The following is a 58079-nucleotide window of genomic DNA, read 5'->3' as shown; positions in this document are numbered from 1 at the left end:
GCGCCAGGTAGTGTTCTTGGTGCTGAAGCTAGAGCAATCACCAAGCCAGAAAAATCCCTTACCCTCCTAGAGCTTCCATTCTTGAGCGAGGAGAAGGATAATAACAAAGAGTAGATACAACTCTTTTATGTGGGGAGAAAGAAAGGCCTAGGTAGGGGGAATTCCTTTCAATAGGATGGTCAGTGAGGTGATGAGTGAACTGAGACCTGACTACTACAAAGGAACCAGGCCTGTGGGATCAACATTGCAGACAGACGGAACAGCACGTTCCAAGGCCCTGCGGCAGGGAAGTCCCTGGTGGTCCAGTGATTAGGACTGTGTGCTTCCACTGTAGGGGGCACGGGTTCAATCCCTGGTCAGGGAAATAAGATCCTGCATGCTGTGTGGCAAAAAAAAAAAAAAAAAAAAAAAATCAAGGCCCCGCGGCAGGTGTGGGTCTGGCATATGTGAGTGATGGCAAGGAGGCCTTTTGGTGGCTGTGACTTAGTGAGCAATGGAGAGAAAAATATAGGAGCTGAGAGGTCAGTGGTACAGGCAGGGGCGGGTCATACAAGGCCTTGGAAACCAGGGCGGGAGTTTAGATATTGTTTTTTAAATGTTTATTGAAGTATAGTTGGTTTACAATGTTGTGTTAGTTTCTGCTGTACAGCAAAGTGAATCAGTTATACATATATAATGCCATTTGCAGCAACATGGATGGACCTAGATATTGTTTTGAGTGCAAAGGGAAACCACAGGTTTTAGCAAAGAAGTGAAATGATCTGATTTACATTTCAAAAAGAGTAATTTGGGAGGATGGTAGAGGAGATTGGGTGGAGAGAGAGGCTGTGCAGTTGGGCAGAAAAGAGATGAGGGGGCGCTCACAGGGGTGGAGGCAGAGGGACAAGGCTGGTGGATTCACTCAGGACCCTCCTGGATGATTGAGGAGGGAGTTTCCCAGGTCAGCCAGGATCTGGCACTGATGCTGCCTTTGATGCTAATTACTTGGAAACCCTTCGACCTGCACTGTTCAATACCGCAGCCACACATAGCTATTTAAATTTGAACTAATTAAAATTAACTAAAATTGGCAAGTCAGTTTCTCAGTCTCAACAGCCACATTTCAAGTACTCAGTAGCCACATGTGGCTGGCGGCCGGCGTTGACCATGCTGGACAACGCAGAGAGCATTTCCATCGTTACAGAAGGTTACACAGGACAGACTTCCTCAGACGGTACTGAACTTCACTGAGCCTCAGTTTCCTCATCTGTAAAATGCACATAATAGTTTCTCCTTTGTAGGGTACCTGAGAGGACAACGTGAGATAACCCCTGTAGAGCTCTCACTGTGGGCCTGGCACATAACAAATATTCGAGAAATGCAGGTTATTATTATTATTGCTGAGAGGGGGGTGGATAAAGGAGAGGAAACGGGGGATGTCTCTGAGGTTTGGTTCTGAAAATCTAAGATTCAGAAGCCAGCTATCTTCCCCTGCCCAAGGGGCAGCCGAGGACTGCGGGGGCCCTGCCCTCCCGGCATAGAGGCTGGGCCGCCCCTCGACCCCCAAGCTGGTTAGGACCCCGCGCCGAGCGCCCCCTGGAGGAGCCCCGCGCGTCCTGCCCGCCGCGGGGCTGCGGCGCGGGGATGGGGCGGGCCGGCAGGGGGCGCTGCGCGCGGCGGGCGGGCGGGGAGCGTGGGGCGGGCAGGGGCCGGGCCAGTGCCGCGCGGGGGGCGAGCGCGGCGGCGGGCCGGGCGGGACCGCAGCCGGAGCCTAGCCGGGACTGTCGCGCGGGCCGCGCCGGCGATGCCGCGCCCCCGGGCCGGGCTGTAGCGGGGCCGGGGTGGAGTGTACGCGGGGCAGGCCGGACATGGAGGTGGTGGACGAGACGGAGGCGCTGCAGCGCTTCTTCGAAGGTGAGGGACCGCGGGCCGGCGGGGGCGGCGACCCTCTTGCTCTGGGAACCCGCAGCCGATCTCCCCGGGGACTGGGACCCCCGACTGTGCTTTCATCAAGCTGGGACCCCCCCCACCCCCCGCCCAGAACGCCTCCTCTGGGCTGGGGCCCTCCTCTGTCTCCTGGAGGTTACTACCCACCTCCGCTGAAGTTGGGCTCCCCACTCCCCGTACCCCAACACACAACTTCCTTGGAGCTGTATCCCCTTCTCTGCTCGGTCCTCCTTCATGCCTTCCAGGACCTGCAGTCCCCCCTAAATTCTGACACCTCCCACCCCCAGCACACTTCCCGACGCCGGGACCCTCTACTGTGCTTCCCTGGGACCCCATCCAGGCTGGGGCCCCCAGCATGCCTTCTAGGATCTTCCATGCCTCATAGGCTGGCACCCCAGCATGCCTCCCAGAGACTGGGACCCCCGCCTAGACACCCAGGCACCTTGTGTGCCTTTCAGGTTGGCACCCTACCCCCAGCCTGACTCCTTCCCCCAGCGCCTCCCCACCAGTGCTTCCCTGAGACAGGGACCCCCTTCAAGACTGTCACCCACCTTCCACAAGGCTGCTCCCTCCCCCACGGCTGAACTTCCCCTTGAAGCAGCTATCTCTCCCCTACTTAGGGCTGGGAACCCCTCCCCAGCATTCCTCTGTGGGCTGGATTTCCCCACCTCCCACCCTGGAATACTCTCCTTGGTTCTGGAACCTTCTTGAAGTTGGCATCCCCCTGTTAGCCACCTCCGCACTCCGAGACCCTCCCAAAGCTGGGAACTGCATCCTGCCAGCTCTGTGTGGCTCCTCGGGGCTGTTTCGCTCACACCTGTCCCTGGAGCTATGCCTCTTCTGGCTGTGCCCCCATCCCAGGAGTGACCTCATCCCCTCACCTTGACCCTGATAGGACCCTCCCCAGGGCTGGGATCTACACACACCCTACAATATTTTCTTTTACCCTCTCCCTGCTCCTGGCCAGTGGTTTTGGGGGTCTGCTCCTACATCTCACCCACTCCCCTTTCCTGAGTAGTCTCTGCCCCTTGAGGCTGTCCCCCTCTTAGGTTCTGGGTTCAGGAGGGGTGAGACAGAGTGTGGGAGGGGGGTGCAGAGGTGCAGGCTGACATCTCCCAGCTTCTCAGACCCTCACTGGAACATCCAGCCAGACCCTCTGGGTGCTTTTGTGTCTCTCTCTGCCAACCTCGGTAGCCCAGCCTCTGCCCCCACCCTCCCCCTAGTCCCTAAGTCCATATCCTGCACCTCAGTGCCTTCAGAACCCAAAACTCAATGATCCAGAACCTTCCATCAGTGTGAACCTGCCCGTGGCGAGGCGCGGGTGGCCCACGGGGCACACCTTGCTGCAGCTGTTGGGCCACAGGGCAGGGAATTAGGGTCCAAGTTTCAAGCCCAGCGCCCAGAGCCCTTTGGAGTCCCATGAGGGAGCAAGGAAGGCCTTTCTTTGACTTAGTTTCTCCCTGTCTGTGACTGCCGGGGGGGTGGGAGCCTTTGTCCACTCTGCTTGCTGAACAGTCCAGGTAAGGGCATCCCCAAGCCTCAGGCCTCCCCACTCCAGGATTCTGGACACCCCCAGAATCCAAGAAATCAGGTTTGGACTAGATGAAGTGGTTGATCCTCAGGTAGTTGGGCCATTTGAGGTTCCTAGACATTTCCCCGTCAGTCCCAGGGGCTCTTGTTCTCCCCAGATCCTGTTCATCCTTTAAGAGCCTTGAAGGGCCTTATGGGGGCTGGGGGCTCTGGGGAGGTAGGAAGGGGACACTAGTCCTTGCTTGGGGGCCACTATTTTGGGGGTGCCCGGAGCCCGCCGGACATCCCAGATGACTCACGGGCCAGGCCCCCTTGCTTCCTGCAGAAATCCCTGTGCCTCCTCCCCCAGGACCCTGGGCCTGGGCAGAGGGGTGGACCTGGCTGGCCCAGGCTCCCTGTCTCCTGAGCCAAACTTTCCCTCCTGGCCGTGGGCGGGGGGGTGGGGGTGGGGCCTGACGCCACGGCTCAGCCATGCGGCCGGCCTGGCTGGCCTGGCGGGAGGCTGCGCTGCTCCCTCCAGAGAGATAAGAGCAGACTCAAGAATGTCTGTGGAGGGAGCCAGGGGCTGGAGAAGTGCTCCCAGAGCCTGAGATGGGGGGAAGGTGGGGCGGGCGCGGAGGGCTGGGGTCTCCGGGGCCACCTGGGGGGGAAGGCCTGGCCAGGAATCCGGTGGCCAGCGGCATGTGGGGGACGCAGTGGGGGTGTTAGGGCGCCCCTGGGCGGGGGCGCTGCTGAGTGTGCTCACGAGTGGAAGTGTGGAAGTGCAGCGGTGCTTTTGCGCACGTGGATGTATTTCCCGGGAGGAGGGAGGGGAAGCAATGCCTGCGTCGCACTTGGGGCTGGGGACACCTGAGCGCTCATCCTGGGTCCCGCTTGGCCTTGGTCACTCCCCAGGACAGTGGGTACGGCGGGCAGGGTCTGTGCTTTCAGCTCTGGACTTGGAGGTGGGAAAGGGCTTGGCTGAAGGGGGCAGCGCGTGCCCAGGCCCCTCGTGTGACATGGCCCACTCTCCAGGCACACCAAGCATATGCCCTGGGTCCTGCCTGGTCCTGTGTGGTGGGCCCGGCTGTACCCTGCCTCAGGGTGGTGGGCTGGAGGCTAAGGCGCTTTGGGCCTCAGGTGGGAGGCTGGGACAGGGCGGCCCCCTCGAGGCTGGTACAGCCGGGCCCCCGTGACTGCCCTGCTAATCCCCTAGAGGGAGGCTACGGCCGCCCAGATCGGCGGGCACAGGGCCTGCAGAGAGGGGACCCTCCGGGCAGGATGCACTGGCTCCCAGCAGGTAACCGGGGCACAGTGGCAGGTGTTCTCCTCATCACCTTGACCGGCTGGGACCTTGGACTCCCAGAGCCTGTCAGGGACAGGGCAAGGCAGCATCAGAGGATCCCCATAGGACTTTAGAGGTTCTGGTGCAGGCTCGGCCACTGAGAGCTGCGTGACCTTGTGCAGAGCTCTCGCCCTCGCTGGGCCCCTTTTCCTCACCTGCAAGACAGGAGTGGGTGGCAGAGCAGGTCCTGATGATGCCCTCGGCTGAGCCTCGTCCTCCAGCCCTGGGGAAGAGGGACGTTTTAGAAGGGGGAGGGTGCTGGCCCCTGGCTCCGGGGGCACACGGGGCATAAGTGAGCAGCGATCAGCGCTCAGGAAGCTGGTGGATGTGGAGGAAGCGACTGAGGGGAGCTGGGCTGGAAGGGCCACCGAGAGGTTGGGGGACCTCCCTTGGCCTCTAGAGCCCCGCCAGGGCTGGAGCTGGGAGCCGGGTTTTCACTCCTTCCATACCTGATGGGTGCCTTGGCCTGGTGACTTTATTTCTCTGGCCTCATGTCCCCTCCTGGGGTAGGCAGGTGGGCTGGACCAGAGCAGGGACTTCCAATGTGATTCTTTTTAGCCGCCAAGCAAAGACAAACTCCTGGCCTCCGAATAGGACATATACACTGGACACGGGGCGGATGGGCTCCTCACAGACCCCAGATGCCAGATCCTGGTTTGAAAGCCACCCTTCCCCAGCTCTGGGATGTGGGAGGGGAGGAGTGGCATTGGCCCCCTTTCCCAGGGCCCAAGACTGGGGCTCTGAGAGAAGGGAGTTAGCCAGCGTGAGCCAGGGCTGACACCCAGGGCTCAGCACACCCCTCTGCCACCAGGGCCTTGGGGGAGGGAGGGTGGCCTTCCTATGGGGACCAGCATCTCTGCCTCCAGAGGGCAAGAGGAGGCCCCAGGAGGAGACCACCTGCCCACCTGTGGGAGAGGACGCCCACGCTGGGCAGGAATCTGGGACTGAGGCGCAGTGTGTGATGGGGTGGCACTGTGCCTTGTGTCCGCCTGTCTGTCTGCCATGCGACCAGGGAGTAGGTGGATGGGGGAGACCGCCGGACCCCTGACTCTCAAGGAGATGAGATGGGGTGCCTCTCAGGTCCACCCAGAGCCCCCCCGGAGGACTCCTGTCCCAGCCCCACCTCCCAGGGTCCTGACTCCAGCTGGAGGAGAAGTGGTAGCCAGGGGTCTGACTCATCGCCCTGTCCCCAACACACAGCACAGGGCCACACGGGGTGGGAGGGGGGCAGGAAATGTTCCCAAGGAATGGAAGCAACAATGACTGTGTGAACAGAGGCGGGGTGGAGGGCGCACCCCAGGAAGCTGACTCTCTGTGAGGGCCTGGCTCGGTGCAGGGGAGCGGAGCCGGCTGCTTCCAACCTGCTGGCCTCAGGGCCTCTCCTGAGTCTGGGGGTCTGGGCAGAGTACCCCTGGGGGTCCTAGGCAAAGCCAAGCAGGGTGTCTGGGGGAAAGAGTGGCATCTCTGGGCAGAACGGCCTCCTCCTGGGGGCCTGGCCCCCACTCCCTGACTCCCAAGGGCCTACAGGACTGGGGGGCCCTGGCAGCAGAGGCCGCTGGGTAACAGCCTGGCAGGGCTGCTGATTGGCTGCTGCCCTTGGACTTTGCCCACTCGATAAGGACGGGGAGAAGAAATCATTAACTGAATTATTAACCAGGGATGGCCCCGCCCCACCCAGGCTGCCTGCCCTTTTTTCCCACCTTCTTTCTCCTCACGGCCCCCTCCTCTGGGCCTCAGTTTTCCTCACAGCCTGGGTGTGTGTATGGGGGGGCCTCCCCTCTCACCTCCATCTCCAGCCCCTGCTGCCACCGTGTTGGGCAGCCCCTCGGGTCTGTGTTGGTCATGTGCACTCCCTGGGGTGGGCTGAAGGTCTGTCCCTAGCTCTGCCGCTTACCCACGGTCCTTCTCCTGGGCCTATCACTGCACCTCTTTGTGCCTCCATTTTCCCATCTGTAGAATGGGAATACAGTTGCAGTAGGAGTACCTGCCTCTCAGGGTTTCCGTGGGGGTTAGGTAAAAGGGGCTTGAACAGGGCCTTGTGCAGTGCCTGGCACTGTTCCACTCTATGAATGTCAACCTGGATTGTGATTATTCTCCCCTGGGAGGCTTACAACAGGTATTATGCTCCCCACTTGGAGGATTTATTGGTTCATGGGTAGGTCGGTGCCCCCAAGCTTGGGCTGGGGCCTGTGGCTGGCGCTGTGTGCCTTGGGAAAGCCCCTCACCCTCTCTGGGCTACTTATCCCAGGGATGAGCACACTCTATACTCAGGAGCTCTGCTCCATGACAGGTCTGGCCCTGCCTGGTCCTGCTGCCTGCTCCAGCTGGGCCTGCCCCGCCCTCTACCCCAGAGACACGGAACTTGGGCCTTGGGCAGGTGGCGGAGTGGGGGTGGGGGGAAGGGGCTTGACTGTCCTTTGTCTTTGCCTGCCACACCCAGGCGGGAGGTTTTCGCATGTGGTGTCTCCCGGGAGTCCTGGGCCTCCGTGGAAGTGCAGGTGTCCCCTCACTTCCGAGAGGGGGCTGCTGAGGCAGGAGGGGAAGGCAATGGGTCAGGCTCACTCAGGGCGGCCACGGCAGAGCTGGGCTGGGATGCCGGGTCTCCTGACCCGTCACGGTTGGGTGCTAGCTTGGAGTGGGGCTGGAGGGAGCCTCTCCTCCTTGCGTGCTGAGGGTCCTCACCCACCGCTGATGGCTGCGCTGGGTGACTGCCGTCCAGCCCCTTGACCTCTCTGGGCCTCAGAGCCCTCACTCAGATGATCTAGGTTGTGTGACATAAGCAGTGAGACCCCAAGAGTGCCAAGGCCTGGAGTGGGAGGGAAGGAAGTTGGGTCCTGAGCCCCCACTGGCCTGGACTATGCACGGGGGGCTTCAGGGCTTCCTGGCCTCCCCCTGTCTCCAGACTGCATCAGTGCGAAAGTTTTCCCTCCATCTGACCTAGATCCCTCCAGCCCCACCAATGCACAACCGCAGCCTCTGTCTCTGTGAGGAGCTTGGGAATCCTCCCTCACTCCCCTCTTCATCATCTCAGTCCCCTGTGCTCTCTTCTCCCCCCATGGTTCTCCCTCCTAGGGTCTGTGGCCTTGGCGGGGGCTGGGGGGTGGGGGGGAGTCCCCATCCCCTGCTTTGCTAACTTGGAGGGGGCTGCCTTTGGTGGTGGAGTTTGGGGTCTGTGACACCGAGTTCGCTCAGCTGGACTGGCTCCACCTAGAGCTGATGGGGAGGTGTGTTGGCCTGGGCCTGCCATTGGGTCAGCAAGCATTGGTAGGCACAGGTGTAGAAGTCTGTGAGGTGTGCTGAGATGTGAACATGCCTCAGGGCCTTTGCAGTGCCTTCCCACTGCCTGGAATGCGCTTCCCAGATGTCCATGTGGCTCACCTCCTTCGTATCTTTGCTCAGTAAAGCCCTCCCTGCTACCCTGTTTAGAATTGCAACTCTTCCCCACCCTCCTAGCACCCCAACCCCTCTCCCTGCTTTATTGTCTCTGTAGAATTTGTCACCTTCTAAAATGCTGTGGATTTTACCCATCTAGCTTGTCATCTGACTCTGCATCCAGAATGTCAGCTCCATGTAGGCAGTAGGTTTTGTCTGTTTACTGCTTTATCTCCAGAGCCTAGAATTGTGCCTGATACATAGTAGATGCTCAGTAAATAATTGTGTGAATGAATGAATGAGCACACTTGGAGCATGCTGGTATGTGCACATGTGTGTGTCAGTGTGCGGGGGGTGTGCCTCTGTATATGTGTATGTTCGGATGTACACGATCATGTGCGTGCCAGTGGATACATGCCTGGGAGTGTGCCCTTGTGTATACACATGCCTGTGGGGCATGCTGGTGTATGAACACAGGTGGGCATGGGTAACCCTGGTAGAGACCTGCTCCCACCCCAAGCTGCAGGGTCTCTACTCTGCCTCTGTGGGGAGGGGCCTTCCCCAGCCTGCCTGGCCTGGTCCCTGTGGGAGAGGGCTGGGGCCCCCCAGAGCAAAGTGGAGATCCCTAGGGACCAATGTGGGTTCCCTAAGAAGAGGCCACAACTGCTGGGCCCGGCTCTGTTGGACCTGGCTTGGGAGCATCTTCGGGCTGTGAGTTCAGCCTTGTGTGGACCTGAGGACAGGGTGGCAGCTGTGTGGGGACTAGGGGAGGACATAGCTATAGCCCAGGGGTGGCTAAAGATTTCAGGTCCCCTGGAGGATCTGGGTCTCTGCAGACAGGAGGCAGAGCTCTACCGCATTTTTGGCAAGAAGTTGAGAGGGAACAAAGACAACCGTGGATCAGATTTAAGGACCTGATGGCAATGACTCCAGAGCTACATCCTTGTCATTCAGCCCCAAGCTAATTGGGGATTTGATGCAGAGATGCAAAGCGTAGCTTGCAGAATCAAGCATTTGGCCTGAAGGCATTTTGAGTGAGAAGGCTCTGGTCACAATTTGAAGCCTGAAGTAGTTGTCATGTTAATCATAGATCATATTAATAAAGATAGAAAGTCCAAACCAAGGGAGGTGAGAGCCCTCTGTGCCCTGTCCCAGTGTGAACTAGTTTGGTGCATGTTGATCAGCTCAGTCAATATTGGGAAATGAGCCACAGCACTGGGGGCCCTCTGTGACTGGGGTGATTGAGGAGGGACTGCCAGGGTAGGCAGGCAGTCACAGAAGGCTTACCCACTGGAGAGGGGATGGCTAGAGCCAAATCCTGGAGGCTGGACCGTGCCATGCGTGTGCCAGAATAACATCACGGCACAGGTTGTGCCTGGGCAGGAAAGGAGATGGGAGTCCCAAGAGAGACGGCAACAGAGCAATTTGAGGAATGGCCTTCTAGGGGCGAGGAGCTTTCCCACCACCTCACTGAAGACTCACGACCACCCCGTGATGCAGGGATCTCCTTCACTTGAGAGAGAAGGGAACTGAGGCACAGGGAGGTCAGGTCACTTGCCGAGGGTCACGCAGCAATGAAGGGGGACCCGCGTTAGCAACCAGGCCTCTGACCCCAGGGGTCCCTTAGGGCATTATGGGGATGCCAAGGTGGGCAGTCCCCTGACCACTGCTACCCTGGCCCAGCCATTGCCTGGAGGCAGGATGCCCCTCAGATTCAGATGCCTGGAGTGGACACTCAACAGCAGGGGGACAGACCTGTGTCCTGTTAGCCCCAGGTTCAGATCAGCTAGGCCTGGCCGGCATCCTTAGGCCATGGCCTGCCCTGCCCACGGCCACGTGGCCGACGGGATTTCCGCCATGTTTGGGGCATGAATTGACAAGTGCCCCATTGACGGTTGAGGGGGAGGGTGTGGGCAGGGCACAAGCCTCCCACTGTGCCGGGTCCCCACCCTCCCCCGTTCCCCGGGACAATGGCCGAGACTCAGCCAGTGGCCACAGCTGGTGAGGGGGGGGCATGAGCACGAGGGGGCGGGAAGGGAAGGGTCCAGGGTGGAGGACCACCTGGGCCCCCATCCGCCCTCATCCCGCACCTGGCTTGTGTCCCCTCGGTTCCTCTTCTGCCTAGCTGGGTGGCCCTAAAGGGAGGAGGAGAGAGGAGGGGAAGGGCTTCCTTCCCACAGCCCCGAGATTCCCGCCTGCCTGGGAAGAAGCAGTGTCTGGCTCCTGTTAAAAGCAGGTAATAAAGGGCCTAATTAATGAGGAGCAGCTGGGGTACATAGCTCAGCAGGGCAGGGGCGGTGCCTGGAGGGGCCCTGTCTAGCCCTGGACCCTGACCACGGCATGGCCTGGCGGAGGTGCCCAGACTCAGGCAGGCCTGGTCCCAGTGCCCCACTTGCCACTTTGCTCATTCATCCCATGAACATTTATCGTGTGCCTGCGGCATGCTTAGATGCTTACACCGCTGAGAGACAAAACGGGGCAGGACTCACAGCCCCGCTGCCACACCTCTAAGCTATGGGAAAGGCGTTTATCCTTTCTGAGCCGCAGTTTCCTCATCTGTGAAACAGGGAACAAGAAAACCACCTACCCCGTAGGGTTGTTATGGGAATTAAATATGAGCCATATAACGTGTGTGGCATGGGGCTGGGCAGAGTGACCGCTCGATGAGTGTGTGCTATGGGCAGCGGGTGGGCAGAGGACTGATTCTTCCCCCGAGGTGTGTGCTGGGCAGGAGAGCGAAGAGCCTGATGAGAAAGTAGAAAGGAGGCCGCTCAGGAGAATGGGAGAGTCAGACATGGTCTCTCGGAGGAACTTACATTTAAGCCAAAACCTAAAGAGTCACGAGGAATGGGAACAGCATGTGCAAAGGCCCTGATGTGCAAGGGGGTGTTTGTCCCAGGATGGAATGAGGCGGGGGCTGGACTGTGGAGAGTTGCAGGGAGGGGCACTGGGGCAGGAGCGGCCATGGGGGCAGGCAGGGGGTCGACCACGCCAGGCCTTGGACGGACGAGGGTTCTGGTTATCCCGAGCAATGGGAAGTTGAAGGGTCTGGGGAGAGGGAGGGCACGGATGCTGGTTTGTGACCTGGTGGTGCCACCTTCAGGCTGTGGGACCTTGGGCAGCCTCCCCACCTCGCAGGGAGGTCTTGAGGATCAGCATGAGACACTCTTAGCTTCCTGCCTGACGGGTATCTGCTGCTGCTCAACGGTGTTCCAGGATGTTCCGGGGTTCTTTGGGGAGCAGTGGGGGAGGGGGCCCTGCCTTTCTCCTGGGTTCCTGGGGGCTCTGCCCCAGCCTCAGGAGTCCCTGGGCCCCTGCAAGTCCCCACTCCCTCCTGTCCTGCTGGAACATTGGGTTAGAGATCTCCAGTGTGGTTCATGGGATAGGCGGGGGGCATCTCCTGGGTGGCTGGACCCTTTGGGACAGGCGGTGAGGACTCCCCGAGAAAGAGGAGGTGTGGGGTCAGTGTTCCTCAGGAGGCCCACCAACCCCCCAAACCTCATACTTCTCTCCCACCCATTGGCCCACCCCCACCCTGCCCCAGTGGCTCCCCCCTCCCTCCTCCATCCTCCCGTCCGCCCGGCCCCTGGCACCGAGGGTCTCTCCTCCCCCCAACCACATCTGGTTCTCGTTAGGGTCTCCCAAGATGCCTCTGTCTGAGGCACCCCCCATCCCGGGGGAGGTGGGCAGGAGGATTAGGGGTGATTAGGAGTGCTCCTGGCCAGGGGAGGAGGAGGAGGGGAGGAGGGGGCCTGGCCTGTTATAAATAGCAGCACCATGACTCTATCACCCCATCATTCACTGTGGATTCCAAGTTCAGTCTCAAAAACCTGCAGCTTCAGCAGCCAAGGTGGGAGTGACGCTCCAGTACCCCCTCCCTCCCCATCTCCTATGCCTGATCCTCCCTCAGGACCACCCCCTCCCCCCTCATCCAGTGGGGCAGCCCAGGATGACTGGGAAGCCTCAGCGACCACCAACTACACTTTCCCTCTTGGAGTCAGGCCCCTGCACTTGAGTTTGGCTTCTCCTTGCTGTGTTGCCTTGGGAAAGAGACTTGACTTCTCTGAACAAAGGGGATGATGCTAATAACAAACACCAAGTCCGCAGGGGCGACTGGGAGGTAAACCTGCAAAGCACTTCGGATAGCGCTGGGGCCCGGCACGCACTCAGTCAGTGTGAGCCACTGTCATCGTCACCATTATAGGTTGGGAGAATTATGTCACAGGAAGAGCCTGCAGGATGCCTTACATATAATAAACTCCTATGATTATTAATGTACTTGGCTCTGAAAGTGCCTGGCACACAGCAGGCGCTCAATAAATGGGACCTTCGGTTAACAGGGAAGGACGGGGTGGGGGTCCTAGAACCTTGGCATGCAGCCTGGTCATTCCCAGCTTGAGAAGCTCCCCTTGCCCTGGGCGGCCATTGGCGGTGCTTGGTGGGTGTCCCTTGTTCCTGGCTGGGTGAGTCCGGTGTGGGGGCCAGCAGGAGGGCCTGTCCCAGGCAGCGCGTGACTCCTAGGAGGGCTTAGCCACTCATTAATCACCTAAGCGGGGCTCAGCATTCTTGAAATGCCGGCCAGGGCCAGGGAGGGGCCTGGGCTGGGGGTTCCTGGGGACCCCAGGGCTCTGGGGAGTGGGGACAGCCACTCTGTTTGCTGAGCACCCACTGTGTTCCGGGCACTTTATATACCTTAACTTGTTTCATCCTCAGAACAACCCTGTAAAGTGTTAGCTGTTCATGTCCCCATTTTACTGAGGCGACTGAGGCTCAGAGAGGGTATGTGACCTGCCCAAGGTCACACAGCAGGGAGTAGGTGATCTAGGATTTATTACTGGACCTGAGCTCTGTTCCCAGGGTTCACCAGGGGAGGGGGCATGAGGCGCAGACCCCAGACTCAAGGCCTAGGGGCCTGTGGGAGGGGCGCCTCCTGCCTCAGTGGGGCCGGCCAGCCCAGGTCAGCAGTGTGGGTGGGGCCGTCCTCCATTATCGGAGTTGACGCATCTCCCACGTCAGCCCCCTTATCACCCAGCACTCCAGCTCCCCCTGCAAGGTGACCCCGGGAGGGGAAAGGCCAGCGCCTCCCCCTCTCCTTCGCTGCTGATGCCCAAGAGCACTTGGCTGCCTTCTCTGTGATTCCCTCCCGTTGGTGGGGCTGGGGCTCTCGGGGAGGGCCCAGGAGAGGTCAGGCAGAGGAGCAGCGCTCAGGCCACCATCGTTCCCCGCCGAACCTCTCTGGGGCTGTTTCCTCCTCTGGGCTCAGCCCTCGATACGGGGGTGATGGGCATACGCAGTGAGGGTGGGCTGGGCACCCCTGACTCCGACCCCTGCTCCCTCTCCACCTGCAGCTGGGGCCCGGGGTTCAGGAGTCTCCCCCAGCCCCATGGGCCCCCCAGGATGCGTGGTCCAGCCCAGCCAGGCCTCCTGCTCCCGGCTGCCCACAGCTGGGCCATCTGGAACCGCCTCCTGGAGGACAGGGCAGGACAGAGTCAGTGAGTCTGGGTCTGAGTCAGTGAGGGGGGTGGTATCCGCTGGGCACCCAGCTAAATAAAGCGCCTCGTTTGCTACTCACAGCACCCGTAAGACGGGGACACGGTTACCCCATTTTATAGACAAGACGAAGGGACTTGCTCATGTCATGAAGCTGGAAAGGAGAATGGAGGGGCAGGAAGCGGCCGGTCTGTCCAGACCTGCACTCTGGGCCCCGCCTCTCCCTGCAGAGCCCAGGTGGCCTTGTGGACTGAGGGCAGCATCACCAATACCTCCTGGAGGGGTGTCAGGTGGGGGACGATGAGGGATACACAGATGGGGAGGGCCCAGCCTGGGGAGAGTTGGCGGGCTGGGCCCAGAGGCCTAGGAGTCTCGGGGAGCCGATCTCTCCCCTCTCTCACGTCCACCCCTCCCCGACAGGCCACGACATCAACGGCGCCCTGGAGCCCTCCAACATAGACACCAGCATCCTGGAGGAGTACATCAGCAAGGAGGACGCCTCTGACCTGTGAGTGGCCCCGGCGGCACCCCAGCCCCTTTGGCCTCCACCTGGGAGCGGTGACGTGGCCCCGCCTCTGAAAGCTGCTCCTTTCCCAACCACTGAGCCTCCCTGCGGGTGGGAGCCCCGGGAGGGGCGGGGGGGTGGGGCCCGGCTGGCGCTGAGCTTCCACCCTTCTCCGCAGCTGCTTCCCTGACATCTCTGCTCCAGCCAGTGTGGCCTCCTACCCCCACGGGCAGCCAGCGATCCCCGGCTCCAGCGGGGTCCACCACCTGAGCCCCCCCGGGGGCGGACCCTCCCCGGGTCGCCATGGCCCCCTCCCACCCCCGAGCTACAGCGCCCCGCTCAACTGCAACAACAACAACGGCATGGGTGCTGCTCCCAAGCCCTTCCTGGGGGGCTCTGGGCCCCCCATCAAGGCAGAGCCCAAGGCTCCCTATGCCCCCGGGTGAGTGAGGGCAGTGGGGTGGGGTAAGATGCAGAGGCCCAGGCGCAGGCGGCCCGTGGGACCAGTGACTGGGGGCCTGGGAGGTGCCGGCCAAGGCTGGGCGGTGGGGATCGGGCTGCCCTGTGGGTAGGTAAGGTGGCTGGGGGACCAGGGCCAGGTTGAGGAGGCGCTCATGGCTTTGTGCTGAGGCAGTGGACAGCCACGGAGAGTTCTGAGCAGGGGAGTGATGAGGGCTGACCTAAGTGCTAGAAAAATCTCCATCCCCGAGAGCTGTGTGGAGAGTGGCGGGGAGGGAGGGAGACTGGAGGCAGAACTGTTTACGCTCAGGGGAGCACCTCTGCATGCCTGCAGGCACCAGGGGCACCCAAACCCCTCCCTGCACCAGGCCCACCCAGTCACTCGTGCATTTATAGCTGCCGTTTCCCGCGGCCTCAGGGAGTTGGCCGATGGCGCAGGTGCGGGACCTGAAGTTGGTGCAGATGTGGGGACCCTACCCAAACCGGCCCCCCAGGTCCTCCCCAGCTCCTCTCCAAGGAGCCCACGTCAGCGCCTGACCCAAGGGCTCAGCTTGGGCCCGGCTGTGACCCAGGGTTCCAGGTGGCCACCAGCCCAGCCAGACCGCAGAGCAGTCCACAGGCACATGCTCGCGGGGAGAGGCAGGGAGCGTGGGTCTGCTCGGCTCTGCAGAGGGGCTTGGAGAAAGTTCTGGGCTCCCCAGGCTTGGGCAGGGGGCAGGCGACCCTATCTCTGGGTGGAAGGATGACAGGGTGCTGGGAGCACAGCGCCGGCCAGGCAGCCTGCCTCTGTCGCCAGCTCCACCATTTCCGGCCTTCTGGGTGCTAACCCATAACCTCGGCACCCCGGCTGTGAACGGAGCCCCGAATGCTTCCGCCCCCGCGTGACTGGGGAAGCCAGGGGAGGAAACCCAGAGGAAGTACTGGGGGGACAGTGGCTGTGTCTTGACTTACAGGGGGAGGGCCGTGGAGGGGAGCTGGGGTGCCAGGCAGGGCTGAGCCATTGCTGCAGGGCAGCTGGCTGCTTGAGGCGCAGAGGCTGTCCCTAAGCCACAGGCCCCGAAGGGCAGGGAGGGAAGGGAACTGACACATAATAAGCCCCTGCTGGGTGCCCGCTGCTGTTCTCCATGCCTCTGCGAGAGCTCATCGACTGTCCCCAGTAACCAGCTCCCGGGGGACCCCAAAACCAGCCAGCCTGTGAGTAAAGCCCCGCCTCCCTCACAGCAGGATTCGGTGGCACACTGGGGCCATTTCCTCGAGAGAGAAAGCGCTTGTCCAGAACCACTCAGACACGCTGCGGCCCCCGGGCCGCTCCAGGGCCACTGCCCCCACCCATGCCAGGCCCTGTTCTAGGTGGTAAACAAGGCGGGCACATCCCTCCTGCAGTGGCTGCTGCGGTCCGGTGGGGGAGGGAGCGACTAATCAATAAATCAGTAAATCGAGGACTCGTGAGCTCAGTGAGGAGTTATGAGGAAGAACACAAGGTCCTATGGATTCGGCACATTTGATAGGGGCCAGAGGGTGAGAAAGACCTTTACACAAGGCCGCTGCCAGGGCAGCGCAGGGAGTGGGGGGAGATGATGGACCCGGAGCTGGAGAGGCCCCGGTCAGCACGCTGGGCGCAGCAAGGACCGAATCCCCATCACTTTTTCCTGTCATCTTCACACGGCCTGCAGGGTTTGGGTGAGGGGTGGCTTGTCCAGGGGAGCTGGGGGACCCTGCAAGCAGGCCAGGGCTGTGTCCACAACAGCTGGGCCGCCTCAGAAGCTGCCTGGGCATGACGGTGGGCAGCCTTTCCAGATGTGGGGACCAGGATGGCCAAAGAGTCAGATCCCTCAGAGAGTGACCGCAGCCGCCCCCTCTGGGCGGACTCAGGGTTCACGCAGGACGTGTTGACCTCTCAGAGCTGAGTTTGTTCTTTTGCCCGAACCACTGATAAAACAAAACCTGCAAGAAAAAAATAAGTGCAGGCCTGGCGAGCTGGCTCCCTGCCCAGCCTACACCTGCCTGTGGCAGGGCAGCCCCCCTGGTGACCCACTGAAGTTTCCCAGGCCCGGCCCCTATAGTTTCCAGGAAGTGGGACTTCAGTGGGTGCAGGAAGGAAAGAGCTGGCCTGGCCCTTCGGTCCGCAGAGGGAGTCCTTGAATCCCTGTGCCATCATCAGGGACACAGGTGACAGGCTCCCAAGTGCCCTGTAGGTCTGAGGGGATGCTGGGCCAGAGCCCAAGGCCTGCACCCACAACTGGGCCCTGCCAGGCACCCCAAGGTAGCTGGTACAGAGAAATGCCCATAACGGGGGCTGTGAAGAAACCTCGAAGACTCCAGCCCCTGGGTCTCCGGGACCCTGCCCCGCAGAAGAGCTGCCCGGCTGGAAGGCAGGGGCTCGGCTGCCCACCCAACCACCCTTTCCTCTTGCTCCACAGCACGCTGCCAGACTCCCCCCCGGACTCTGGCTCCGAGGCCTACTCCCCCCAGCAGGTGAATGGTGAGTCCAGCGGGCACCGCCCTCCCCCTCTGGGGTTTGGGCAAGTGGCTGGGGCGGCCTTATCGGGAGGGAGGGAGCAAGCAAGGGAGGGAGGGGGCCAGCGGCCGCCCAACAGGCCCAGATTATCGCTGGTCAAATACTCCCCGGCGCTGGCTATTGTTTCCCCATGGGCGGGTGGGGAGCCTGGCCCTGCCTCTGAGCAAGTGTCCCTGCCGGTGATGCCACCCGCCTGCCCGCCTGCGCCATCATGGACGCGCCCTTCGGCGGTAAGTGGACGGCTGGGGGAGGCTGGGTGCAGCCTGGACACAGGCCTGGCTGCCGCCGGGCCCACCTCCCCTTGGGAGGTGCTCAGGGGTGCAGTGGCCCCCAGGTGGCCAAGAGCAGAGGGCTCACGGGCAGCCGTCTCCCCACAGCCCAGAGAGGGGTCAAGAGTTCTGTTTATCTTACCAAAAACATCTCTGGAATGCCTCCTGGGGAACAAAGGGAGCTGGGGCCTCCCCCCTCAGGCTGGGGGGCTGGCCCCTGGGGCCAGCCGGAGGGAGGAGGGCCCCCCCCGCAGGACAGCACTGGGGGTCCCCGAAGACTCCTTCCTGAGGTTCAGAGGAGGAGCAGGCCTGAGAGGGGCTGGGGGAGAACCTTGGGATGCGGGACCTCCCCAGGGAGCCGGGCCAGGCCCGGCCCGGGGGAAGGAGCTGGCTCGGATGGGGTGAAAGGCTGCCCACCCCCTGGGCAGGGTCTGGCCTCCCCGCCTGGGCCTGCAGTGGCCAGCCTCTAGGCTGCCCAGCCTCCTCCCACGTGGGATCGGCGGGAGGGCAGCCCCCAGGCTGGGCTCAGGAGGGGGCGGGTATCAGGAGACCCCGCCCGGGGAGAGCTGGTGCCGGGAAACCTAATGGCCACCCCGCATCTCTCCCACAGACCCCCATCTCCTGCGCACCCTAACCCCTGAGAGCCTGTGCCACGTGGGGGTGCCCTCCCGCCCGGAGCACCCCCCCCCGCCGCCCCCGCCTCACTACCCCGTCCTGCAGCGGGATGTGTACATGAAGGCTGAGCCTCCGATGCCCCCCTACGCTGTCATGGGGCAGGGGCTGGTGCCCACCGATCTCCACCATACCCAGCAGTCCCAGATGCTGCACCAGCTGCTGCAGCAACACGGAGCCGGAGCCGAGTAAGAGTTGGGCAGCCTCCCCCGGGGTGGGGGGCGGGGAGATGGGCTGGTGGGGGCGGGGTGGGGGATACTCAGGGCAGCAGCAGGTAGGATAGAGATGGAGGTAGGGGTGGGGATGAACCCAGGAAGGACCGAAGGCTCTGACCCCAGAGATGGGGGTCAGTGTTATGTATATGTATGTGCGAGCAATGCATCGGGCACTTACAGCCAAGGCCAAGTGCTCACAAGTACCTTATTTGACGGGCATGGCCACCCCCATTGCCCAGATAGGTAAACTGAGGCTTGGGGGGTGGGATGCTCGCCCTACGGAGGTAGGAGGGAGCTGAGCCAGGACTTGAACCTGGGACTGTGCTCTTACCCAGACACCAGTAACTTTCCAGTCACCATGGAGTCCTCGGGTTTCTGAGGAGGTTCTAGGCATAGACCCAAGCTTCCTGCTCTGACTCCAACACGTAGAATTGTCTTTTTATCTGTTTTGCACATTGAGATTTTGTGAAAGATTTCATTCAAGGAAAGATTACACTGGCAAAGCTTTTTGTAAACCAGAAGGGGAAGGGGTGCTGTGTGGCCCCCAAATCGTCAGCCCCCTTCCCAGGAAACTCTCTTTCCCAGCCATCGTGGTCCAGGCCCTCTGTGGCTTGTTTCTAACCATGGAGGCTGCTCTCCAAAGAGCCGTCTCTTTAAAGAGTGACACTGAGAATGACACCACAGGGAAGGGACAGACTCACTCGTTCATTCCACGAATGATTCTGAGCACTTTGTGTGCCAGGCCAGTTGCTGGGCGTGATGGGGACGTACAGACAAGTCAGGTGTGGGTCCTGCCCTCCTGGATTCCACAGTCTGGGGGGTAGGGAGGAGGGACAGAAACAGAATGATAACACAGAGTAATGGGGGAGCACTTAGGAGGTAAAAAGGCACGGGCTTCGTGCAGGAGGTATCCCCTGGGCTGGGCGTGTCCTGCTGAGACAGGGTGAAGAGGGGAGCGGGGGTACTGCCCAGTGGGAGGGGACTCGGGGAGGGCCAGCCCCCCATGGTGCACACCTGTGTCCCCCCCAGGCTCCCCACACACCCCTCCAAGAAGAGGAAGCACTCCGAATCACCCCCCAACACCCTCAATGCCCAGATGCTGAATGGAATGATCAAACAGGAGCCCGGGACCGTGACATCCCTGCCACCGCACCCAGCTCGAGCCCCATCCCCACCCTGGCCTCCCCAGGGCCCGCTCTCACCCGGCCCTGGCTCCTTGCCCCTCAGCATCGCCCGGGTCCAGACGCCGCCTTGGCACCCACCAGGTGCACCCTCACCAGGTACATGGCTGGCCTGCTCAAGCTTTCAAGTTGGGGGTGTGGGGCCCGGGGCCCAGAGCCCGTGGCCCATGGCCGTTCTCTCTCTCCAGGTCTCCTTCAGGACAATGATAGCCTCAGTGGCTCCTACCTGGACCCCAATTACCAGTCCATCAAGTGGCAACCACATCAGCAGAACAAGTGGGCGACACTGTACGATGCAAACTACAAGGAGCTGTGAGTGACCTATGCCCCTCCTCACCCCTCCTGGTCACGCCGTCTGGAGACCCCCAGCCCTGGCATCACAATCCTAGAGCAGGGCTGGGGAGCACACCGGGTACGAGATGGTCCCGTTTCACAGAAGAGCAGACAGGCTCAGGGAAGAGGTAGGACTGGCACTCAGGGTTCCTGACTCCTGAGCCAGCCCGAGGCCTCCTGAAGAAGGTGGTGTCCGCCAGGGAGGGGCCAGTGGGGCCAAGTCAGGGAGCAGTGGGTGGAGGGGTGTTCGCTGGCTCCTCCTCCCCTTCCCCTCCCCCACTCCTCCTTCTGCATTCCAGGAAGGTAGCCGGAAGTGGCGTGTCAGCAAGGCCCTTCCAGCAGCCCCCTCCCTGGAGGGGAGGGATGAGTGGGTGGGGGAGGACTGGGTCAGAGGCTGGCCGGGCATTCCTCGCTCTCCTTCAGCACCCACCCATGTGGATTCAGCTTCCTGGGACCTGGCCAGGAGCACTCCGGGACCACTCCCCTCACTCCCACGGAAGGCCATGGCTCACCGTCAGCTCATTTGGACATTGCCAGGCCTGGGCAGGGTGTCTGGGACTTGGCCCTCTCGCAGTTAGACCAGCCTCCTGGAGTTGGGTGTCCCAGGCTATGTCGGGTTGTTAGGCACAAGCCCTCAGGGCTGAGGCAGGGGGTGTCCAGCTGATGTAGTGGTGAAAGGGTCCTTTGAGGCCCTGTCCGGGTGGCAGGGGAGGGAGGTCTTTGGCTGTCCAGCCCTATGGCCTGGTGAGGAGCCCCCATTCCTACTACTGTACTTCTTGGGCCAGCCCTGCCACCCCAGGTCCCAGGGCCAGGAAGTTGGCAGCTGAGGCCCCCAGTGTGGCCCAGGCACTTCCTGGGTGTTCCCCTGGGTCAGGTAGGTGGGTGGAGCCCAGGGAGGGAGAAGTAGTGAGCTCTGGGCCTTCCCGTGGATGTTAGACAGGCCCAAAGGCCTCTCCCCACAAGTTTGGAAACATTGTCCCTGCCCAGCTTCCTCCAGGCGGACCCTGGGCATCCGGGGCACTGCTTTTGCCTGGGGACCTGGGTGAGGGCGGGCCAACAATCACCCCCTTTCAGGCCACCTGGAGGTCCCCCAAAGGCTCCAGACTTGGAACACCTGGCCAGCAACAGATGCGTAAACTGAGACTGAGGCCAGGCTGCCCAGAGTGCCCCCTCCCCAACCGGGCAGACGGAGGAGTCAGAATGAGGACATTTGGGGGCTTGAGCAAGCTGGTGGGCAGGGGCTGGGCCAGCGCAGAGCCGGCGCCTGGTTCCACCGTTTCCATGGCAACCAGCTGTCAGGCGCAGTGAGGCTCCACAGACGCATCCCCTCTCACCCCGTCTCCCGTGAGGGAGGGGGCTTTGGGCAGCGTTCTGGGAAGAAGCCAAGTGTGGTGAGGGGCCGTGAGGCCCCCTCCTCAGGAGTTCCCTCCCGTCCAAGTGTCTTGCCTAACCTTCCTCCATCACCAGGGTAGGGTGGTCCCAGGCACGTAGTGGGAAGAATATTGGCTGAGGCATTGGCAGACCTGAGCTCAAATCCTCCTGGGGACTCAGTTTCCATTTCTGAGAAATGGGGGCAGCCTCGAGAGTGCTTTGAGGATGGGGGCACCAGATGGGAAGTTGCGTTGGAACGCAGGCATGTGGGTGGGACGGGCAAGGCAAGCCCGGTGTGCGGGGCCTCGGGTGAGTGCCCCTACCTGCCCCCAGGCCCATGCTCACCTACCGCGTGGACGCCGACAAGGGTTTCAACTTTTCGGTGGGCGACGATGCCTTCGTGTGCCAGAAGAAGAACCACTTCCAGGTGACGGTGTACATCGGCATGCTGGGCGAGCCCAAGTATGTCAAGACGCCCGAAGGCCTCAAGCCCCTTGACTGCTTCTACCTGAAGCTGCACGGAGTGAAGGCAGGTCTGGGGCTCGGCAAGGAGGGCAGGGCAGGAGGGCAGGAAGGCTGGGGGGAGTCGAAAGAGCCCAAGGCCAGGTGAGTGTGTCCTGAGGAAACCCCTCGTGGCTAAGTCCAGTCCCCCCTTTCTGCCTGTCCTCCCGTGCCTGCCCCTTAAGCCCCTCAGCCCTCTTCTCAGGTACGCTTCCCGTTTCCTTCTCTACCCCGTGATCCCAAGTCTGCACCCCCCAGCCAAGACCCCTCTTCTGACCCAGCTGTCAGCGGCCTCAGTGCCACACCCCCAAATGAACTCCCTGGGAACTTGCCCCTCTCCCGGGCCCCCTCTCTGGGAACAGGGCTCCAGGGCCCTGGTTACCTGAGCCATGAATCCGGGGCCCACTTGCCCACCCCTCACCATGCACCAGGCCCTGCTGTCCCCCAGAACTCCCCTCCATCTGGTCCCCTCCCCCTCCCCCACCTCTGCCGGGACCAGGCCACCTGCCTCCTTGTCTGGCTGTCCTCGGCAGCTTCCCCTGTGGCTCCCGACTCGTGCTCTGCCTGAGACCTTTCCCATTCTAACTTCCAAGGCCTCCGGGACCCCATCTCCCTCACCCCAGCAAAGCCCTGACTGCTAGGCTGGGCCTGCAGAGGCCCTCGGGACCATGGCCTCACCCGGGTCCTGCCATTCACTGTGCCCAGTCGCAGCCCCGCCTCCCCCAGGCGGCTCTCTTTCTCTGGGATGCCCGCTGAACACCACTCCATCCCTCCTCTCCCGGCTCGACGTTCCTTGACCTTCACCATTCACTCTGCTGCATCCTCGGGGACACCTGCCCTGAGGCCCATCTTGACTTGAGGTCCCTCCCCTGCGATCCCCCGGCACCGCCACAGTGGTGGTTGATCTTGAGCCCATGAGCTCCCCGGGGGGTCGGCCGGGTGCGTCTCCATCAGTGTCGCGAGCGGGGTCTGGCGTTGGCGTGGCGCAGCCAGTGCTCGTGGAGGGGTTGAGGGGAAGTGGGTGTGGGATGGGGTCTGGGGAATGTGGGGTGGGGAGTGAGCAGGTGACTGTGGAGGCTGGTTTGGGGTGTGTGCTCAGAGCTGGGAGGGGTGTGCGGGCGTGGATTGGGGGCCAGTGAGGGTGAGTGTGTGTGTGTGCGCTCATGCGTGGGCACATAGGTGGGGGAGTGGTGTGGGTGTGGGGCTGTGGGATGTGTGGCGTGTAGGAGAAGGCACCAGCGTTTGTGGGCTGAGGGGAGGGCAGGGCCTCGGTTTCCTCATGAGCCCCAGCTGGGCCAGGCCTGGGCCGAGAGGCTGAAGGAGGGCGGGACCGGGGTGGGGGAACCTGGGCCCTGAGGTGCCTTTGGCCTCTGCTCCTCCCCCAGCTGGAGGCCCTCAACCAGTCCATCAACATCGAGCAGTCGCAGTCGGACCGAAGCAAGCGGCCCTTCAACCCTGTCACGTGAGTGTCTGGCCCGTGGTGGGTGGTCCCCAGGAGGGCTCACCCTGGCAGGAGCCGAGGGGAGCGCGGGAAGGCACCCACAATGTGCACCTCCTACACACTCCTGACCCCAGTGCCCCACCGTGGCCTGGCTCTCCGCAGCCCCCTTCCCTGCGCCCTGAGTACCCTGCCCCTCCTCTGCAGGGTCAGCCTGCCCCCCGAGCAGGTCACGAAGGTGACTGTGGGGAGGTTGCACTTCAGCGAGACCACCGCCAACAACATGCGCAAAAAGGGCAAGCCCAACCCTGACCAGAGGTGAGCAGGCTGGGCCCCTGCCCTGGAGCCGCTCCATTTCTGAGGACGAGGGGCGGGAGGGTGCCACCCCACATAGCACGCCAGGCACGGAATCCCACAGACTCACCCATTTCACAAAAAAGGGACCTGGGATTCAGAGCCCTTAACGACTTACAGATGGGAGAGCAGAAGCCTGGTTCCTAGCTGGTGGGCCCTGGGGAATTTCCGCCCCCTAGTGGAGACTCAGGTTCCTGCTCTGTAAGACGGGGTGTTCATGCCCTCTTCCTGGCTGGTGGGAGCCTGGGCGAGATGACCGAGTGGGCACTGTACATCTGACCCAGGAAGGCTGGCGGGGGGTGGGGAGGCAGTGGGGCAGAACCCTTGGTACCTCTAAGACCCCTGTGTGCCCCAGGTACTTCATGCTGGTGGTGGCCCTCCAGGCCCACGCACAGAACCAGAACTACACGCTGGCCGCCCAGATCTCAGAACGCATCATCGTGCGGGTGAGGGCCACCTCCCCCCAGAGGGCTGAGAGTCCTCCCCAGACCTGGGAGAAACAGCACTCAGGAGAGATACAGGGGTCCTCAGGAGTCAGGATCCGGAATGCTGATCCTGCTGGGCACTCGCTGTGTGGCCTTGGGCAAGGCTCCCACCCTGTCTGGGTCACAGCATCTCCTTCACAATAAAGTGTGGAGGTGGCCAGGACCTGGTTGCCACAATGGGAGGGACAGTTTAAGCTGGGCATGGTGGGGTGAGGAGGCCTGGCTGGAGCTGGAGAGGTGGCTGCGGGGTTTCCCCCTTTCCCAGGGTGCTGCAGGTCCCCCATCCCCCAGGGCTGATCCAACCCCACCTCCTGCTAGGCCTCCAATCCGGGCCAGTTTGAGAGTGACAGCGACGTGCTGTGGCAGCGGGCGCAGGTGCCCGACACCGTCTTCCACCATGGCCGTGTGGGTATCAACACAGACCGGCCTGATGAGGCGCTGGTGGTGCACGGCAACGTCAAGGTCATGGGCTCGCTCATGCACCCCTCGGATCTTCGGGCCAAGGAGCACTTGCAGGAGGTGGGGGCGGGGCTGTGGGCGGGGACAACTGAGCGGGAGGAGCTGGTGCCCGGGGTTGCCCGCGGGGGGGGGGGTGTGGGGTTGCTTTGTGGGCGGGGCTCTGTAGGGGGCGGGGCTGCAGGGGAAGGAGTTGGGGGAGGCTGGCCCTGGATCTCTGGATCCCGCGACCCTAGTAGCAGGGTCTCCCCTCCACACTGCTGCCTCCGGACGGGCCCAGGACGGGAGGCTTTCAGTTCGGCCCTGGCTCCCGCGCAGGTGGACACCACCGAGCAGCTGAAGAGGATTTCGCGCATGCGGCTGGTCCACTACAGATACAAGCCGGAGTTTGCCGCCACTGCTGGCATCGAGGCCGCGGCGCCAGAAACGGGTAAGGATTCACGTGCGCAGGCTGGGATCTGGTAACCCCGACCCAGTCCCTGTCCTCTGGAAACCCTACTTCCAGGAACCCCTTCCCATGACTCCTGGAAACCTGCCCCCGGGAATCCAGGCCCTCCCGGAAGACCTGCCCTTCGGGCCGGACCCCTCGCCCTTTGACACTGGAAGCCTGGGACTTGTGGCCCTGGGATCCTCGCTCCTCTGTTCCCTAGATGAATCTTGCCTTTATTCTCCTGGATCCCTGCTCCCTTTCCCCTGGGGTCCTTACTCCCTGGAATATGCGCTTATCCCTAGCCCAGGGAACCCCACACCTTGATCCCTGGAACTGCGACCCTGTGCCTCGGAGCCCCCTGCTCCAGGGCTCCCTGGATCCCAAATCTCTAGCCCCCAGAATTTCACCCTCACCGATCCCAGCCCCTGCTTACATTACGGTGCTGTGGGCAGTCCTCCCCCCTGACACACACTTGGCTTGCCTCTCCCCAGGTGTCATCGCTCAGGAGGTGAAGGAGATCCTGCCTGAGGCCGTGAAGGACACTGGAGATGTGGTCTTTGCCAATGGGAAAACCATAGAGAACTTCCTGGTGGTGAACAAGGTCTGTGGAGGACGGACTGAAGGGAGCCCAAGGGGCAGAGGGGTGGACCAGCTGGAGGGCGTTCACCCCCCTCCGTAGAGACCGGGGACACTGAAGTGCGGAGAACAGGAGCATTCCCCCTGCCCCCCAGTCTTCTCTCATGCTGCTTCCAGAGCCCCCTCCCCACCCCACTGGGAGAGGAGGAGGTGGGAGGTGGGGACTCTGCCAGTCTGTGGCTGTGCGATCAAGGGCAAGAAGAACGTCCTGAGGGTCATCTTCCTCCCCTGCAAAAGGAGGGAAACGATATTTACTGCTAAGAAGTTCTAATGTGGTTATGGCAAAGCTTAAACATGGGGTTTGTTGTGAGGATAATGTTTGTAACTTTCCTGGCATGAGGCTGGGCACCAACGAGCAGGTGATATGTTTTGGCCTCTGCTGAAGTCTGAGACATCGTGTTCATCAGACGGGGAGATGGAGGGTGGGAGCCTCTGAGGGACAGCGGGTTCTGACCGCGGGTGGGGAAAGGTGCAGAGGCGGGATGCTGTTTGGAGGCAGGCACAGGGAGCCGAGGGAGCTGAGGCTGGACGAGAGGCAAGGCTAGCCTGGGTAGGGAGCCTTTGAGTGCCCTCCTCCTGCACCCCGATGGGCCCGTAGCCTGGGGCTCCCAGGGGCTGACTGTGCCCTCGACACTGGCCGTTGCCCGCGGCAGGAGCGCATCTTCATGGAGAACGTGGGTGCTGTGAAGGAGCTGTGCAAGCTGACAGACAACCTGGAGACGCGCATTGATGAGCTGGAGCGCTGGAGCCACAAGCTGGCCAAGCTGCGGCGCCTCGACAGCCTCAAGTCCACCGGCAGCTCGGGCGCCTTCAGGTGGGGGCTCGGGGCCGGGGAGGGCAAGACCCCCTTCCCAGAGGCACCTCTGACCCTGCCCTCTTGCCGCAGCCACGCAGGGAGCCAGTTCAGCCGGGCGGGCAGCGTCCCCCACAAGAAGAGGCCCCCCAAGGTGGCCAGCAAGGTGAGGGTGGGCAGGGACTGGGGCCTCCCCATCCTCGTGGCCTCCCTTTCCAGCTGGCGCCTCTCCAGGCTCACTGACTCCAAGCGCTTCCCCTCCCCTCCCTTCTGGACCCTCTAGCCCTCCCAGCCCCTAGTTTCTCCTTCCTCTCCCTCTGCCCCCCGAGGGGAGGAGTACCCCACCTCCAACAGAGCCCACCGTGGGTCAGACCATGGGCTCCGTAAGTCTGGGCTTTTTCCTCCTTTCTTCTTGGTCTTCAGTCGTCGTCTGTGGTCCCAGACCAGGCCTGCATCAGCCAGCGGTTCCTGCAGGGAACCATCATCGCCCTGGTGGTGGTCATGGCCTTCAGGTGACTTGTCCCCCAGACTCTGGGGGCGGCTGGCCGGGGACATCGGGCTGCCCACGGGCCCAGGCCTGGGGGAAGAGGAGGGCGGGGCCTGGGAGATGAAGTGGCTGAGGTCTCCGGGAAGGAAGGGGGGCTGCCTCGTTCTGTCTCCTCCCCCTGGGACTGGGGAGACCCGCGTACAGGCATCACTTGGGAGTCCAGCCCCTGGGACCAAAAACCACAGGCCCCGCCCTGGAGAGAGGGCGCTGGATGGCGGCTCCAGCTCTAACAGTGGCCCCTTCCTGTGGCTCCCAGCGTGGTGTCCATGTCTACACTGTATGTGCTGAGCCTGCGCACCGAGGAGGACCTGGTGGAAACTGATGGGTATGTCCCTGGAGGCCTGGCTGCGGGGCCATCGCCAGGCTGGGCGGGGCTTTGGTGGGCAGCCCAGGGTCGGAGGAGCCCTGGAGGCTGTCTCCTCTAAAGGGGGTCCCACCTCAGGCTCTTAGCCCGCCAGGGGTTTGTGGGGGTGGGTGGGAAGGCCCCTCTAGAAGGGGGGCAGCTGCTTCGCAGTCCTACCGAAGCCGATGTTTCTCCCTGGCCTACTCAGTGCTCCTCCAGGTAGCTGGGCCTCTGAGTGGCAGGGGGCATCTGAGGGGCCCAGGTTAGAACAGGGGGTAGGGGAAGGAGGGCCGGGGTGGGGCCTTGGGCTCTTCTGCCCACTGTCACCCTCAGTCCTTGGGCCATCTCTGACCATGTCTTCTCTTTCTCTCCTCCCCTGTGCCTGCCCCCTCTTTTCCTCTCTGCTGCCCCTTAGCTCTTTTGCCGTGTCCACCTCCTGTCTTCTGGCCCTGCTCCGGCCCCAGCACCCTGGGGGGAGTGAGGCCATGTGCCCATGGTACGTGTCTGAACCAAGCCTGCTCCCTCCTGCCTCTGCCTCCTTTCTGCCTTCCTTGTCCACCTCCTCGCGCCCCTCCTGCTTCTCTGGGACTCCCAGGCCTCCTGCTCAGGCTCTCCCAGCCCCTCTGAGCTCAGCCCACCCTTCCCCAGCAGGTCCAGCCAGAGCTTTGGGACCACTCAGCTCCGACAGTCCCCTGTGACCACTGGGCGGCCGGGCACACGGCCCTCTCTGCTGCTGGGTGCGTGCCGGGGCGTGGGTTTGGAGGGATGGGGTGGGGAGAGGTGGCTGTGTTCTGGGTCAGGAGGCTCTGCTGCCCCACTCCGGCTCATACAGCCTCTGGCTTCCTCAGTTACCACTGGCCCGACCAGCTCGGCCCCAGCTGCAGCCCTCCGCACCTTGGACCTGTGCTCCAGCCGCCCCTGCCCAGTCGTCTGCTGCTCCTCGCCCAGCCCCAGCCCCACCACTGACCCTAGCCTTGGCCCCAGCTTTAATCCTGGCCATGGTCTCAGCCCCAGTCCCAGCCCCTCCACCAACCGCTCAGGTATGGCTCGCTTGGGGCCAGGTTTTGGGTTGGAGGGGTTTTTACAGGAGGCCTGAGAAAGGCCCCAAAGACTCATTGGTGGGAGGGTCTGGTCTCCTGGAGCCCAGAATGAGGCTCTGGAGAAAGACTGGGGGTTCCCCCTGCGGAGACCAGGAGATAGAAGGGAGTCACCCAGAGTCCAGTCAGGCCCTCAAGACAGCTGGGCAGGAGGCAGCCCGTGCCTGCCTCTCAGCCTGTGCCTGGTTCTCTCCACAGGCCCCAGCCAGATGGCCCTGCTGCCAGTCACCAACATCAGAGCCAAGTCCTGGGGCCTGTCGGCCAATGGCATTGGCTACTTCAAGCATCCAAAGAACTCGGACCCTGTGGCCAGCCCTGTGGTCCCCTTTCCTGGAGGCCAGGGCAAAGCCAAGAACAGCCCTAGCCTTGGTCTCCATGTCCGGGGCCGCCGAGGGGCCCCTCAGCTTGGCCTGAGCCCTGCTCAGCCCACCCAGGCCCGGAGCCAGCCAGGTACCTGCCCTACCCCCTCCCCCGCTCAGCCCAACCCGGCAAGGCTCACTGGCCGGGGCCCATTTCAGCCCATCACCAGAATACCTGGGTGCAGAATTGGCAGTCAACAGACATTTGCTGAGCATTACTAAGTCCCAGGAATCAGGCCAGGCTGATTATATAGCGTTATATCGATCACCTCGTTTAATCTTCACAACACTCCTGCGAGAAAGGAATCGTCCCCATTGTTCAGATGAGGAAATGGAAACTGGGGTGAAGTGACTTGCCCAGGGTCATACAGCTTTTTAGCGGCAGAGGTGGAATTTGATCCCAAGTCCACGTGGCTCCTTTTATGTCACCATGCCAGGGCAAGAAGGGTACTGTTCAGGGTCCCCCCAATTTTCCAAACCTCAAACCTTTGGTTTTAACAAAGCTAGGGGACCCTTTATTGGTTTTCAAACCGGGTTTCTGTGAAGTATCCCCGGGGCTGCCTTGGAGGTTGAAGGGGAGGCCGAGAACCTTCCTGACTTCAACCAGGCACCTCTGCTCTAGGTATTGGGCCTCCTCATCAACTTCCATTTGATGGGTTTTGTGGCTTAAAGAGAAAAAAAAAAAAAAAAGCTTAGAAACTGTGGTTTGCTGAGATTGAAGTTCAGAGTGATGGGGAAACCCCACGGGGCAGATGCTTACCAGGCAGCCGTTTCCTGGGCCCCTTCTCTGTGACTGGCTCCGTACAGGGCACCGGGGGTGATGGGGACGGATGTGCCCTGCCCCCAAGGGCTCACAGACACGAAAGCAGCAGTGTGGTGAGGCTCTGAGGGGACACACAGGCAGCTTGGCGACTAGGGAGGGCACAGAGTCCGGACTGAGGTGGGGAGGTGATCAGGGGAGGCTTTCCTGGAGGAGGCGACATTGAAGTTGAGTCTTTGAAGGACAGTGGGGTCCTGATTTGTGTGTGTGAATACTCCCGCCATGGCAGATTTCAAGCTACCAACTTGATGTCACTGCACCCCGAGTTGGGAAGAGATGTGTGCGGTCAGGAACAGGGGCCTGAAGAGCGGGCTCCTGTACGCCCTGTGCAGGGGATACGGAAGACCCATCCCTACTTCTGGGTGTTCTGGGTCCGTCAAGGAGGCACACCTCAGGCTCATGGGAACTGCGTAGTCCTAGGGCTGCTGGGGACGATGGTGACCCCAGCCATTGTGAGAGTCTGGAAAGAATAACCTGAAATTTATTCCTGCTGAGGTGTGAATGACTGATGCGAGTCTTGGCAAGGACAGGTTTGGCTGCTTCTCATTTGTGTCCTGTCTTGTCACCCTCCTTCCTGCGCCAGTGGCCTCTCTCCTTGCAGACCCAGTGCCGTCCCTGACCTCCATCCAGGTGCTGGAGAATTCGATGCCCATCACGTCCCAGTACTGCTCCTCAGAGGACGCCTGCAGGTGGGCTTGGCTACCTCCCTCCCCCCCGCACCCAGGACAGGTTCCCTCTGGTAACGAGCCCAGGCGGTCCAGGTGTTCAGATCTTGCTCCCCTCAGGGAGGAACTTCCCCCTCAAGGTGGGGCAGCGTCTTTCCAGGCCCCTGAAGGGCTCCACTGTAGACTGGGGGCTGAGGAGTTGATGGGAGTCGGGGTGAGGTGGGGGCGCAGGGTGGCCTTGGGTTGAGCAGTCAGCTTTACCCTTTCAGGCCTGGAAACTTCACCTACCACATCCCCATCAGCAGCAGCACCCCGCTGCACCTCCGCCTGACCCTGCAGATGAAGTGAGTGCCGCCGGGGGGGATGGAAACCCAGTGGTCCCAGGCAACCGGGGGAGGGGGCTGAGGAGGGGTGCTAGCTTTATTGCTTGCTCCATGCTTCACTGGCTGTGTGACCTGGCAATCTCCGGGCATCGGTTCCTCATCTGTGAAATGGGCTGCTGCCTCCCAGGGGCTGTGAAGGCTGTGTGGGATGGTGGATGGGAAAGGATTTGTAGCCACCTGGAGCCTTGACGGCTACGCATCATTTTCAGGCTGTGAGGATTCAGTGCCCTGTTTCACCAGGGTGAGGGAGGTAGAGTGGAGGGCTGGCTGGGAGCGGGCTGGGGTGGAGGAGCTCAGAACCCCACTTCCCTGCTAACTGGGTCTCTCCCAGCTCCTCGGCCCCCGTGTCCGTGGTGCTGTGCAGCTTGATGTCAAAGGAGGAGCCGTGTGAGGAGGGGGGCTTTCCACAGAGCCTCCATGCCCACCAGGACACCCAGGTAGGAGACTGGGAAGCTGTGGGCCAGCCAGGCCGGAGCTTCCTCCCCCCGGCACATCTGGGCTCCCAAGCGGGAGAGGAGAGGGAGCCGGAGTCAAGAGTGCAGGCATCTCCACGAAGGACACTTTGGGGCCTGGGCCTCCGTGTCTCAGGGAGGGGGGCATGCGTGCACTGCTCACCGCTGAGTGTCTCCCGGCCCTGTCCCTGCCCTGACGAAAGCCTGGGGAGGAAGACAGTTCCACAAGGCCTAACCTGGGGTGAGCACAATGGTGGAGACCGGGAGGGCATGCGGAGGGCGTCCTGGGAGCCCGTGGCAGGGAGAGCTGACCTTGTGTGGTCTCAGGGTCAGGCCAGCTGCCCCCAAGTCATGTTTGATTGAGATGAGACCTGAAGGGCAATATGGGATCAGCTGGGGAAAGGAAAGGGGACAGCGTCCCAGGAGTAGGGGAACAGCGGGTGCAGAGGCCTGGCAGCCAGGGAGAGCATGGCGCGCTGGCAGAGCTGGAAACGTGGCGAGGGCCGTGCGCCAGGGGAGACGGGAAGGAGGCTGGACCTGAAGCTCGGGCGGGGGCGGTGGCATGGTTCCATCTGTGACTTTGGAAGGTCTCTTGGGCTGTGTAGAGGGGGCTGCCTCCTGGTCTGGGAACCTGTCACCATCCAGCTCCTCTCTGGCCATGTGACCCGAAGTTGTGACTCTCAACACAGGTTAAGGAAATTTCTTCTCACCCACTCGTGTGTTTATTCAACAAATATCTATTGGGGCATCCTCTGTCCCAGGCCCTGCGCTGGGCCCAGCTGAGGGGAGACAGAGGTAGGGAAGAAACAGGCCTTGCCTTCCAAGAATGCACTCTCTAGCCAGGGAGAAAAGAGGTGCAGAAAGTAGCTTGAGTAGAGGATGGAGTGGGTGAGAGCCCTGAAGAGGCTCAGGCCCTGGGCGGGGAGGGCTTGAATCCCAGCGTCGGTGGAGTTTAGGCAGGTAACTCAGCAGTGTCCTCGTCTGTAAGCGGCACCGCCTCAGTGGGTTGCAGTGTGGATGGGGTGAGTGAACTACTTGGATGTGCCCGGAGCACAGTGGTGAGAGGGAAGGCAGTTAAGAGACCAGCGGCTGCGGGCTCCCGGGCGCCTGGCACGCAGTACACACAGACGGTGGGTGATGTTGCTCCCCGAAGTAGAAAGCGCGCCCTCCGATCTCTCTTCACGTCTCTGCTTCTCCGCTTTGTAAACCGTGCCACAGAGCCAGGGCTGCGACGGCCATGGCGAGGGATGCCGGTTGGGATGGGGCAGGGGGTAGGGGGCTGCGCAGCTGTCCTGACCCCTCTCCCCCCCCTCCCCCCTCTCCCCAGGGCACCTCCCACCAGTGGCCAGTAACCATCCTGTCCTTCCGCAGATTCACCTACCACTTCCGGGTGGCACTGCTGGTGAGCACTGGCACCCTGTCTGCCCCCAGAGGTTCAGGGTGGGGCTTGGGGGAAGCGGGGGGGACTGAAGATCACATGGCGGGACACGGGGCAGTGTCAGGCGACGTCAGCGGGGGGAGCGCCTCTGGCCCCCACCCCTGGAGCCACCTCACTGGTTCCCACTGCCCTTCCCCCCAGGGTCAGGCCAACTGCAGCTTGGAGGCCCCGGTCTGGCCGGCCGCAGACTACTACTTCCACTTCTACCGCCTGTGTGACTGAGCTGCCCTCGGAGGCAGCGCCACAGCAGGGCCCGGGGGTCCCCGGGCGCCCCCTCCACACTGGATGCCATGGTGTTACACTGGAGCCCGCCGCTGGCACCTCCGCGGAGGAGGTGAGGCGGCTCGGCCCTCCCCGCGCCTGGTGACACTGGAAGTCCTCACACTGGAGCCGCTAGTCCTGCTGGCGGCGCCCCCAGACCACGGAGAGCGCTGGAGGGAGACCTGCGGGCCCAGGCCGGCCCGATTCACATGTGCCCGGATACGGCCGATGGAGGGCTGGCGGGCGGCAGCGCCCCAGAGGCGGGGGAAGCCCGTGACTCGGCCCAGAGCCCCCCCTTCCTGCCTCCCCTTCTACGACTGGGAGCCACCCCTCTTTTGGAGAGAGGACCCATCCGCCTTTGAGACCGGCGGGGGCTTGGCTCGAGCCCTCAGAGACTTGGCTGGACCCATGAGTCAGTGGAGGGTGGACAGCCCTCACCCTTGAAGCTGCTCCCTGGGGAGGGCTAGGTGGTGGACTTCTTAGGGTCTGACTGTTACTAGACTTGGACTTCTAAGCTTTAAGCACGGCCCAGGAGGTCTCTTCTCCCTGGGAGAGCTTGGCTCCAAGAGCTCCCAGGGCAGCTGAAGCCAGCCCTGGATGGGCTGACCGCGTGCCTTGTGTACACTTAGGGCCTGGCTGAACCAGGGGAGCCTGTGGGCCAGGTAAGCCTTGGACCCTTGAACCTGGAGTATCCCGAAGGGAAGGAAGTTCCCTGTGAGCCCCCAGATGGCGTTGCGGCCCCACGGCCTGGGCCCCTGGGAGCTTCCAGAGCTCACAGAGGTCTCTGAGCAGAGGAGCGGGAATCCCTGCAAGGCAGCAGGCCGGTCTTGTCTGGTGGGTGGATGCAAATAGCTTTTGCTGTTATTAATGAAATAATTACTAAAATGCACTTAAACCAGGGCAGGAGTGGAAGGATGGAGATGGAAAGCCCGGAGGGGGCCAGAGCCCTGGGGGGACACTTGAAAGGCAGGGCCCTGGCTCTGATCCGTCCCAGGGAGCCTTGAGACACCCATCCCACTCCCTACCACCAGGAGTGGCTTTTCCCTCCACTCTTGTCTGCTGGTGGCCTCACCTCCCCAGATTAAAGGGCTCCCGTGCTGGGCTTGGACAGCCAGGCTGGGGGCCCCGTGCTCGGCAGTAGTCCCAGTTCTGCCCACTCCTCCCAGGAACAGAGCGGTGGGCTTGGGTTACAGAAGAAGTCTTATCTCAAGTGCCAATGTTAACCTTTCTTAGTGGGTATCTGGAGCTTTCTGAGGCCACATCCAGGCTCATGGAAGGAGAGTGGAAATCATTTCGCCGTGTCTGCCATGGGTTCAGAAATGGGGATGGAAATGCCGTCCTCGCCTTGTGATATTCTGCCACCTCTTTGGGAGCCAGGCCTTGCCCCATCTACCTCTCATTCTCAGCTTTGAGTGGGAGGCCTTTCTGTGAGAGACCTGAATCTTGAAGAAGCCTAGGAACCGCGGGTCCCCTTCTGCTAGGGATGTCAAAGCACTTCTCCTCGGGATAGGGAAACACAGGGGGAATGGGGGTAGCAAGGACACCTCGCCTCCCAGCCCCCTCCCCAGTGTGGCCCCTCCTTCCGACATAGGAATTACATGGCTCCCCACACCATGCTGGCGGCCGAGGCCTACTTAGCGCTGCTCTGTTCTCCTTCCTCCCACTGGGGGAACCCTCCATAAATGCCATAAAACTACCGAGCCCTGCCCCTTCTAATAGGATTCTGGGGCTTCCTCAGTGGGGGCACAAGTTCTTGGACTGCGGCCCCCCTGTACTTAACTGGAAGGTGACCCTCCACTGCCCCCTGGAGCCATCTGGACACAGCATCGCCCCAATCTGGTTGGCAGCTGGCTGTTTCCATGCCTGGGGAGGGGGTCCTCAGTGCTGTTTGGGGCCAAGGGGGGGGGTGGTCAACCTTGGACTAAAGTTGCCTTAAGCCCAGTGAGGGAAAGGGGCTTCAGGGAAGGCCAGTGGGCCACCTGCTGGAGGCTGACAGCTGCCTGGCGGGTGCCGGTGAGTGGGAGTCTTGGCTCCATCCCCTGCCCCTCCCTTCCTCGCTCCCCTTTGCATCTCCCCTCCCTTCCTCTCTCCCCTTTGCATCTCCCCTCCCTTCCTCGCTCCCCTTTGCATCTCCCCTCCCTTCCTCTCTCCCTACAGCATTTGCATTTACTCCTGTAGCCACCGGGCCGATCTCCCCCACGCTTCAAGCTGTACACAGCGCCTCTCAGTGCACAAGTGCCCCTGCCCACGTTCCAGCCCCGGGAAAGCCTGCGTGTGCATAGCGCGCCCCTTCCCTCCCACTTAACTCCCCCTTCCTGCCCCTGAGCTTTGACTCATATTTATCGCGTACCAACTCTGACTCTGGAGTGGGCAGAGGGAAGCAGCCCCAGGCCTGCTTGCTTCCTGTCCCCTGAACTGTTCTTTTCTGAAGTAAATATACGTATATAAATAAATGTATAAATACTGCTTTGTATCTGAGCTTGCCTCCCCGTCTTCTTGAGATCGTTCTGGTGGAAGATGGGGTCGCCTGTGGGCCTGGGACCAACTGGGGCCCCTGAGCCCGGTGGATGCTTCGTACCCCATTATCCCTCGTGGCTTCAGGCCCGGCTTGGGAACAGGATGCAGCAGCCCCTTCCCCTAGCCACACCCCATGGACCTGCTGCTGCCCTGCCTGCGTTAAAAGTAGCCACCTTAGGGGAAAGCTGAGCCTTTCGAGGGTCCCCGGCACCACTCAGAGGAGGGCACTGGCCCAGGGCAGACTTGCCTGGTACGGGTTCCTACAGAATTTTACACTAGAAGCCACGGTGGAGGGCAGGCCCAGCCCCTTCCTATCCACAGGTGAGCCCTCAATTCTAAGGATAAGACACTCCCCATATCCCTCTCATAGGCAGAGGGCAGGGCTTCCCAGCAGCAGGAACCACCTGAAAGGCAGGAGAAATGGGAAGGGGTGGGACTGGGGAAGTCGTGGGTCCCAGCACCTGCACCACTCCCACCCCCAGGACGGGTACCAGGCAGGGCTGTCACACATCTGCCTTTATTGTGAGCAGCAGGTGGGACACTTCCAGCATAGTAAAAAAAAACTAATTTACAAAAGCAGGGATTCAGTGAAGCCGCCTGGCTGGTACCTGAAAAAGAGGGGTATCAAAATGAGAGCAGTGACCCTTCTTTCCATCAGCTTTTCTCCCCAAACCCCTATGCTCCTGGGGCAAGGGCTGATGGGCACAGTCCTTTGAAGCAGGGCCACCAGAGCCAATTGACTCTAAGTGACCTGTTTGGTGGATTATCTGCAGCAAGGTTGCGGGTATTTTTTTTCAGTCAGTTAGTCAAAGTTTATTTCAATGACTGAAAACGTTGAAACTAACTAAAATGCTACTCCTGGCAGCAAGTCCCGGATCCTGGTCCCTTGCTGGGTCACTCCCCAGCGGCTCTCCAAACACTGTGTATGACGGGTAAGAACGCAGATGTGCAACCACGGGAAGCCTGTGCCCACAGCCCTACGTAGTATATCCCAGAGCCAGGTCAAGGCCTTGGACAGTGTGGAGACCTCAGAACTGACAAAGGTGGTCCCACTTGGCTCAAATCCCCACTAGGGGACAGGGAAAGGGGCACGTGTATGGTGTCCCTATCCATTCTGCTGAGTCTCACTCCATTAACCGAGGGGTCATGCAGGCCCAAGGACCCCGCTGATGTGGGCATGGGGAGGCCCCTCCAGTGTCCCACCCTGTCACTGCTCTTACCCTTGGGAGCTCATACGTAGATGCCGACCCAGAGCAGCAGGAAGAGCACTCCAAAGCCCATGAAGAGTGAAGCCACCAAAGAGATGAGGAGCTCTTTGTAGATATCCCGAGTGTATTTGGTGGAGGTGACCTCATAACTGGCAGGGCAATTAAGGAGAAGCAAAGGGATGGCTGGTCTGGCTCCGGGCAGAGGGGCCCAAGAGGTGACCTAGACTCTGGTGCTCCTACCACCCTTCCACCACCCATGAAGAAAATGCAGCCCAGAGGGGTTAGGTCACACAGCTAATGAGCGGCAGAGCTGGGACTGGCCCTCATACCTCCTGACACCTGAGCGCACCACTCCTGACACCACTTTCTCAACTTCAGGTCCCCATACCTATAGCCTCCAGTGCAGCCAGGCCCTCTGCTCACCGTCCTGGAATACGGAAGAGCGAATTGAGCTCACCTGAACCTGGAAAATAAGGCCACAACCTGACTTTGGACGTCAACAGCCTTCCCTCAACCTCCTTACCATCCCCCATTGCCACACCAGAACAAAACCGGCAGGGTGCATGTACCCAGCATGGTTCCTCCCTCAGTTTCCCACCTCACTAATTCTGGCCCACTGGCTGCTCAGTGAAAGGATACACGAAGAACCAGGCGGTGAAGAACATGCCAATGGCCAACAGCACCACAGTCAGATGCGGAAAGACAGCCGGGTTCACTGGACTGGTGTATCTGCTCATGGCCTCAAGCTCCTAAGGGAAGGCGTGAGATCAGAGCCATCAAAGAATCCCATGACCTCAATCTGGGGGGACTATGGGGTTATCACGGAGCCTCGTGCCGCTGTGACTGCTAGAAGCTTATTTCAGCTTGGGAAATGTGGAAATCCTTCAGAACCACCGTCAAATGATTCCGTTTGGGAATGACAACAATTACATCTTAAACTAAGGTGGCACTTCGTCTTTTCAATATGAGACAAGATGGGCAGCTGAGAGTCGGAGGCTGAGGCACAGAAGGTGACTGATTAGCTACAGATCAATGGTCCTTAACATTTTCTGAGGCCACCGGCCACCATGAAAAAAATGTGATGAAAGGTATGGACTCTTTGCCTGGGACAAACCGCATACAAGAAAAAGTTTGCTTATAATTTTAGGAGCTTTATGGACCCATGTCTGTAGACTTCCAGCTCAGAATCCCTGCTGAAAGACAGCCTCTGGACTGGTACCCAGATCTCAACTCCTAATCTTGTATTCTTCCCACTACACAATTAAGGAATCTCAGGACCTACAGGCAAAAGACATTAAGTTAAAATTCTGGGGCTTCCCTGGTGGCGCAGTGGTTAAGAATCCGCCTGCCAACGCAGGGGACACGGCTTCGAGCCCTGGTCCGGGAAGACCCCATGTGCCGTGGAGCAACTAAGCCCGTGCGCCACAACTACTGAGCCTGTGCTCTAGAGCTCGCGAGCCACAACTACTGAAACCCGCGTGCCTAGAGTCCAGGCTCTGCAACAAGAGAAGCCACCACATTGAGAAGCCCAGGCACCGCAACGAAGAGTAGCCCCCACTTGCTGCAACTAGAGAAAGCCCAAGTGCAGCAATGAAGACCCAAGGCAGCCAAAAATAAAATAAATTAAATAAATTAAAAGTGAGTAAGTAAACAAAGTGATTATAATAACAAAGTGATTATAATAATAACTTTCTCACTAGACTGATGTATGATTTAAGAAAGGCGACAAACACAATAGCATCTAACTCACTGCCTGGCATAGAGTAGTTGCTCAATAGGTGTTTGTTTCCCTCCCAAGGTTATAGGGAAGATTATGAGATAATGCTTGTGAAAGAGGGCTGTAAACGTAAAGTTCTGTACAAATGTTAACTTCCATTGTCACCCACCAGCCAACGCTTCTAAAATCCAGAACACAACAACTCTAGAGAAGTAAATTGACCTCATTGTTCTCAGAGACACTGGAATTCAATTCAGTAAACATTTATGCCCCCCTAAAAATGGTAAAGACAATCGCTGCCATTGATTGAGCCTCCAATTGCTGTCCCCGTGTTTGGCACTGGAAATACAAAGATGAATAGACATCATCCCAGGGCTAGAGGCACGTCAGATGGTGGTCACTAGGAGGCGTGGCAAATAACAAAGAAGTCCACGACACGTGGCAAGAGGTCTGTACATAGGTTGCGAGGCTCCCAGGAGAAAGAGGACAAGTGCCCGAGACAGTTGTTAGTACTTCATCAAGAAGGTGACTTTTGCCCGGGACCGTGTAGTATGAGTACGAGTTCGGCAGGCGGGAAAAACTTTGCAGACAGAGGTAACAGATTTATCACAAGTAACAGAGATAAAAGCTCGAAGGTATTAGAAATGCTCCCCATGCTCCTCATCCTTATAAATCGTTAGATCAGAAACCCAGTGCGATCAAAACCTCAGCCTAAGGACTCCATGGCAAGGGGCTTCCCTTCCCCGCCCCTCAGCCCAAGCCGAAGGATCCAGGAGCCTCCAGCCCTCTGGACCTCGGACATCTGAGGCTTCTGCGAGAAAAACAGGGCGCGGGACGGGCCCCGAGGGGTCCCCAAAGTCCCATCCGGAACTCCCCTCAACCCTCTCACCATTTTGCCAGGCACAGGATAAACCGCCGCTCAGCCACCGGAAGAACACGTCGGCAGGAGCAGGCGAGCTGTTCAGCCGGAAGAGGAAGTGCAGCTGCACAGGTGGCATTGTGGGATTTGTAGTCGTGTGGTTTCGGGTGTGGCGGGATCTGGGGCCTGCGGGGCGACCGTGGTGGAGTGGGAGCAAGCGGTAGAGAAGGGTAGGGTCGGCTCGCTGAGCGAGTCCGTTCACCCTGGCGGGACTGTTTGTCGTGAGAGACGCTGGCCGAGAGGGCCGGGGCCTGTACTACACTTCCCAGGAGGCTGTGCGCCGCGGCAGGTCACGTGACGGGAGCGCGGGCTTTGGAAGGCGGCGGACTGAGGGTATCAGCGGCTAGTGCCTAGGAGGCGGCGGCGTTGAGGAGGGAGTTGGGCTGAGATCTGTCCTGGGCCACGCCGGAGCGCCCCAGAAGCCAGGTGAGACCCTCCGGAAGCGTCTCCGAGAGCGGCGGGCCGTTTTGCCCCGGGTGCTGGGGAAGACCGGCGGCTGCCGCGGGCGGGGCGGAGCGAGCGCGGGATTCGCAGTCAGGCGGGCCCGCCACTTTTCCCGCTATGAGCCCAGGGCCAGTCGCTTAACTTCCGAGCCTCTTTCATCATTTGTAGAAAGAAGATAACTCCCAGCTCATGAGGTCGTTGTGTATTGTGACTAAGCTCCTGGAGGAGAGACATTTTTTTGAGCTGCACTCGTTCACATCCCTTTCCTGCCTGCGTTTGTCGGACGTAGGGGGAGGATGCCCGGCTAACGAGGCGTTGTCCCCTCGGTCCACGTTCTAGCAAAGCAGGCAGCTTGAGGCACGAACCAAAGGATCGAGTGGGTTCTGCAGGGAGAACGTTTACAGAGCACCTAATGTTTGTCGGGGGTTTTTTGTCTGTTATCTCAGTTAACTCTCAGGAGGCCTTAGTATTAATTGAGTGGATTTCCTTACCGGACTGTACGTTTCTTGACGATGGGAACCTTGTCTTGTTCTTCTCATCTTCCGAGGTGCTGACTTGGTGTCGTTTTGTTGTGCTAGATACGTTTAGCCGAGGGCGTGAAGTTGGTGAGATAGCACCCCTGGTAATCCTTCCTCCTTTTGCATCCTTTAAGTTCCTCCTTGTCTTACCTGCCTTTCTCTTTTAGCTGTCTATCTGTATTGCTATGGGAATTCAAGGACTGGCCAAACTGATTGCCGACGTGGCCCCCAGTGCCATCCGGGAGAATGACATCAAGAGCTACTTTGGCCGCAAGGTGGCTATCGATGCCTCCATGAGCATTTATCAGTTCCTAATAGCTGTTCGCCAAGGGGGGGATGTGCTGCAGAATGAGGAGGGTGAGACCACCAGCCACCTGATGGGCATGTTCTACCGCACCATCCGCATGATGGAGAACGGCATCAAGCCCGTGTACGTCTTTGACGGCAAGCCGCCACAGCTCAAGTCAGGGGAGCTGGCCAAACGCAGCGAGCGGCGGGCTGAGGCAGAGAAGCAGCTGCAGCAGGCCCAGGCTGCTGGGGCCGAAGGGGAGGTGGAGAAGTTTACGAAGCGGCTGGTGAAGGTCACCAAGCAACACAATGATGAGTGCAAGCATCTCCTGAGCCTCATGGGCATCCCATACCTCGATGCGCCCAGTGAGGCTGAGGCCAGCTGTGCCGCCCTGGTGAAGGCCGGCAGAGTCTATGCCGCGGCCACCGAGGACATGGATTGCCTGACCTTTGGCAGCCCTGTGCTCATGCGGCACCTGACCGCTAGCGAGGCCAAGAAGCTGCCCATCCAGGAGTTCCACCTGAGCCGGATTCTGCAGGAGCTGGGCCTGAGCCAGGAGCAGTTTGTGGATCTGTGCATCCTGCTGGGCAGCGACTACTGTGAGACCATTCGGGGCATTGGGCCCAAGCGGGCCGTGGACCTCATCCAGAAGCACAAGAGCATCGAGGAGATCGTGCGTCGGCTCGACCCCAACAAGTACCCTGTGCCAGAAAATTGGCTCCACAAGGAGGCCCAGCAGCTCTTCCTGGAGCCCGAGGTGCTGGACCCGGAATCTGTGGAGCTGAAGTGGAGCGAGCCAAATGAAGAAGAGCTCGTCAAGTTCATGTGTGGTGAAAAGCAGTTCTCCGAGGAGCGAATCCGCAGCGGGGTCAGGAGGCTGAGCAAGAGCCGCCAGGGCAGCACCCAGGGCCGCCTGGATGATTTCTTCAAGGTGACCGGCTCCCTGTCTTCAGCTAAGCGCAAGGAGCCAGAACCCAAGGGGTCTGCTAAGAAGAGGGCAAAGACTGGGGCAGCAGGGAAGTTCAAAAGGGGAAAATAAACGGGTTTCCCTTCATTATACCTCCTTGACCCCAGAATATCTGCCGTGTTGTACCCGCAAGAGCTGGCGCTGGAGAGACCTCCGTGGGGGTGGGGAGGGGCTTGCATTGCTTCCCTAGCACTACCCTGCTCAGTAGTGCTTTTCCCTTTGTTACTTGATCTCATGGCAGGAAGGCCACAGAGGTTTGTTGTTTTCTTCTTTTTTAGCTCAGGAAAGTATGTCAGGCTCAAGCCGCCTCTCAGGCAATTTAATGGACACTGAATCCATTGTTACGTGAAAGTGATAGCAGCAAGTTTTGAAGAAGAAAGAGGGAGATAAATGGTGGAGACAAAAGACTGGAAATGATTTCCTGCCTGGCCAACTGGTGGCTGGTGGGAGGTGACCGTGGGACTAGACTGTGCTTCTCTTTGGCTCAGCCGTGACCCACCCTGAAGGGTAGCCATCAGGAAGATGCAGTCTTAAACAGATGGGAAGAGCTGCCGAGAAATAAGATAGGCAGAGTCCCTGGAGTTGGCAACAAGGGTTTGATTACCAGCTGTGTGTCCTGAGGTGGGCAGAAACTTGAACTTGCTATGTACATAACTCTCGTTTTTACAGTGGTTATTCAGAGGCATAAAGTGGTGGTGCTTCACATGGCCTCTGAGGCAGTTGAGTTGAAACTTTGGGATAAGATGCTGGGTTTTTTGTTGTGAAAGATATGAGGAGAAAAGAGTCAATAAAATTATAAAAGTAACCAGAATGTCCTGTTCTTTGAGAACATTTGAAGACATCTCAAGTGCCCCAGGTTTCAGGCAGTATAAAATATTCTTTTCACTCCAAGTTAACGTGCTGGAGTTGCACTGTAGTAATGGGTGGTTTGAGAGCGGCCACAAGATGGCACTGTGCTCCAGAATGGCCAAAGCAGCTTTGGCAGTACGTCAGCCATTTAGAGGATGATGCCTAGTTTATCTTGCTGGGAAAGGAGTTTTAATAAATTGAACGAATTTCTAGTTTTCCACCTACTGTGTGAGATAGAGGAGCTCCTTTGAGAAATCCTCACAATTTAGATCAACTACTTCATAGCATCCAAGCATTTACTTTACCAGTTTGTAAATCGTGAAAGCTGCCATTCAAAAATCACTTTCTTGTTACCTTTGTGACGTCAACTTCAGGTTACTGTATTTCATAGAGGTGGAATGTTTTTGTACTGAAATTTTTATAATCCTAATAAAACTTGATGGGGGCTGTCCTGTTTGAGTTTCTAATTTTGTAGCATTCCTATCACTTACTGCCATTTAAAGTTAACCAAGGACGCTTAAGTAGTCTGAAATTTAAGTTGACAATATGTCAACAGATTAAGCAGGTAGAAGACTAAAGACTAGTAGTTTTCAAACTCTTGATCTTAGTTATCTGTTCACTGCTCTGTCTCTAGCAGTTGACAAATGAAACCAATTATCCAGATTGAAGCAAGCCACACAACTTATTTGAGCTCCGTTTTTTTTTTGGCTGCACCACGCAGTATGCGAGATCTTCATTCCCCGACCAGAGCTCAGACCTGTGCCCCCTGCAGTGGAAGTGTGGAGTCCTAACCACTGGACCGCCAGGGAATTTCCCTGAGTTCCAGTTTCTCATTCAGGTAATTTGATTCTAAGCCTGCAGTAATGGTGATGGGGCCCAGAGGTGGGCAGACTTAGGTGTTACCACCTCAGCGCAGTAGCTCTAGTTAAGGGCCTGTCCCCTGTGGTAGCAGGTAGCGTGGTTTGTTTTCCTTTTGTTTTTGAAGTTGAGTTACCTGGTCTTTTCCAGTTTATTAACCACTGCAGGGAAAATCAATCCTGCAAATTCTATTTAGCACTTTTTTTTAAAATAAATTTATTTTTATTTATATTTATTTTTGGCTGCACTGGGTCTAAGTAGCTGCGTGGGCTTTCTCTAGTTGCAGCGAGTGGGGGCTACTCTTCGTTGTGGTGCACAGGCTTCTCATTGCGGTGGCTTCTCTTGTTGCAGAGCATGGGCTCTAGGCACGCGGGCTCAGTAGTTGTGGCTCGCAGGCTCTAGAGCGCAGGCTCAGTAGTTGTGGCGCATTAGTTGCTCTGCGGCCTGTGGGATCTTCCCATACCAGGGCTCAAACCCGTGTCCCCTGCATTGGCAGGTGGATTCTTAACCATTGTGCCACCAGGGAAGCCCTGGCACATTCTAATATTCTCGCTTGGAGAGGAGAGCTGTTCTAGTAGGGCAGTGGTTAAAAGGGCATTGCTTTGCAGTCCAGCTCTGAGGTGTTATGCCTTACAGAGATTTAGGCAAAAAGGAAACTTATGGAGACTACCTACACAGACTATCAGAGTTTAAAAGGGTGAGGGCATCGCCTCATGGTAGAAGGAAGCAGTGCACTAAACACTAGAATTCGCTAGCGCACACAGTCTAGCATTGGAACACGTGGGTATCGTGGGAATGGGCTGGCCTTTCTTCTCCTTGCCACAGCCCACCTGTGCCTTGGTGTTTCCACAGCAGCCTGATGATCCTCCCTCTGCCCCAAGGGACTTCGGCAAGGGGGACTCAGTATGGGGACTCATATTCAGAAAGAAGTGAGACCCAGAGGCGGAGAGTAACTTGTAGCAGAGGTACGGGGACTCCTGTCAACATGCAGGAGAGCATCATGGATTGTAACAGCCTTCGTTTGGTCAAAATTACCTTTATTTCTCAGTTTTACTCCATTGGCATGTGGTAACAAAATTGACACACACAAAAAGGATGCTGATATTGGGTCTAATTAAAATGCCTCCGGCAAAGTGGTAGGAAGATGAAAATAACAAAGATAAGCATATAAGTTGGAGTTTTTAAAAAGTGAGTTCAAATGTTAGTTCTGCCACATCTATGTCCAGAGGCAACTTATCCTCTCTAATCCTGTTTTCTCATGTCATTGTTTGGATTTGAGATCACTCATGTTACCTTGCAACGTCTGAGCTTTTTGTCACTAGCCTGTCCCTTTGTGGCCATGTGAGACCACAGTGGTCCAGGCTAAGGAGAGAAGGCCACAGTGGTTGAGGTGCTTTGAGGGCTCGGACTTGGCTCAGTAAGTTTCACTAGCTTTGCTCAGATTGGGTAGCCTGGGCCCAAAGCCAGATGGCTTGATAGGCTGGGTTCAGCACCTATTCTGGAATGAAGGAGACAATGAAAGTAGAACTCTCCAATTCTGCTCCTAATTGTTCTACCCAGATTGTTTTAAGCTAGGTTCTGCCCAAATGGAAAAGATCTAAAATCTTCTGTAACCTGTTCTGCCGTGTGTGCGTGTGTGTGTTTAAGTCTGTCTTTGTTTTGACAAACCTCTAAGTAATCACAACAGCCTTTCCGTTAGGTGGTGCCTCTAATCCCACCCCAACATGCCTTAGGACCTTCGTCTCCCTGATTACCATTCTCATCTCCTTGCCATTCCTTTCCTAAACTAAATATGAATTCTCCCAGGTCTCTGCTTTTTCCTTGTAGTTTAAGGTACTTTCTTTCCAGTGTCCAAAATGCTCAATATGCTTCGAGTAGATGCTGTTGGGACAGGTGAATGATCCCCTCACCTCACCTGCAAGGCTGTGGGTGTGGGAAGGGGAGAGGGTGTGAATGTTGGTAACCCATGGGGCACAGTCCTGTGTTCACTCTCTAGAGATGGGTTAAACTGTTTCTATCTTTTAAAAAACCAGGAGATTAAAAAAATTGTATTTCAGTATTAGACTGATACACCTTTAAGAGATTCTCCTAAATTCCTACCTGGTCTCCAGCAGAGAAAGGTACTTGAACAGAATTGCCAGAGTAAGGATGCTGAAGGGCAGCCATGATGATCACAAACGTCTGTGTTTTTCCCTTCCTATTTCCGGTTGGAACTATGAAGTCATTACACTTAACCCACTGCTCCTGCTCAAAAGTAATGCTGTAACATAATTTAGGTTATGGAAAATCTTGTACAGCCCTTATATTCTTTATGACTGAACCCTGCGTTTTTGTCATGACTGGTAATTCACCCTCTCCCAGCTTGGTCACTTTGTGCTAACTGCTACTTTATTAAATTTGGAATTACAGGTCGGGGAGCAAAGGGAAACCACTGGGAGCCCGTTTGTTCCTATGGAGGAGACGACTAAGCGCCCCGTCTGCCCACCTGCTTATGGAGCAAGAAGTAGACTCCCCATCCTAGGAGTGTTCTCTCCCTTGGGTGGTGGTCATTCGCTCCCTTGGGTGGTGGTCAAAAGAGGTGAATCAAAAGCTGGAAGGATTTTTAATGGCCAGTGACTCTCTGCTGGCTGTTTTGGCAAGCCCTGGGACCTTATGCTCCTTTGGTACCCTGGATGGAATGTGGGACCAAATCCTGTAGTGCCAGCATCCTTCAGGGCCAGATGCCTCCAACACCACAGCCCTGGCCTTTGCCCTCCCTGCTTCTAAAAGTGGAAAAATTGCTTCTCCAGGAGCCTGAGGCAGACATGGGTCACACCTAGCCCTAGAGTGAGCCAAGCTGCCAGGCCTCAGGCGCTAATGCTTCCTTTCTAAATCTTGCCCAGAAGGTTCAGCTGCTCTGTCCTCCTCCAGCCTGTGAACCTCTGAGGTTTGCAAGCAAGAGTGGAGAAGGCACTGAGAAGTGGACCAGTGGGATGAGCTCCTCCCTTTCCTGGATGGAATTTTTTTTTTTTGGCCACACCACGCGGCATGTGGGGTCTTCGTTCCCCAACCAGGGATTGAACCCGTGCCCCTGCATTGCAAGCACAGAGTTTTAACCACTGGACCGCCAGGGAAGTCCCCTGGATGGAATTTTAGTGCTAAATCTCTTCCTGATTTCTGGGCTCAGTAGACCCTCCCTATTCTAACACCCTCCTGACTCCCTCTTTGGCCACCAACCACTTGCATCTGCTAAACAAAAAAAAGGAAACAAAACTTTCACATCCCTGTCCCAATAGCTCCACCCCTCCTTCCAGGGGGCTTGCGCACCCCTCTTTGGGTCTTAGATCTGTGCCTAGAAGATAAAGGGGAGGGGTTTGAGTCAGAGCCTTTATCTCCTCAAACCCACCCCCTCTGAGTGTTAGGATTGTAGTGGCATTGTCCCCAAGCCCCCCTCTGCTTTGGCTCCAAGGCTCTTCTTCCAGATGGGAGGCTGCTCTTATTGGTGGAGATAGGCATCTAGCCAGAGCTGCCCGGACTCTCTCAGTGAGCTGAGGGGACAAGATGGGAGCAGGCGGTGAGGGAGACAGAGTGGAGAGGAGCCCCGAAGCCATACCCGCCAGAAGTGCAGCAGTGAAGCCCTTCCAGAGGTGAGGTAAGGCCCCCTTGACGTGAGCACTCGCCTCCCCTTTGCTTCTGAGAAAGGGCTTGGGCCATGGCACTGAGAGCAAAGGCCCAAACTGGCCACAAGACCAACAGAGCACCTGGCCTTGGTGACCTCCATTCCAGACGACCTGGGGACACCTTCCTGTGGCTACCACCCCATACTTCACCACTGACCCCGCTGCCCTGCCCTCTTCCGGCCCTCCCAGCCCTCTTCCCAGGCTCAGATACTCACTGGACAATGTCGGCGAAGGCTGAGAACAGGGGCTTGGACTGGTACTCTATGCCATGCTTGGCACACAGGGACTGCACCAGGGGAGCCACTCTGTGGTAACTGTGTCGAGGCATCGTGGGGAAAAGACTTCACGGAGAACAGGGGACAGTCAGTGGCTCCAGCTCCTCTGGCCCCCCATCCCCCTCCTACGTGGACCCTCCCCAGGTCCCTGCTTCCCAGGCCTCCCTACTCACTGGTGCTCAATCTGGAAGTTGAGGTGGCCACTGAACCAGTCATTGAAGGCCGACTTATGGACATTGCATGTTGCCTGGAGCTGGAGGAGAAGGTCAGGGGAGCATGGCTCTGGGTACCAGATGGAAAGGCCAGCCCAGCCTTCTCCAGGCAAAGCTGGCCTGTCCCTGGTCACTCCCTTCTCCACGTGGTGGCAGGAGAGAAGCTTCAAGCTAACGAGGCAAGGTTTGGGAGCGTCTGTTGTTACCACCGCCCACCCCCTACCCTGGGTCTGTGCCCATCCACCCTTCTTATTAGTTGCGCCCAGGTCTTCCAAGTGACTGTCCCTCACCTGGGTGGAGACCCAGTCCACGTTCCTGTCGTAATCAATGTGCATGGGGATGTGGTTCATCTGTGTCACCCACACAAACCAGTTGCTTTCCAGGAACCTGGTGGACATGGCACCCAGACAAAACCAGTACAAGCAGAGCCCAGAGTTCTGACTCTCGCTCAGAAGCTGCTCCAACCCCGCCACCTTCCCCAGCCAACGCCCCCAGACCAGACTGGTTACTCCCACACATCTGCTTCTCTGCGCCGCTCCCTCCTCCCCCATCAAGTACTACCTGACCATAAAGAAGAGGCCTAGGAAGCCTTTCAGTCCCAGCAGTGGCACGTAAGTGAGGAAGATGCGGACATAGAAGCTGATCATCCAGGCCAAGTCCTGCAGCGAGAGGCAGAGCCCTGTGGCGGCACAAAGCCCCTCTCCTCCCACGGCGCTTGTTCCTCTGCGCGGAGCAGCCATCCTCCCCGGTCCTCAGACTGGAGCGCTCACGGCAGCCTCTCTCAGCTGCCCGCCCGGCAGCATCTAGCTCCGCTCCGTCCCTAGTGGCGCCCCCAGCCCGCCTTGCCTGTTTCCTTCACAGGTGCCAGGTCTCCCTGCCTCCACTTCCTCCCAACCCATCTCCATCCTTCACCCCTGACTCACTTCTACGCTGCCAAGTGAGTCTTCCAGGATCGTGGCTCAGTCTGTGCCAGTGCCCTGATCAAATCGCTGATCAGTTTTCTGCACCACCCTCCTCCCCTGACACCCGAGTCCTCCACCACATGTCCAGTGCCCAGATTCGCCCCTTAATTCCCAGCTTCTCTGCTCAAAGTCCATCCCGACTCCCCCACCTCCGCCTGTCCTCCAAGGCCAGCTAGGTAAGTGACTTCGCGAGGTCTTTTCTGATGCCTCCCATCCAGCCGGATGCAGTCAGGCCGCTTTCAAAATCCCCAAACCTCCTGCCTGTACCTCTTGTCTGGTGTCAACCACATCCTGTTTCATCGGAAGTTTCCTGAGTGAAGGTGCCGTCTCTTTTTCATCTTCCCCCTCCCCAGCCTGGCCCCTGCTTTATGCCGAGCACAGTAACCTCAGGAGATAACTTGCTGAATTAAATAGGGCATCAGGAGTCAGGTTGCCTGCTGAGCCCAAATCATCTCACCTAGAGATAAGGAAGGGTCTATACCTGGTTCTGTCACTTTGCTCTAAATTAGGTCTGGAATAAATCTCAGTGGGACCTCCCCTGGAGAACCCCCTTCCCATCCCTCAGGGTACTGGAGACAAAGGATGTGGGATTTGGGGGCCATGGATACTTACCACCCACTTCTTCCTCTGAATGACAAAATAGAAAATATACCACTGGAAGTAGAGAGGCAGCAAGGCCGGGGGCCCAACTGGGGAGGAAATGGACACGAGGGGGGAGGTGTGAGCAGCACTGAAGGGTCACTAAAGGGCCAGTTGGTGCTGGACAGATGGCCTCCAGCACAGGGCTGCCCCTCTGCCATCTCCTCCTGTTGCCCCTCCAGCCACCTCGGCAGTCCTCAATCCACTGGAACCGACAGGCGCTGAAGGTGGGCATGAATGCAAGTCTGAAGAAAGCAGAATCTCCCAGTGGATGCTGAGAGGGTGAGGTGGGGGCAACGTGGCATTCTCTTCCATGGAAAAGGATGGCTGGGGAGACAAGCTCCACGGACGGAACTTGCTCTGCTCCTGTGCCTTTAAAAAGGTACTGCTCATCCTCCTGGAGTTGCGCCGCCCGCAGCCCTGCCCCTACCAGGGGCCTTCCTCCTGGCCCTACGCCTGTCCTTGCAATCATCTGCCCTGAGCTCCTGGCTGCTCCGCCACGCAGATGAAGGGACAGGAACAGGAAAGTGTGCGTGTTGAGTGGGGGGAACCCTGCCGATCCTTCACAGGCTGAAAGCTGTCTCCCCTGGACTAGGGAGACAAGCTTGTGCCTCCCAACCTGAAGCAGCCTGGAGGTCGGCTGTGGAGAGGGGCGGAGGAGCTTCTCTGAGAACTGGGAGTTGAAGTGGGTCCTGTCCTATGTGCTCGTCGCTTTCCTTCGGTGTCCCTTCTCTGCGGGGCCCTGTTGTCACCTGTGAGCCCGGCATTACGATGCCCACACATGGCTCTTCCATCCTGACGTGCCATGAATTCTAACCTTTTTTCTGGACGGTTCTGCTCCACCCTTCTATCCCTTCCCCCTTCTCCACAGGGATGGAGTAACAGGCAGTTAAGACAAATTCCTTTGAACGAAAATGGGATCGATGGACTCATCCCCTCCTTTCCTTTAAAAATTTGAATTTTTAAAAGGCTTTAAAAAATTTTAGGCATTATGGAGATTTTTAAAGCAGGGAATATACACAGCAGTCTTCAGAAAGAGCTGAAGACGACCACAGCAATGTTTTCTCCTCAGCTCCCTCTTCAGGTCCAATCCTCCCATTGCCAGCCTATCTACCTTTGTCCTTCTGGGTGTTAGACTGTGTCCCACTGCGTCACCTTGGCCCTGGCCTGTTTGACAAGATTTAAAGTGAGGTTTCAGGCTTAGTCGGGATGGCCCCCCACCATTCAGTTCCCTTGTGGAAGCCAGGGTGGGGCTGGAGGAACTAGTTTGCCCCCAACACGAGTGACCTTTGACCAAACATCAGCCTAACTCTTGACTTTGCCCCTTGAGAAGGTAGACTGCCCCCTTGCAGGGGGCACCCTGTTCCAGGTGGAGAACTTCCTCCAGCCTTCACTTCAAGTACCGTAGTCCCGGGAGGGGCATTTACTCCTCACATCCTTTCAGCAGCCCCTGCCGAGGCAGCACCCCACCCCATGCCCCCGGTGCTGGACGAGGACACTCACTCAGGAAGAAGTATCTGTGCTGGTGGTTGTATGGCATGTACTTTTTCTTCTGTTTCCCAAGCTGTGAAGGAAAGCAAACACATCAGCACCCACAGGCCAGTCACCCATTCCCCTCCCCTTGTGACCTTGGCTTCTCCCTGCTCAGGAGCCGAGGCCTCCTGCGGGGGCCGTCAGCTTGCTGGCGCTGTGGAAGGCTCCAACAAGCCCAGCCTTACCTCCAGCTCCTGGCGCGTGAAGCCCAGGCTGCTGGATTTGCCAAGCGCGCCACACCGTGGCCGCAGCTCGGTGGCCCACACCCACACGAGGCACGGGCACGACGGAGCCTGCAGGTCCTCAGTACTCCTCGTGCTCACCCCGAGACGCCCTTGTCAGGTTTCCAGGCCCCTCCACCTCCCCGTCCTTTCTCCATCTGGTGCTTTTTTGACACCAAGGTCTCCACAGACAACAATTTTTACCCTTATAAGGGCCAGGATCCCCTCTACATCCAGCCCCTGACCTTCTCCAAATCTTTCGGTCTCTTCAAATGTCAACATGAGCTTTATAAAATCCCTTGAAAGCTAAGCACAGTTCGGCAAATATTTGTGGAAAGGTTACCAAAATCAGCTTGGCAATCTGAAGGTTCTGGCAAGGTTTTCCCCAGCGGCTGGTGGTGATTTTCTAAGCTGAGTGGCCGTAGAGACAGACTGGGGCTGCCAGGCTAGCCAGTCGGTCCGGGTCCCCTAGCGGGAGCTCTCAAAACCATGACAGCGAAGCTCTGCGCTCGTGTTCGAGTCATGGCTCCTTCTGTTCCTCGTGTCCTGGTTAGTTCTGGCGACCAGATGACCACAGGGCACAGGAGGAACTCTACCCCAGAGCAGAATGCCAGCTCACCCTTCTTTCATGAGTCCATCTACTGTTTTGACAGAACATTTACTGATACCTTATCCCGTGCCAGGCACTTCTGCTAAATGAAGCCTTCTTTCTCCATTAAGTGATTCATGCAACAATTTATTTATTGAGCATTAGTGTGCCCGGCACTGTTCTAGGTGTGAGGATACAGAGATAAATAACACAAAATGCCTACCCTCGTGGAGCTTATCACCTGAGGAGAGGAAGCTGGTGATGAATTTGTAGACAGAGCTCAAGGTAATTACAGATAAAAAACAAGAAAATATGACAAAGTGAGGTAGGCAGCGTTTTGGCTAGGGTAGTCCTATATATATGGCCTCCTGGGGCCCTGACATCAGAACTGAGACCTGAATGGTGAGAAGGAGCCAGCAATGCAGACATTTGGGGGAAGAGCATTTAAAGCAGAGGGAACAAAGGTTTGGGATGTTCAAGGGACAGAAAGAAGGCCAGTGTGGCTGGGAATATAACAGGGGAGAATAGTTGATAAAGCCAGAAAACTAGGGACGGCCACATCATGTTGAGCCTTAGCCCTGGGAAGGCCACAGTAAGGAGTTTAGATTTTATTCCAGTGGGGATGGGAAGCCCTGGACGGCTTTCAGCAGGTGGCACTATCTGCTTCGCGCTTTAAAGGCTCACTCTGGCTAGAGGTGGGGGAATGAACTGTAGAGGGCAGGTAGAGTTGAAGGGAGACCAGTGAGGAGGCTGGAACAATGATCCAGACCTGAGATGGACCAGACCCGGGGATGGGAGGCAGGGGAGAAGGAGAAGTCGATGGATTGGGATATGTTCTGGAGGCAGCAAGCCTTGCTGATGACCTGGAGGTGGGGGTGAAGTTCATCCCATCCCGAGCAACATTAACTGAGGTGTGCGGGAAGCCAGAAGAGGAGCATCTGTCTTGTTTGGTGGGGTGCGTGGGCAGAACCCTGGCCTCCTTATTTCGGGACTCTTAGGGAAGGGAGCCCTGTCCGCTGGCTGCCTCTTCGAATGGCAATCAAATTAGGATTGTAATGGCCACTACAACCCTGAGAACTGCCCCACTGTGTTTCAACTCTCGGAGGCCAGAAAGGTGGTATTTCGGGTGAAGTGTCCCCTGCACTTCCTTGTTGTCCAGGAGAGTTGGGAGGCACTGGGGCGGATGCTACTGGGTCAGCCCAGGGATCAGTGCTCAGTCAAACTGGACCCAGTGAGGCTGAACCAAGCGCCAAGCAGCCTGTAGCCCACGCATTTCCTAACAGCCTAACCTCAGCCTCATAACTAGGCAAAAAAAAAAAAAGTTATTTTTTCCCCAGAGCATTCTCTATTTTTAGTGTCTGCAGATAGGAGTTTCCTAAAAACCTTAGTACCAAGAAGCAACAGAGGCAGTGGTGTGAGAAGATTCTCTTCCACTTAAGACTCCCATCTTTTTTTAAAAATCTTCTAATGACACCAGAAGTGCTACCAGAGCCTCATGCTCTGCCCAGTAAATAATCCACACCCTCTAAGGAGCCACCGGAGCCACGGGAGGCCAAGGCTGGTTCGTCATTTGCACAGTGTTGGGCAGGGAGCAAACCAAGTAAGTCCCTATTTAGGAAGTGGGAAAATTAGGACCTTGTGGCCAGCGGAAGCACAAGCCTCAAGCTAGGGGCTCCTGGTGCTAGGACAGCCAGTGCTGCCAGAGCCTTCCCCCAGAGGTCTCCTCATGGCCAGAGAGGAGAGGAGAGCCAGGCTATCTTGAACTCATGCCTGGAACTGAAGTGTATTTAACAACAGTTTAATTCCTGGTGTGTTGAAATGTTATAATGTGTCATGAAGTGGGGGAGGGGGACCTGGCAGAACTCTGACTATAGCCTAGAGCCTTGGGACAAAGGGTTTATTTTATTTTATTTTGTTTTTTTAATGTTTTGGGTCAAAGGGTTTTAAATTAACTTTTTAAAGAACTCCACTGGCCACTCACAGCCGTCCATCGCGTCACGCTCACTAAAGACTCACCAGATCTCCACCCACCCCCAGGCTTTAGCAGCTACATTATAATGGTTGCTCACACCCTCAGATGACAACTCAAACCCAGTGCTGATCACCCTGAAAGTCAGGCTAGGATCAGGCAGGTGGGAAGAATTACTCAGTGAATGAATATTCTAGATAATGGGCATCAGAGAAGAGTAAGTCAGTGTAGCCGTTGTGTAAGAGAGAGGATTACAAAGTGCAGGGGGCTGACTGCCTGGGGTGGGAGTGTCTAAAAAGCACCTGCAAGAAGGGCCATCCATCACCTTCAAGGCCGAGTAGGGTTTGCACAGCAATCTGGTCATCCTTTGGGTCCTTAGCAGCGTGGGGTACCTTTCTGCAACAGCTATTTGCTGACTTGAACTCATGAGGGAGGACAGGTGAGTGTCCTGGGCAGCCTGCTTACTGCCTGTGGCGTCCCACAACTTCCAAACAGCCAGCCAGCCCGGCCCCAATGTCTGGCCCACACTGACAGCATTGTGAGCACTTCCCTGCAAGCCCTGTGTGCTGCCTGGTTCCCATTCTCCGAGACCTTCACCGATACCTCTGCTCACCTCCACCGAGAGGATCTTCCCCAAGGCAAAGAAGAAGGGGTGCATGTTGATGTCCGGGTCTTTGCGGAAGCAGTTGGGCTTGGCATGGTGCTGGAAGTGCAGGTGGTTCCACCAACTGGCAGGGGCCCCCTACAGAAAAGCGGGGCATGAGTAGGAAAGCCTGGTGCCCCCCCTCCCCCAGGCAGCCCACCGTTGACTGGAGTTTCAGAGAGCCCCTCCCCGTCCCATTGACCTTCAGGTGGCCAATCACGAAATGATGTAGCAGGTGGTTCCATGTAGAGGTGCTGAAGACGGACAGGTGTCCAAAGTCATGCTGCAGCCAGCCAGCCTGGGCCTGGGTGAGAAAGGCTAGCGCTGAGAGCAGCCCACCAGCCCCGCATCTGTCTCAACTGACTCGGCCTCTCCCTCTTCCTTCATCTACCTAGGCCTGTGCTGGCCTAACTGAGCACATCAGGAAAGGAGTCAGGAAGCCTGGGTCCTGCTTCTGGCTCCGCCGCTGACTCACACAAGAGCTAGGGCAAATCACTACCCCTTCCCTGTTCTTCAGTGTCCCCAGCTCTGGAGTTCTGTGACTTCCACTGGACTGAACATCCAAACTACGGAACAGGACAGAGTGACAAACTCAGGCAGGTAGAAGGCTTAACTAATGGGTTCTGACAGCCAAGTATTAGGGCCCCAGCTGAGAAACCAGAATCTTGGTTCCTGGCACAGCTGGACTGTGACAGAACCTGAACATGAAGTTTGAGAGGAGAAACGCCACGGGAAGAAGGGAGCCCTGGGAGAAGCGGCTGGAGAGGCAGTGGGAGAAATGAAGGTGCACACGTTGTGAAGACGAGCAGATGAAAGCCACACACAACGGAACGTGTGCTCTTTCTGCACCAACTCTCCCGCATGTCCTCAGCTCTGCCCTGGTCACAGGGCTCCTCGGCCTCCTGAGGGGTACAAAGAACTTTCCTTGTGGAAGCTGAGCTGGCTGTGTTCTTGACAGGCCCAGGGCTCTCACCTGAACTGTGCTGAGCAGCACTGCACAGAGGAGGAGGGGCAGGAAGGACGTCCCACAGAGCCAAAGAGTGAGCCAGGCAGCGGCATCCAGCAGCAGGATGTGCAGCAGGTGCAGCAGGAAGAAGACAGGGTTCGCCTTCATGAGCCCCATCCGCTCCACCGTGGCCTGCAGCTCCCGGAACTCCTCAGTCAGCTCTTTCTGTAGAAGAGTGGAGATGGAAAGGGTGTTATTCTCCCCAGATGCAACCCAGCACTGGAGCCAAGGACCCTCTTAAGCTCAAGGCCCTCCCACCAAGTTAGCTGAGGGAAGCCCACGGTCCTAGGTAAAGATACCACAATGCTGAGGAAGGATGACAGGAGGTGCTATGGGATCAAGTCTAAGAGCATGTGGTCTTTGGAGTTAAACAGAATTCATTCAAGCCACCGCTCTGCCACTTAGTAATGGCGTGATCCTTGGCCGAGTTGCTTAACATCTCTGAGACTCAGTTTCCTCATCTGTAACTGTGTGTGGATTATATGATGTTACGCTTGGCACAAAATAAGTGCTCGGTCGATAGGTCTCATGTTGAGGATGGGGATGGTGGTGGTGGCCTTGTGAGAACCACAGGTTCCAAAGCCCTGCAACCCAGTGACTATGCAGGAGAAGCAAGGATCTCGAGATTCCCAAGAACTACTGATTGTGGTCAGCTGTGATCATATCTAGGCCTTCCTTCTACCCTCTGCCCCTCAACAACCGCAGGATCTCCAAACAGCAAACGGGGTCTCACATTCTTAGTGGGCTCAAAGCTGGGCTGCTCCGGAGACAGTTCTCCAATCAGGAGAGAGTTCATATACTTCCTCACAAGGCCCTTGTTGATGTGGAACGCCACAAAGGGATCCTGCAAGTTTGGGGAGAAGGCAGAACAGTGAGCAAGTCAGCCCGGCCCCCCAAGACTTGTGGAGGGCTCACACCAAAGACCATCCTCCTGATCCAGCAAGGAGGCTGTACCCAAGTTCAAAGAGACCCCACCCGCCTCCAGGCAGCTGCCCTTTGAGAGTGCTCAGACCTGTCCCTGGTGTCCACAGCTCAGGATCACCCAGCAATTGTGTTCTAGGAAGAAGGGTAGGTACCACGCCAAGGAATAGGAAGCACGGGTAGGGCGACCACAGAAAGACCTGCCTGGGCTGGCCTTTCCTCTAGGTGTCTCATGAAATGTGCTGAGGAAGACTCCCTGTGTCCAACTGGAGGACTTTTGCATTTCTCCCCCTTCCCTCCGCTGCTGTTCTGGTTGGGGTTCCATATTTCCCTTCCCACTCTGAACACCCCCTGCCCTAGGGCACTAATTTTGGTTACGCAAGGTGGGGTCCTCAGTGACTAGATTAACGAGATTAATGTCCTGAAGGTCAGACAGCCCCAGGCCCAAAGCCACAAGCTTGGAGGCGGAGGGAGCCGGGGCGGAGCCGGCGGCCGGTGGCACCACACATCCGGACCAATCGCGGTCTCCGCTGTGGCCGGCCCCGGCCCTAAATCACACTGCAGGAAGCCTGCTCCGTCTACGCATGCGCCAGTCCACACCTTCGCCTTCGGCCACTGCCTGAGCTCCCCAGTGATTACTCCGGAGCTCAGGCCTGGACTCCTAGGCCAGCCGCGTCGGAGGGAGGGGCGGGTCCTTACCGCGTTAGGCTGCACCGCCTCATCACGGGAACCCTAGTGGCCCGAGGCGCGCTCCGAGATGGCAGGGAGAAAGCTGGGGACAGTGGAAGGGGTCACGCCGCTAGGCGAAGGATGGGGGAAGGATATAGGGGGAGGGGACACGGCAAAGCGAACGCTCCAACCTTTGGGTCCCAAGGAGTGGTCCCCCAGCTCTCAAACCCAGAAGGGAAGTGTTAGGTGCTTTAGTCCCGAGACCAGGTTGTCTAGAGAGGGAAGCAACAGAATCGGGGCTGGGACGCGCGCTGGCCCGCAGTGAGGCCTGAGGGAGGAGGGATGCGACCCAGCACCGGGCCTACAGCCCAGGACTGCAAACCGCTGCTGGCCTGAGGCTGCGTGACCTCCCCACAGGATTCCAGGACTGTTCCAGGTCCCTCGCTAAGTGTATGCTGATGCAGCCCCCCCCGCCCCCCCACCTTCAGCACGCTGCTCCCACTCTTTTTTGTGCACGAGCAGGCGCTAGCCCTCTCTGGCCGGTGCTGCCCCTTCCCCACCCTCCGGTCTTCACCCTGTGCAGGAGTTCCTAAGGCAGCGGGCACTAGGTGGCTTCCCCCCCTCAGGAAAATCCCCGAGTGTAGTTCCCTCGTTCTCTGCCCTGCTCACGCTCGCCAGTCTAGTCCGGCATGCTCGGTCCAGACGCGTCTGCGCTTCCCTCCCAGCCACCCAGACAGGTCAAGACTTGATCCCTCTCCCTGCCACTGACCCCTCCTCCCTCGGTCTCAGCAGTGCCGCCGTCCGGGCGTTCCACATCCCCGCTGTCCTCCCTCCTACCCCTGCTCCGGGGACTGCCCACGCCTGGAGACCGCAGACTCCTGGCAGCAGACGGAGCGCACGGACCGATGGCGCGGCCCTTTGTTTGTGCGTGCACATTGCCGGCCTCCCTCCCTATCTACTCCCCAGACTCCACTTTTCGCAGCCTCTCTCCTGCCCTTGCATCCTGTTTTCGCAGCACACCCAATCACCTGGCAACCGGTACGCTCCTGCGCCTCCCAGCTTCTCCCCGAATTAGAGTGTTCGGCCCTGAGTGCCAAATCTCATGTCTCGCGCGCTGAGCCCCAGGCTCCGACCGCCCGGCCCCGCCTCCTCCCGTTCCCTGGTCTGGCAGCACTCACCGTGGCGTCCTGCCCCGCGTAGTGGCTGATGACCCGGGAGCCCCCGGGGTGCTGGCGGGTGAACTCGCTGATGTTGTACACCTTCCGGTCAATCACGAGCCACCGCTCTTTGTCGCGTCCCGAGCGCTGCGCCACCTCGTCCCAGGTGAAGTAGCGCGGGGTAGGCCCCTGGGCCGGGGTCTCGGAGGCCATCGGGGCCGGGCGATGCCGCGCACCGACTGGGCAAGGGAGGTCAGGCGCGCGCACGGGACCCGCGGGGTAGCGCGCACAGGCCTCGAGTGCTCTGGGAGCCGGTCCGTTGTCGCCCGCCTAGAGCCCGCCGCCCGCGCGTCCGGTTTTCAGCAACCGAGGTGGTCGGCGCCGAGCCCCGCTGCGCTCGCTTCTATTGGTCGAGCCGCGTGGCGCGGGGACCGAGTCCCCGCCTTCCCGCCGGCCCCGCGCGGGCGGGCGCTTCAAGAGGGTCCTGGCAGGCCGGCTGAGCGCGGGGACGCGCGCCCCCTCGCGGGCTCTTTGCGGGGGTCGCCGGCGGACCCCACTCTCCGACTCACGCCTGTAGCTCACAGGGGGCGCCGCGGGCAAGATAACGGTTCCTGTGGAGGCTCCTGGGTGCGGGGCCGGGCTCGCGGGGCGGCGGCACCGGGTGCGCGGGCGCCCTGGGCTACTAGGGTAGGGTGGGCTCGGCCGAGCCGGGTGA

At 58.8% G+C, this 58079-nt stretch overlaps 4 protein-coding genes across 13 annotated transcripts; 2 read left to right on the top strand and 2 right to left on the bottom strand.

Annotated features, from left to right (window-relative positions):
* Nucleotides 1–1734: 1734 nt before the first annotated feature.
* MYRF (myelin regulatory factor) lies at nt 1735–34501 on the top strand. 8 transcript variants are annotated; one of them, XM_057552921.1, is made up of 27 exons: nt 1735–1893; nt 14063–14150; nt 14326–14589; nt 17027–17088; nt 18004–18253; nt 19310–19560; nt 19650–19773; nt 21499–21694; nt 23052–23128; nt 23312–23422; nt 23814–23904; nt 24262–24462; nt 24718–24829; nt 25321–25430; nt 26119–26279; nt 26352–26424; nt 26682–26770; nt 27062–27130; nt 27564–27644; nt 27800–27885; nt 27997–28188; nt 28444–28695; nt 30026–30113; nt 30359–30433; nt 30804–30909; nt 32252–32326; nt 32504–34501. In XM_057552921.1, the coding sequence occupies exons 1-27, from the start codon at nt 1848–1850 to the stop codon at nt 32582–32584; spliced, it is 3411 nt and encodes a 1136-aa protein (XP_057408904.1). In that variant the 5' UTR covers nt 1735–1847; the 3' UTR covers nt 32585–34501. The 8 variants fall into 8 exon arrangements, with proteins under 8 accessions (XP_057408904.1, XP_057408902.1, XP_057408903.1 ...); XM_057552919.1 differs by having other exon boundaries at nt 30008–30113; XM_057552920.1 differs by having other exon boundaries at nt 27797–27885.
* Nucleotides 34502–35641: 1140 nt separating this feature from the next.
* On the bottom strand, nt 35642–39059 carry TMEM258 (transmembrane protein 258). The gene is made up of 4 exons (XM_007174427.2): nt 38955–39059; nt 36988–37097; nt 36361–36497; nt 35642–35748 (listed from the first exon to the last, which is right to left on the bottom strand). The coding sequence occupies exons 1-3, from the start codon at nt 38955–38957 to the stop codon at nt 36371–36373; spliced, it is 240 nt and encodes a 79-aa protein (XP_007174489.1). The 5' UTR covers nt 38958–39059; the 3' UTR covers nt 35642–35748; nt 36361–36370.
* A 70-nt stretch (nt 39060–39129) lies between these two features.
* On the top strand, nt 39130–42518 carry FEN1 (flap structure-specific endonuclease 1). The gene is made up of 2 exons (XM_007174426.2): nt 39130–39410; nt 40114–42518. The coding sequence occupies exon 2, from the start codon at nt 40132–40134 to the stop codon at nt 41272–41274; it is 1143 nt and encodes a 380-aa protein (XP_007174488.1). The 5' UTR covers nt 39130–39410; nt 40114–40131; the 3' UTR covers nt 41275–42518.
* A 1411-nt stretch (nt 42519–43929) lies between these two features.
* On the bottom strand, nt 43930–57765 carry FADS1 (fatty acid desaturase 1). Of its 3 annotated transcripts, none has more exons than XM_007174422.2 (12): nt 57386–57764; nt 55351–55461; nt 54585–54782; nt 53814–53915; nt 53582–53710; nt 50160–50220; nt 48630–48706; nt 47617–47714; nt 47346–47442; nt 47017–47096; nt 46784–46909; nt 43930–46436 (listed from the first exon to the last, which is right to left on the bottom strand). In XM_007174422.2, the coding sequence occupies exons 1-12, from the start codon at nt 57575–57577 to the stop codon at nt 46385–46387; spliced, it is 1323 nt and encodes a 440-aa protein (XP_007174484.2). In that variant the 5' UTR covers nt 57578–57764; the 3' UTR covers nt 43930–46384. The 3 variants fall into 3 exon arrangements, with proteins under 3 accessions (XP_007174484.2, XP_007174485.1, XP_007174486.2); XM_007174423.2 differs by lacking the exon at nt 57386–57764 and adding an exon at nt 57236–57362; XM_007174424.2 differs by lacking the exon at nt 53814–53915 and having other exon boundaries at nt 57386–57765.
* Nucleotides 57766–58079: the final 314 nt, after the last annotated feature.

Source organism: Balaenoptera acutorostrata, chromosome 9 (assembly GCF_949987535.1).
Source record: "Balaenoptera acutorostrata chromosome 9, mBalAcu1.1, whole genome shotgun sequence".
Classification (NCBI taxonomy): domain Eukaryota; kingdom Metazoa; phylum Chordata; class Mammalia; order Artiodactyla; family Balaenopteridae; genus Balaenoptera; species Balaenoptera acutorostrata.
Note: the sequence above shows the minus strand (reverse complement) of the source record. Positions and strands in the feature narration are given on the sequence as shown.

Coding starts and splice junctions, on each gene's coding strand:
- MYRF (XM_057552918.1), top strand. CDS start 1,848: ATGGAGGTGGTGGACGAGACGGAGGCGCTGCAGCGCTTCTTCGAAG. Junction 26,425..26,681: donor CCCCCAAGGTGGCCAGCAAG/GTGAGGGTGGGC, acceptor CTTGGTCTTCAG/TCGTCGTCTGTGGTCCCAGA. Junction 28,696..30,007: donor CCAGGCCCGGAGCCAGCCAG/GTACCTGCCCTA, acceptor TTCCTGCGCCAG/TGGCCTCTCTCCTTGCAGAC.
- TMEM258 (XM_007174427.2), bottom strand. Junction 36,498..36,987: donor TTCACCGCCTGGTTCTTCGT/GTATCCTTTCAC, acceptor TTGCCCTGCCAG/TTATGAGGTCACCTCCACCA.
- FEN1 (XM_007174426.2), top strand. CDS start 40,132: ATGGGAATTCAAGGACTGGCCAAACTGATTGCCGACGTGGCCCCCAGT.
- FADS1 (XM_007174422.2), bottom strand. CDS start 57,577: ATGGCCTCCGAGACCCCGGCCCAGGGGCCTACCCCGCGCTACTTCACC. Junction 48,707..50,159: donor GCACAGATACTTCTTCCTGA/GTGAGTGTCCTC, acceptor TTTCCTCCCCAG/TTGGGCCCCCGGCCTTGCTG. Junction 47,715..48,629: donor TTCAGAGGAAGAAGTGGGTG/GTAAGTATCCAT, acceptor CTCTCGCTGCAG/GACTTGGCCTGGATGATCAG.